We start from the raw sequence: 69,847 nt of genomic DNA on the forward strand, positions 1-69,847 counted from the left end.
TCCAATAAGGAGTGTTGTGATAAGAACGAAATGAATACCCATTTAGGAAATTGGGTGGCTAATCTTTCTTATACTGAAGGAATAACTTTTCAAGACAAATTTAATATTAATGAAGGTTGAAATCAAAAGCTTATCACCTGTATAAATAGTAGAAGCAACAATTGAAACAATATACAACAATAAAATATTTTCCTCTCTCTTTATATATTACTAATATTTTCTCTCTCTCTCTCTTTACTGTATATAAATATATGAATCATTCTTATTGAGTTAATTATATTAATATTAGAATTTTCTATTTATACATCTTTATTTTATATTTAGTACATCTTCCTTATTTATTTATAACAAATTGTAAATTAATTCTGTTATGTTGGATTCTCTAGGAAATTAGATTTGATTCACATATCCTGTGGGAAAAATCTATGCTAGTTTGATAGGTTATAGAAGCTTGTGCGTTTAAACAATTTCGGGAAAAATATCCCTTTAACACCTCTGTTAATTGGGTTGGATTGAGGCTTTAAGTTAAGATTAGGTTGCACTGATTTCTAAAACTATAAAATTACCAAAAAAATATATATATTCGATTAATCTATAAATTAAGTTCAGTTTGGATAAACAGTTTAATTAAGTTCTTTTTGAAAAAATAGTTTAAACAATAAATATTTATTTATAACTAAATTATTTTGTATTTGATTTTTTAGTTTTAAAAATGCTTATTTAAAAAATATTGTGATAAAAAACTTATTATGAAGAAATCATTTTTTAACTTCTCTATAAGCACTTAAATAACTTCTTAAAAAGTTACAATTTAATTTTAAAATCGAATCAGACATTAATAGTACTACTTTTTATAAGTCAAAAACTCAAAAAAATAACTTTTGAAACTTTTTAAACGGACCGTTTAGAAGCAAAAATTCATCCATTTAAATGGAGTGAACAGACTAATCCGACGAATTTGACCTGAAGTTATGAAACAGTGATGTTTTGTATCCAGGTCTCGTGGTATACACTAACTATTTCCTAAAGTCATAAAACGATTCTAGTGAACTAAGAATGCTAAAGAAGAAGATACCTATTCAGTTTCCAACATTAGCATACCTCAAAATAACTGATATGATAGAGCAAATTCAGCACAATATGTGGTTGGTCTATGATGTCTAGCATCTTGTACTCATAGTGCATGATTGAGTAATATGAAAAGCATTGGCTCCAATTCTGAACATAACATTCACATCTACACATTCATATAGTTTTCTACACCCCGGACATCGCCCATCAGCCTCAAGGATCCTTTTGTGACAGAAAAGACACGGTCGAAATGCGCATGAACAAGGAAGAAAGCTTGTGTCCGTAACATCTAAGTCCTCATAACAAATGGGGCATTGAGAAGGTTGTGAAATGATTGTTTGCCATCTCCAACTTGCCGGTTTCGGGTTACCACCATGCCTGTTTGAATTTAATGGTGAACTATGTTGCTTTGAGAGGTTCGGTAAACACATGGGACGAAAAGCATCATTAGGTTTCCATGCTTGACGTTTCTGATGTGATTTTTTAAACTCCGGTTTTGGGTTCTTAGTAGCCTCTAGAATTGTAGAAGCCAAATCTGAAGTTGTGGAACGTCGATTATCGTTGGCATTTAAAGCATCGGCAACGGCCTCCCAGTCATCAAGGCATCCGTCGTCGTCGGCTTCTTCCTCGCTGCCTGAGAAACATGTACTCATGCTACTAATGCTGGTGCTACTCCATGAAGAGAAACCATTCCTTGACTCGTGATCGAGAGGACTTCGAATGGATGTTGAATCGTTGAGTGGGATGCAAGAACTTTCTGTATTCTCTCCCCTTTTCTTGTTTTCCTTGTTTGATGATCTGTTCTCCTCAGTAGGAACATGCTTAGATGATGGACAATAATCAATGCTTCTATTTGAGTCGACATTAGATCCTTTCTTTACTGAAAGACAAGAATGTAAGAAACAATGAATAAAAAGAAAGAAAAAGCACAAGACACTTCAGCCTAGGGCTGGAAGTGAGCCGAGCTGAGGCGAACTGGGCCAAGCTCAAGCTCGGTTCGTGGCTCGACTCAAACAATCGAGCTTATTTGTAAAGATCAAACTCGACTTACCAAAATCTCACGAACTGGCTCAAATAACATGAACATAATCTATATATAAATAAAAAGTTATATCTCTATCAATTATTATTGATGTCCTCTGTCATAATTATATATAAAAATTTGTATTATGCCATATGTGTATAAAATACAATATATATATATATAATCAAGCCAGTCACGAACCAATGAGCAACTTATCCAAGATCAAGCTTGTCTAATTTAATATACGAGCTCAAATTCAAGCTCAAGATTGGCTTACAAGCTAACAAGTCGAGGTCGAACTGGCTCATGGACTGCCTTAACTCACTTCCAATCAAACTTTAGCCGGTTTGATAAAACTTTTTGGAAAGATGTAAATACCTCCCTTTCTGTTTGGTAAATCCAAAAGATTGTTGTTTGTGCTTTTAGCTTTGAAAAACTATGGGTGTTTTTCAAAGTATGAATATACTTTTCAAAGTAAAAAGTCTAATATAACCTTATATATTAATGAATATATACATTTACTCTTTATTATATTTATGTCAACTAAAATAATTTTAAAAAACAACCATTTGTATTCATGAATTATACGAATGTTGACAAAAGTACTCATAAAAAAAGAAAATTAACGTTATACCCATTTAAGATGTGTTATGTATGACAAAAGTACCAAATTCTAATTTTTTTGTTAACTTTTTAATAAAATTTTCAAATTACCCCACCCTTTAAATTACCTCTCCCTAAAATTCTTTTTAATATTTGGGATTAGGGTTTAGCTAACTTGACAAGTAGAAGTTTTTGAACCTTTTACTTGATAAACGCAAAATAAATACATTGAAAGTTTGAATTTGTATGTTGTCTATAAAAATTTCCTTTATTGGTAACCTTAAGGTCACATCACATGTTCCTTTTTGAAATTGTGTTGCATACTTTATTCCTCCTGGTTTTGTTTCTTTGTTTCTCTTCTTGTTTATATTATAACTAACTAATTGTCTGCAATGGTATGGTGGGATGTGGAAAGTTCAGGTTTCCTTTTCTTTTGGTAGATAGAGTGATGAGTACAACTCCGGAAATCCTGCAGTTGCCATAAAAAAATGTAACCATCAATGACATCTTTCCCGGCCACTTTCTCGAAAGGCCAATCATGCCTGGTGTACTAATGGTTGAGGTTGAAGATAAAGAGTGGGGGTAATTTGAAAATTTTATTAAAAAGTTAACAAAATTTAAAGTTTTGGTATAACGCTAGTTTCCTTTTTTAACGAGTAATTTTTGTCAGGTTTGTAAAGTTTATGGATACAAATGGTAGTTTTTTTCAATTATTTTTAAATATTTAAAATAATTTACCAAAGATAATTTTTATAGCTTGTACTTATTGAAACTCACTTATATTTTGATTTACCAAATAGAACTGTTACAAATTTTGGAAAGCTATCTTCCAATAGCTGGCTCTAATGAGCTACTTTTAAAAAGCCAACACTTCACCAAAATAGCCCAGGGAAACTTCAAAGTTCTTTATCAGAACACCATCATGTTTAAATTTCACAAACATATCAAATATGCAAGTCCTTTCCTATTTTAGATTTCTATTAACTATATAAATCTCGAAAATGTTTGGTAACAAAAAAAAATCAGCCAAAACCAGTCATAACTTATCTTATTTAGCATTCATTAATTGTTGCGACAGTTAATAAATGTTAAATAAGACAAATTTTGGCTGTTTTTTTTTTTTGTGTCTCCCTGGCATTACATAAATCCATAGAGAAACAGACAAAATTGGAAGCACTTATAAAACAACCAAGAAACTATTGCATGCAAAATTGTTTTCCCATTCATATGGTTGCTTTGGATATTCCACACGAGAAGCCCAATCGAAACTAATCATAACAAGCTTCAAAGATCAATGTTACGTGACTTGAAAGCTCAATCAGAGAAATGATATTCATACATGTTGATTTCCATTTCAGTCATAACAGTTATGCAGGTTGATGTTTAACAAAAATATAGGCCAAAACTTAATACCAAAAAACAGGGGTCATTTGCTCAGATTTAAAAAAAATGAAAACAAAACTTGTAAAAACGAAATCAATATCTAACACTAAAATAAAAATTCATGGTGGAATCAGAAAAAAAAGGGGGCAAAGAGAGTTACCTCGAGATAGCCATTGCTCTCGCCGAACATCAAGCTTGATTTGCTTCAATTTCGCTGACCCATTTCCCTAAACATCATTACCAATGCAATCAATTAATCAAATGAAAAGCTTCTTTTTTTTTTTGGCGGTTGGGGGAAGAAAGAAAGAAACCACAAAACAATGGGAGAAAAAAAAATTGAAACTTTACAAAATAGAAAAACAAAATTACTAAGTAATGATGAAAATTTAGCTACCCTTTGATACATCTAAAATCAATAGCAATGCAATGCCTCATGGGTTTAATAAAATTCCCAACTTTAAAAAAAATAGATAAATATAAAGATAAATTTTTTAGGGAAAATTATTTACCTTCTTCTTCTTGGTGGGGTCTTTGAAGAGAGAAGGATCAGAAGCAGAGATAGCAGAAGCCATTGGAATTAGAAGAAGGTTTAATCTCGAGAATGTAAAAAGACAAGGGGAGAGGAGAACAAGAAGAACAAGGATAGGGAGGGAGTGGATATTACAAATTCCTTGTTTGATTTCTCTTTTTCATTTGTTTTTGTGTGTTCTTACTTCTTAGTTTTTTTTTTTAAGAGATGTTCTAAGTTTTCTAAATTAAAAGTATGTGTTTTCTTTTATATATATAATTGAGTTTTTTTTTTTTGACAGATATATATAGTTGACTATTGATTTATAGTACAAACAATGAATCTTTGCCATCTTGGAAACTTATTTACACAACACATGGATTCCAAAATTAAGGAAGGAGAAAAATGGACAAAAGGAGAATTACAAGAAGAATTATTTTCTTTTTAAGATCGTTGTTACATAACTCACCCAAGTTGGGGGTGAGAAGATTTAATTTGTGAATTATCTCATACGATAATGTTATTAAGAATAAATTCAAATTAAATAAAATATACATCATATTAAAAATGTTTAGAAATTAACAATAAAAAATAACAGATTTTCAAACAAATAAATAATGAATAACACTATGATAAAATATGAATAAATTTCTTTATGTTTATAGTTGAGTACTTTAAATATTGTGTTTGTCTTGATTTGACTTTTTCTTAAATAATTTTATTATACTAACCGCTTGTATCATTCTAATTTCGTCAACTCACTTTTTTCATAATTTTATCACACTTTTATTGTCATGCACTTATATTTATGTGATCCTCTTTATCTAATAGTTATTGTTGATCACAACTACACTCTTCCATTCCTTTCTTACCTTAAAATTCTATACTTTATCCCAATATTTTGTACCAAATGCTTTATTCCATTAGTTTTATTTCTTAAGTTCTATTACTTTCAAAACTTATTTTTCTTTTCATTTAACCACTTTACTATATATTCTTGTTGTCTACAAGGATCACAATGTCTTTTGCTTTAACACGTAATTCCTCCTGTAAAAAATTGAAGCACTAATTTCATACTTTATCATTAAATTTTTTAATAACATTCTCTCTTATAAAACACTTTATTATACCATGAGAATTTTTAAGGTGACAACAACAAAATTATTATAGATAGAAATATATATTTTATATACCCATCAAAAACTACATCTCATGTATTAACTTTTTTGCTAATCTGAATCCATCGTATTTCTTCTCTTTTATTACACTCCATTAATTTTTTTACAAATACATTAACATGCTGCCAACTGTTATTAACATACATCAAACAGTTTATTTTCAAAAATTTTTATATTTCTACTATATCAGATAATTCTACCTAAAGGGCACAAGCGTGAGATCGATGGACCTAAAAAAACGAAACATAGGAGCTCAAGTATTGAATGACCACTGGGTATCTGTGACAAATTTGAGATGGACATGTTATTAGAGTTAGTGAGTTTTGCTGCTAAATTTGTAGAGGAGTTGTATAACAGCATTAATGAAAATAAGATTGAGAATTTGAACGTATTGAAGATCAATTTACTCGTTTGTATCTCAACAATGTTAATCTAAACAGTTATATTTTTATAATTGTGATCTGTTATTAAAGTATATCATGATCTGATTTTATCTTAGTCTACATACATATTGCAACTTTAAATTTAAGATGCATTGACCGTTTATACAGTGATTATGATTTTGATGTGATAAACATTTTGCGTAAAAATTCAACTCGTGCAAGAAGAATGATGTTAAGACTATAATAAAAAGAGACCTGTTCATACAAGTTTTTTTGACTTACAAGTTTTACAAATTGCTAACGGGCCTTTTAATGCGTTATCCGTTTCCTGTTTTCAAAGCGCTGCACTGTATTATGAACGGTTCCTCTTCCTCTTCCTCTTCGTTTTTTTTTCGATTTTCATGGTTTTTGAAATCGCTTTGAAATCGTTTTGAAGAAGAAGAAGCAGCAGAAGATGAGGAGGAGAAAGAGAAAGAGTTCTGAATTATGCAACGAATTTTGGGTGTATTTCTTAAATCCTTTGGGTGTATTTTCGTAATCCTTTGGGTGTATTTCTGTAATCCTTTTGAAGATAATGGAACTTCAGAAATACACCCAAACGATTACAGAAATACACCAAATGATTACAGAAATACACCTAAAGGATTACAGAAATACACCCAAACGGTTACAGGAATTCACCCAAACGATTATAGAAATACACCCAAAAAATTACAGAAATACACCCAAAAGATTACAAAACTACACCCAAAGGATTTAAGAAAATACACCCAAAATTCGTTGAAGTACATCTTATGCATAATTCAGAACTCTTTCTCTTTCTCCTCCTCATCTTCTGCTGCTTCTTCTTCTTCAAAAAAGATTTTACCATGAGAAATCGAAAAAAAAACGAGAAAACAGAGAGAAGAGCACGTAAATGAAGAAGAAGAAGAGGAAGACGAGGAAGAAGAACGTGCAGAAACGAAAGAAAAGGAGAAGAAGAAGAGTAAGAGGAAGAAGAATGTGCAGCAAAAAGAAAAAAGAGAAAGAGAAGGCAAGAAAAGAAGAAGGAGAAGACGAAGAGGAAGAAGAACGGTTCGAAGCGCGTTTTGAGCGTTAGTTTTAATTGGACTTGTAAGCTTACAAGTATTAATCGCTTGTATGCAAAGAATTTCTCTAATAGAAATTAATTAGTAATATAAAATATATATTAAAATATAAAATATAAATTTAAAATAAATTAAAAAGTATCATATATATTTATAAATTAATATATAATGACCGATTTAATAATTTATTTTGTATGGATATATAGTAATTCTTTTTATAAGACACATTTAGCTAATTCTATCTTAATAACACAGGTTACAAATATAATAATAAATGTCCTTAAAATTCTTAATATGGTCAAAATATTAAAAATATAAAAAAATTATAACGTTAGTTAAATATTTTTGTATAATACTCTTTAAATATATTTTTAAGACATGTGATCATAAAAATCTTTATTATGATCTAAATTACATGTTCACAAACATTAAAAAAAAAAGGGCTTGTTTTCATTCACATTTAAAAAGAACAAAGTAAATTGGTACATGACATTTTTATTTATCTTCATCTAACAATAGAAATGCAATGAGAAACCGAGATAGTATTTGTTGCGAGGAGGAAGAGATCTCCAAAATAGTGATAGAATGTCTACCTAAGAATCTTTCGAAAGATTACAGAAAAATAGGATTTGAAATTATTTAGAAATCAATCAAAGGTAGGTAATTAATGACTTTTTTCAAAAATATGAACAATTACTAATTAAATAAAGGAGAGTGTTAGGTAAATAATGATCATTTTGAATAATATGAACAATTACTAATTAAATAAAAATATATTATACCTCTAAATTATCCATCTAAATCTTAATATTAGAATAATTATTCGTACATGATACACCCAATAAAATAAATATCTGATATATCTATTTTTTACATTGTTTAGTATTTTTATTATCTATCTATACTTTTTTATCAATAAATTCTTATATATAAAATGCATTGAATTGTGTTTGAAATGAATACAAATAAAATTTTATTTGATTGGTATTTAGAAGCAAATCGCTCTTTGCCAAATTCATTAAACTTTGACTAGGTTTAAACTTTAAAATATAAAGGTCTCAAATCCGCGAGATTCATGAAATTACATTTAACATTTTTCAATTTTGAATACCTAAACACATGAGCTCGCTCTGTTATTTAAAGGCAGCATAAAATGTTCATTACTACATTCCAAATAAACAAGCATAAACTTTACGTTTTAGTGTTTGGATTGACCAAGTTTTGAAAACGATATTATATGACTGTATTAATTGTGAAAATAATAAATAAGTCCCTCCTTTTTTATTTCTAAGAAAAATAAATTTTTCGCCAAATTTAATTTCATGAAAGATTTATCTATTTTTATAATAAAAAAATTAAAGATTTATTTATCTTTTTCTTGTTTTGATTTATACGAGTTGAAATTTATGTTTATGATAATTATGAAAAAGAATATTTGAATTAATTGTATTCACCAAACATACCATATTAATCATTATCTTAAAATTTATCCATATGACCAAAAATATACTAGTAAAAATAACACAATATTATTGAAATATAGTGTGCCTATCTTTTAAGGGTGTGTTTAATTTAAGGTTTGAAATATAAAAAGCATATTTAAATCTCTTATACACTTCAATTTTTTATTTGAATATTTTTTTTCTTGTAAATAGATATAAAAAATTCCATACTCTAACCAATGTTCTCAAGAAGCAAAAAGTATTAGCTTTTGCGTTTACTTAGTGTTGAATCATTAACTAAAAATATTTATTTTTATCAAGTCTACCTTTTATATATATTATTTTTGTTTATATGAACTCTTTTTTTATTTATTATTTTTTTATTAATTTTTTTTGTTTAGCATTGTATAAATTTATAATTATAGTTCTTCTATATTATGTATATTATTGTTATCTTTCTATAATATAAATTATTAATTCCATTAAATAGAACAAATTAAATAAAAAATTAGCTATAAATAATAATAAAAAATTTATAACATACTCAAAAAGAATACAAAAATATTATAAAAAAATACTAGAAAAAAATATTAAAAAATTAAATATGCTTAAAAAATAACATTATAATTTATATCATATTTCTTTTAGTAATTATCTATTTAAAAAAATTTTTATCTAATATTATTCAAATAATATTCATTCTATCAAAATCAATTTTAATATAAAATTAATTAAAACGGTCAAAATCAATTCTATAAAACCAAATTCATTAAAACGGTCAAACTGAAATATTTGAATGTGGCCTATTGTTTTGACTACATACTAATACAACAAAACATGAAAGCTTATAACAAAAGGGTAAGCAAATGAGAAAAACCCGACATTACAAAGCTTTACAATTTAATCATTTATATAACCACTTCCAAGTATGAACCAACAGCAGCGGAACCAACAACCAGGGTAATACTAGGATAAATTCAAATTAAACAAAATATACATCACACTAAAAACATCTGAAAACTAACCACTAAAATATAATAGACCTTCAAATAAATAAATAGTGAGTTACATTATATAATAAAATATGAATAAATTTTTTTATTTCTGTTGTTGAATACTCTAAATATTATACTTGTTTTGTTTTAATTTTCTACGAAAAAATTTCACTATACTAATCATTCATATCACTCTAATTTCGCCGACTCACTTTTTTTTTTATTCTACCTTCATTACCATGCACTTATATTTATATAATCCACTTCACCCAATAATTATTGTTTGTCACAGTCATAGTCTTTCATTTCTTTCTTGCCTTAAAATTACTAGTGTTCCTATACTTTATTCATATTTTGTACCAAATGCTTTATTCTATTAGCTTTATTTCTTAAATTTCATTATTCCCAAGACGTACTTTCCTCCCTGTTTAACCACTTTACTATACTCTTGTTGTCAATAAAGATCACAGTGTCTTCTTCTTTGGCTTGTAATTCCTCCAATAAAAATTGAAGCACTAATTCCATACTTTATCATCAGATTTTTCAATAATATTCTCTCCCATAAAACACTTTATCATACCATGAAAATCTTCAAAGTAACCACCAACAACAAAATTATTATAGGTAGCAATATATATTTTACATACCCACCAAAACCACATCCTATTAACTTCCTTGATCCTTGCTAACCTGAATCCATCATATTTCTTCTCTTTTATTACACTCAATTAATTTACAAGTACATTAACGTGCTGCCAACTGCTATTAACCATGCTGCATGGATTCTGACCCGGACACGAAACACGACGAGACACACCGACACACAAATTTTAAAATCTTATAAGACACGGGAACACGCTTACATATATATAAAATATCGGAAAAGCTCTACATCTATATAAAAATTACATACATGGTATCTAAGTATCTTCCATTCCACACGTTTTCTTTAAGTACAGCCAGGAACTGAGTTATTCTGATGATTGTGTTTTCTGGATTACGGTAGGATAATTTAAAAATGTTAAAATTTACCGGTTTGATTTATTGAAAATAATTTGAAACGAGTGTGAAAAATAGTTTGGATGGGATTCGAAAATGGTGGCAGAGTCCGGAATTTAGGGGAGGTGTCGACAAAATTTTGTTATAAATCTTAAGAATTTATTTGAAATTTTATTTAGAAGAAAAATATTGGATTTGATAAATTGTATTATTTGATTTCGATTTATTCAGAAAATAGTTTTATGTCGGATTTAATTTATTTAAGAAAAGTATATATTCTGAGTTCGACTTATTTAGAAAAGAATTATTTTATGATTTTAAATTATTTAAGAAAAGTACTATGTTTAAGTTTGATTTGAAAATGAAAAAGGGTGATGTTTTGAATTTGACTCAAGGATTTTATTTGGAGGAGTTTTAGTGAACTTCAAAAGTAATTGAGTTTTTATTGAATGATTCCGTTTGGCGACATCTTAGAAAATGTTAAAGAATTTTTGTTAAAAATAATAGGGGGATTAGTTTTGGTTTTAAAAGAAAAAGAGAATACAAACGGCACGTGTGATTTTAAAATAATTAAAAGGCCACAAGAGGGTGATGGAGAGTAAATAGTTATAGTGTTGATGTGAAAATATTAAGCTGTGGGCTTTATGTTTGAGTAATTGTACGGAAATGTCCGTGTATATGGAATGGCTTCCAGGAGAAAGTGGCACATGCTTCAGCTGGAGAATCAGCGCCTGTAAGTACTTGCAGAGGTCATGTTTGGCATACTTCAGCTGGAGAATCAGCGCCTGCAAGAGGTTGAGACCTTACAGAGGTTATGCCGCTGGAATGCCTTATCTGACTTGTGAGTCAGATTGCGTCGGGTACGAGTCGAAACAGACAATTGAGCTCATTACCTGCAATAGGACTAGACATGCATCATCCTTGTTGTGCAGTTGCATTTTACTTGATACGATGAAATTATTTGTGATTGTCTTCCTGTGTTTATGCATTCCTTATTGTTACTCTAAATTATGGTAATTAGATACTTCTCTGTGATTCTTGTATATTTCATTGTGAATTACTTGAACTGTGGTAACCCTGACTAAACCAACTATCCCTAACCCTACTAAGAACCCCCAGTTCTTACCCCTTTTCTTCCTCCCCTTCAGATGGAGACTAGAGTTATATTTTACGAGATGGACCCTCCCTATATATATATGAGGATATTGTACAGCATAGGTTTTATGCAGTAGGTGCGGAGATTAGGACTCGTATGTACATTCTGCGTGATCATCCCTTCAGTCACCCGATTGACACTCCACAGTTTAACTCCGACATGCCCTATGAGTTCCCGTTGTAGTAGCTCCACCCGGATGCTCCATTTCACCTGTTTCATGACGAGTCGGTGCATCACCAGCATCCTGATTAGTCTGCGGATCAGGCGGACCCTGAGCCCATGGAGGAGCATATTCCAGAGCCTGTACCGGAGGAGGATATCCCAGTGGAGCAGATCTCAATATCTTCATCCGAGCCATCTTCTGAGGAGCCGCTCACCGACTCTATTAGTGGACCGGTGAGTGCTGGTCAGACCAGTAGTACGAGTGCCAGTGCCCCTCCTGAGATTATAGAAATTTCTGATGATGAGGACGAGGATCCTGAGGAGTGTTCTGATGTGGCTGTGATCTCCTCTGATGATGATAGCTGAGGCCTGGGAGCTGGAGTTGTGCCTTTTGATAGTTTTTTGTATTAGCGTAAGCTTTTGTGTTAATCTCTCAGTTTTGGTTAGCTTCACTAAGAGAGTAGAGTGTACATAGTTGACTAGGCTAGTTCGGGCGCCAGCTTAGGGGTTTTCAGTATGAACCAGGGGCCGGAGTGTTGATTTGTACATAGTAGTATTTCTGAAGTGTTGTGTATACACGATAGTACCTGTATGCATATGTATGGTCTATGCTATGTGTTATGGTTATATATAATGCTGGCTTGTGCATGATTTATTTAATTCCCTATCATGGCTTGTGTATGTTTAATTAGCTGTCCTCGCAAATCTTTTTATAAAGTGAAAGTCTTTCCAAAAAACTCGATAGTACGCTAACCCGATTACAGGCTTAATAATAAATAGTAAAAATTTCAAGTGAACAAGTTAGTGACACTTGATTTCTAGTATGATCATGACTTACTGGGAATTGGGTCGTTACAACTTGGTATCAGAGCAGTTCGTTCCTATTAAATCCTGGGAATATGGACTGAATCATGCTTCATTGAATTCTCTGAGTTGTGTCTCATGCATATAGGATATCGTTGTGATATGAATTGCATGACTGTCGCTGTGTTTCCATTTTAGAGACTATTGACACTTTGCCTGAAATGTTAAGACTGATCACTTTAATATTGCATGTTTGGTGTGAACAGGATCTTGATGGTTGCACAGGGACGAGGACGTGGTAGGCGTGATGCGAATCCTGTAGTGGAACCGACGAGGGGTGTGGATGCTTTTATAGCTGCGATGAACACCATGGCTGAGGTTGTGCGTGAAACGACAACTGCTACAACGCGAGCAATTGACTGTTTAGGAGAGAGGAATGGAGATCGTAATGGGGGACGCCATGGTGAGCGTGGTGGAGACGATAATAATAATGAAGGTGCTGAAAACCATGATAACCCTATAACACTGGCAACCTTTCTGAAGGTGAATCCGCCCAAGTTTAAAGGGACACTTGTTGCAACTGAAGCTGACAATTGGTTTCATGGTATTGAGAAGTCACTGCGAGCGCAAAATGTACCAGAAAGACAGCACGTGAAATTTGCGACTTATATACTGGAGGGAGAAGCTGAACACTGATGACATGGAGTGCAACGCTTGTTAAGACAGGTGGTGGAAGAGATTGACTGGGATACTTTTAAGGAGGAATTTTACAAAAAAGTATTTTTCTAAATCTGTTCGTGATGCTAAAGAAATGGAACTGATGCAGTTGACGCAGGGGAATATGTCAGTGGTAGAATATACTTGGAAATTTGAGGATTTGTGCCGATTCTCTAAGATCTGTCAGGGAAACCCAGATGATTTTGAAGAATGGAAGTGTTTAAAGTACGAAGGAAGACTTCGCGACGAGCTGATGCATTCATTAGTCCTGCTGGAGATACGGAATTTCGCAGAGCTTGTGAATAAGAGTCAGCTGGTGGAAGACTGTGAACATAAGATGGCAGCATCAAGGATGGGACATCCAAGCTTACCGCCAAGAAACTTAAATAATTTTCATAAGCATGCGGTACATCGAAAAGTTGATTTTAAGGTACCAGGAATACCTATGCGAGGGAACTAACAAGTTAGAAACTTCCCTACGCGTTGTACAACTGGGAATGGAAATAGGCCAAGACAGGACACCGGTAAGCAACCTCAGCAGCAAAGTCAGGAGGGCCCAATGTGTAGGAAATGTGGAAAGAATCACACTGGTAGGGCTTGTTATTTTGGAATGAGAATCTGCTACAACTGTAGTGAACCAGGGCATATAGCAAGCAATTGTCCAGAAAAGTTGGTATAAGGAATAGCTAAATCGCAACAGCCAGGGAGAGTATTTACAATGACTGCTGAAGATGCTCGTACTCAAACTCTCTGACTCAAGGTCAGTATTGTGTCAAAACTCGCTTCTTAACTGCACTTTATGATTTTGGTGCGTCGCATTCTTGTATTTCTTTAACTGCTATACGTAAGTTGAGACGAGATGAGAAAACACAATACACTTGAGGACTAAAAAATAAGATTAGAACCGTTTACTCACACCTATTTACAGGTAAAGGAAATTTTAAGGGCAAATTTGCTTTTAAGAGGGTAGGATGTAACAACTCTAATTTTTGCACTAATGCAAGTTTTTCTTAAAATAATGTTTTAAAGCGATTAATTTTATTTTGACGAGTCGACTTCGAACCCCGAAGTAAAATAAATGGTAATATAATTTTATTATTATGTTATTTATTTATTTTACTTGCTCTAATTATAATGAAGCCTAGATAATAATATTAATATTATTATTATCAAGTCCGATTTTTACCGATAAAAATTAATTATTGTTATTTCTTGATGAGTTTAGAGTTGGACATTGAGGGTCAGTACTTGAGGAAGAAGTGAGTGCACTTAATGCTCTTGGTTTATAAATCTAGACTTAGATCTAGTGACCATAGGGTGTTGATTATGAGTACTTTAGGTACGTATAGCAGAAGGTAACAAGATTTCTTTACCTGAAATAGGAATAGAGGGTTGAGGATTATTGGTATTAGAGGGTTGAACATCATGATTATTACCAGGTTGAGGGGTAGGATCAGTATTAGAATTTGAAAGTGAGGATTGTTTATTGGAATGTTGATCATCATTAGAGTTCAATGGATCTGCATCATGATTAGTGGCCATAGAAATTGAAGCAGGTACAGATAAAAGAGGGATACTTAAGAAAATTTGAGAGAATTTATTGTTAATGTAAGGAGCAGAGGTAGTAAGAAATAATTGAGGATAAGAAAAAGAAGTTTCATAAAAAACAACATATCGAGTGATAATTATTTTGCCAGTTTTCATTAAACATTTATACCCTTTGTGATTCGGTGCATACCCCAAAAAGACAGATAATTGTGATTTGTAAGAGAATTTTGTATTATTGTAGGGTCTTAAAAATGGATAACATACACAACCAAAAATTTTCAGAAAAGAGTAATCAGGGGCTTGATTATGTAGTAATTCAAAAGGTGAGACATTAGAAGTATTAGGTGACGGGAGTCTATTTATTAGATAAACAGATGACAAAAAATCATTATCCCAATGAAAAAGAGGGATAGAAGCTCTTGCTAACATAGCCATACCAATCTCTACAATGTGTCTACGTTTTCTCTCAACCCTCCCATTTTGTTGATGGGTGTGAGGGCATGAGAATTTATGAACAATACCATGCATAGTTAAAAAAGAAGAAAATGAATATGACAAATACTCCCTGCCATGATCAGATTGCATGGACTTAATATTGAGACCTATGTGGTTCTCCATTTGATTTTTAAATTGCATGAATGCCTGCAAAACTTGGGATTTTGTTTGAAGTAGAAAGATTGAATTAAATCTAGTAAATGAATCCACAAAAGAAACATAATATCAAAAACCATGATAAGATAACATAGGTGCTGAACCCCAAACATCAGTATAAATCATCTCTAAAGGTGCATGAAATTGAAAAGAATCAGATTGAAATGGAAGAGCATGCATCTTTACCATGTAACAGTATTCACAAACCTTATTGTTCGTTGTATTATTATTAGAAACAGGAAGATTACATTTAGAAATGACATTCTTGATTACATTAGATAAAGCATGACCTAATCTATCATGCTAAAGAGAAAATGAGGGACAATTAGCACTGAAACTTCTAGGAACAAATTGAGAACTACATTGATTATTTCTAGAAAAATAAACTTGCTGGTTTGAGATAAATTCATTAGAAGTAGATGAAGTAATAGCAATTCTTTGAAATTCATATATGCCATGCTTAGGTATGCTCCGGAGGAGTATTTCTTGAGTTTCCTGTGATTTAACACAACAAAAAGCGGGATAAAATTCAAAGAAACAGTGGTTATCTTTTGCAAATTTCTGAACACTAATTAAGTTCTGGGACATATCAAGAGCATGAATCATATTTCTTAGAAAAAATTGTCGATTTGTATCTAAAGAAATGAGATAAGTGTGGCCAGTGTGTGGAAACCAAGAATTTGAAAATTTTGTAGTAGTAAAAAGATAAGCTCTTGGATTGTGGTATGATGCAGGTGGAGGAATTGGTGAGCCTGAGGTTGAACTCAAAGAAAGTGAAAATGTTTGATCATTTTGATTGTAACAATGGAAACAGGTCAAGGCAGAATGTCCCATTCTGCCTTAGACTTGACATTGAACTCTGGAAGACTATGAAGATTGAAATCTGCCATCTCTACCAAATCCACATCCTTGCCCACAGCCTCTTCTGCCAAAAAATCCTCTACCATTGCCTCTAGAATAACCAAAACTTGTGAAATTAGATTGGATAAGAGTATTTTCGGTCTTTCTAAACCTCTCTATCATATCTTCATGTCCCAAAAGTAAAGATTCCACTTCTGGAAGAGTAATGGAATCAGTCTTAGTCATAAAAGATGATAAAAACAAGGCATAATCTTCATTTAGTCCTTGTGTAATTGCAGCAATGTGATCATCAGAAGAAACACTAAGGCTTAGTTTGGTAAAAGTTTTACTTTTTAAAAGTTATAGCATTTATGTTTGGTAAACCAAATTTAAAATAGTTTTCAATAAACACAAGCAACATCAATTGCGTTTGGTAAAATAACTTTTAAAATTTAAAAATATTATAATAGACATAAATATAAGTATTAAATTTGAAAATTAGTTAACGTATGAGGTTATATTAGAGTTTTAAATTTTGAAAAGCACAAGCCAACTTTGAAGAGCTCTATCTTAGATGTTTTCAAAAGTACCCCAATCTTTTAAGAGATGCAAGTACAAGCACATGGTCTTTTTTATTTACCAAATATAAAATGAGGAGCTTGAGCTTTTAAAAAGCACAAGCACCTCTTCGAAAAGCTTTACCAAACCAAGCCTAAATCCAAGAGAAACAAGAGAATCTACAGTTTGTTGAATTCTTGTTAGATATTCTGAAGTTGTCATTCCTCCTTTCTTGATTGATAGCAATTGTGCTCGAAGTTGAGTGAATTGAATCTTGGAAGTTTTTGCAAAATGATCTTGAATCTTTTCCTATACCTGATATGCACAGACACAATCTAGCATTTTATTTTTAAAAGAAAGATCCATAGACGTGAGAAGCCAAATCATGAGGTAATGGTCATGAGCCTTCCATTCTTTGTACTGTGAAGATTCTATTTCTGCTATTTTTTCTACATCAGTGGAGAATTTTGGAGAAATTTTCTCTGTGATTAGATTATGTTCGAGACTGTTAGAACCAATCGTGTGAAAAGCAAGTTGCTCCCATATTTTGAACGTAGATTTATCAAGTTTATCAAGGATTGGTTGAGAAAGAAAATTTTTTGCATTGGGTAAAGTGGTGGAAATTGGAACTATTTTTCCTATGGATCTTAATGAGCTCTGATACCATGAGAAAAAGTAAAGGAAGATCCGAAGTTCTATTCCCGATAAATCATAAATCTGTGTATGTGTTTGTATTGAATGAATGATCACGAAAAAAACTTCTTTACAAAACAAGCTCAATCAGTATTTATACAAGTGAAAAAAGTATACTACTAGGCTAACTTAGGTAATTGCCTATTGTTTTGTTAACTGATTCAGCAGCTAAATTAAAATCTTGGTCAATCTTAATTATTGACTTGGTTTTTTCTCTATCAACCAACCGAGTATCTATGACAAATTTTATATGGACATGTTATTAGAGTTAGTGAGTTCTGCTGCTAAACATGTCGAGGAGTTATATAATAGCATTAATGAAATTAAGATGTAGAACCTGGGCCGTATTGTATTGAAGATTAATTTACTGGTTTGTATCTCAACCATGTTAATCTAAACTGTTATGTTTCTACAATTGTAATCTGTTGTTAAAGTATATTCTAACTTTGTCTGAGTCTATATATTACAGCTTTAAATTTAAGGTGCATTGAATGCTTATACCGTGACCATGGTTTCGATGTAATAGACATTTTATGTAAAAATTCAACTCATGTACAAGAAGAATTATATTAAGACTATAATAAAAATTAATTATTAATATAAAAAATATATTAAAATATAAATTAAAAATATCATATATATTTATTATAAATATATAATGATTATTTTATAATTTATTTTTTATGTATATATAGTAATTTTTTTATAAGACACATTTAGCCAAATATATCTTAATAACACACGTTAAAAATATAATAATAAATGTCCTTAAAATTTTTAATATGGTCAAAGTATTAAAAATATAAAAAACAAATTATAACGTTAGTTAAACATTTTGTATAATACTCTTTAAATATATTTTAAGAAATGTGATCATGAAAACCCTTATCATAATCTAAATTACATGTTCACGACCCTTTAAAAAGAAATTTTCATACACATTTGAAAAGAACAAAGTAAATTGGTACATGACATTTTTGTTTATCTTCATCTAACAATAGAAATGCAATGAGAAATTGTGAGGAGGAGAGGATCTCTAACATAGTGATAAAATATCTACCTGAGAATCTTTTGAAAATTTACAGAAGAATAGGATTCGAAATTATTTAGAAATCAATAAATTCTTATATATAAAATGCATTGAATTGTGTTTGAAGTGAATACAAGTAAAATTTTATTTGATTTGTATTTAGAACCAAATCACTCTCTGCCAAATTCATAAAATTTTGACAAGATTTGTAATATAAAGGTCTCAAATCCGCAAGATTCGTGAAATTACATTTAACTTTTTTTAACTTTGAATACCCAAATACACGAGTTCTAATATTTGAAGGCAGCATAAAATGTCCATTACATTCCAAACAAGCATAAGCTTTACGTTTTAGTGTTTGTCAAATTCTAAAACCATATTATATGATTGTATTAATTGTGAAAATAATAAATAGGTTTTTCCCTTTTTATCTTTAAGATAAATAAGTTCTTCGCCAAATTTAATTACAAATAAATTTCTGATATTTCTAAACGAAAATATAAAAAAATTAATTTAGTGAAAGATTTATCTATTTTTATAATAAAAAAATCAAAGACTTTTTTATCTTTTTCTTGTTTTGATTTATACGAATTAAAATTTATGTTTGTGATAATTGTTACGATGGGTAACCGGAGATTAATAAGATGGATGGCTTTGGTTGGCCCAATCGTCCGCGGATGGTGGCTTCTGAGCTAGTTTGCACGTTGGAGCCTCCTTCCGACTTGTGCTCGTGAATGAATGGGGGGTGGTACCTGCAAAGACACTCCGATGCCTAAGTTAGCAAGGGTGTGAGCAGGTCTAGAGAGTATTGGGCTTAGAGATACCTGAGGGGTGTCAGTGTATTTATAGTGGTGAGCCAATAACCACCGTTGGAGTAGTGCCATATTTTTAGGGTGTTAACCGTCCCATTATCTTAGGGAGGTTAAGATATGGCTCGATAAAGTAGTTAGAGAGATTTTAGGGGCAGTTACTCATTTGAATGAGTACTTATCTGCCAACTATTCTCCGTCCCGACTTCTTGGGAGTAAGTCGGGTTTGACACCGACTTCTTAGTGTGAAGGTTGGTGCTTAGTAAGGCTCAATCCTCTGGACTAGGCCTTTTATTTGGACCTGGCCTTTATTATTGGGCCAGGGTAGGAACAGTGCCCCTACTTGAGCCCAAGATCTTTATGAGACTTGGGTTCGAGTATTTTACTCGGGGTCGTAGTCGACTTGTTGAAGGACCGACGTGATTTTCTGAAACCGACGTGACTTTCCGTGTCTCTTCGGTTCTGACGGTTACGTCTAATCAAGCGTCGTGTCCGTTAGGGATGTGCGTAGACTTTGGTAACGGTGCATTCTCATTAATGACTGCCCCGCTTTTACCATTATGCCCCTTAGTATATTTATAAATACTTTCCCTCTCTTTCATTTTTTCGTTTCTGCAATTTTTCAAATTTCTTCTTGCTTTGTTCGTGCTTCATTCTTGCATTCGGAGACCTCTGCTTCTTCCAACCTTTGCTTTCGGATAAAGGTTAGTGTTTTACTTTTATGACATGCTTTGTGATTGCATGCTTTTATTTTCTTTGGAGAGGGAGAAGTGACGTTGTAGGCTTTCGTATCCCCTTAGGGACTCTCGTTTTTTATTCTTTTTCCTTTTTTCTTTGTAGGTTTTCGTCGTATTTTTAGAAAAATGTCTTCTGTAGAAGCTCTTTCTCAATGGGTTGATGTCACAGTCCTAGGAGAGGAACCTTTGGTCGATGCGGAGTTTATTACTCATCTTCGTACTCACCACAGGATTTGTGTTTCTGAGGATGACGAGCCGAAGTATGAGTTGGTAGTCCCGGGTCCAGAAGACCGGGTTTGCTTTGGGAGGGCCAATGAGGCGTCTTCTCATTTCTTCTTTATGTATGAATGTATGATCACCCGTCTGGGTGTCTTTCTTCCTTTTTCGGATTTTGAGATGTCTGTTTTGCACCACTGTCGAGTTGCCCCTACCCAACTTCACCCCAACTCTTGGGGTTTTCTAAAAATTTATCAATTTATTAGTCAAGCTTTGGACTTCCCGATTTCTTTGAGGATTTTCTTTTTTCTTTTCCACATGACTAAGCCCTTTAGTGGGCTAAACAACAAACAGCAATGGGTGTCCTTCCGAGCCATACAAGGTCGGAGGATTTTCACCCTTTTTGACGAATCCTTCCATGACTTCAAAAATTATTTTTTCAAAGTGCAAGCTGTAGAGGGTCACCACCCTTTTTTTTTGGATGATAACTCTTCTCCTCGCTTTCCCTTATACTGGCTGGAGGCCTCCCCTTGTGAGAAATATGGTCTGGATGACCTGGATGAAGTAGAGGCTGCCATTGTGGGGTTCCTCCGAGAAGTGTGGGGGAGGGCCCCATATTTGGATACTAAGAAGTTTCTCCAAGGGTCTCCGACCTTTATCCAGGCGCAGCTAGGTAGCTTTTTCTTGTTTTAATTTTCCGACTTATCAACTGATCATTTCGACTTGTTTGATTCCTTAGCTATTGTTTTTCTTTTTCAGAAATGGCTAAGACAAATGCTCAAGAATCTTTCCAGAGAGTCCAGGAGGCCAAGGCTAAGTCTCGCGCTCGGGCCGGTGGTGCCAGGGTTGTCTCTCCTCCTCCTCCTCCTCGGAACGTTGGGACTCTTTCCAAGCCCATTGTAATTTCTTCTTCAGCTCCCCCTCAGCCGCTCCCCGTCGTCCGACCTTCCCCTGATCCAAAGAAGCGCAAGACTTTAGAGTCTGGTGCTTCTGGTGAGGTTAAGGCGGATGCTATTGAGTTTGTCCGAAAGAATATCTATCCCCATGTTTGTATAGGCATGGATGATATGTCTGTTCGGAACCACCTTACAACTATGGTCGAGGAGAGTCTCAAGGCGGCGGGGGTTTGTGGCAAGCTCTTGGATATCTTTGAGAAGGCTCCCCTCAGCTCTTTAGGGACGACCTCGAAGGTCGAGGAGCTGGAGGGAAGGCTTCGCTCATATCAGGAGCATGAGGGAGAGTTGAAGAAGGAGATCGCCAAGCTGAGGGAGGAGAGAGATACCTTCCGGGAGAAAGGAAAGGTTTTGCAGGCCCAGTGCAACATGGAGATGGAGTTGAGGAAAACGGCGCAGGCCAGCTATCAAAGTTTATTCAAAGATCTTGTGTCTGTGAAGAATGATCTGCTGAATTCTCGGAAGGCATATGATGAGTTGGAGGACTCAATTGCTGATGGCGCCGAGAAGTCTTGGAGGATTTTCTTGGAGCAAGTCAGGGTGATTGCTCCCGACTTGGATCTTTCTCCTTTACATCCTGACAAAGTTGTTATTGATGGTGCCATCGTGGATCCTCCTGCCCCCGTAATCGTTTTCGAGTCAGAACTGAAGACTCGGGGGCAGAGGATTATTGAGTCCCCTCCTCATTCTAAAGACGTTCCGAGTTCTTCAGTAGTTCCTCCTATCTCTTCATCTCCCATGGATACCTCTGGCGGCGCTCCTCCTAATTCTGGTGGTGGTGATCCTTCTAAAAAATGATTTGTGGCTATTTGGGATCCTGCCTGTGGGCCCCCGTTTTTAAACTCTTTATTTATTTCTGGTTGGTGGCGTTGAACAATTTTCTTTGGCCTTTTGAGGCCGTAAACAAAATATTTTATGCGTACCCTTTTTTAATAAGGGTTTTAACTTAACAAGATAAATATCCTTTTTTGGATAAGGGTTTAAGTTACCTTATGCGCGTATGCCTTTTTGATTTTCTGAATTCCCCTTGACCTTTTCTTGAAAACCTTTCTTTTTGGCTTTGTTTGTTTTTCTGAGGTTTTTGTTTAAGGACTTTTGGGACAGCCTTTAAACTTCTTCCTAGGTTTTCCTATCTCTTTTCGTTATCCCTCATACTCAACTTTGTTTTAGCGAGTTCTTATGACTTAGGTTATTTTTGCGATGCGTTTTTCTTCTACTCGGTTCTTCACTCCGATTTATGGATCGAAGTGTTACCGAGCTTTCCTACTCGGGATCTCGTTTCGACTTATGAGTCAGATTTGTTCCCAAGTTTTTACGATCGACTCATATAACCTCTTTACACCGACTTGTACCTCGTCGTTTTATCCTGACGACCATCTAGGTCGGTTCATGGGATTTTCACGTTTTGTCGAGCTTAAGTCGGCGCGTTTCGTAGAAAGACTTAGAAAATAAAAAATAAAAAGGATTTTATAAGAGATATCATAGATGAAAAAAGATCTTTATTAATTAGGGAGGTACCTTCTTGCTACTAAGGGTTTTAATAGTATATTTCCCTTAGCATCTACTATGATGCCTCGTTAAAAACCCTTCTCCAGAAAAAACCCTTTTGGGAAAAAATCATGAAGTTGGGAAAAGAGTACATCAGGGAGTAGAGTTCGCTTTTAGCTGTAGTACCTTTTCATGTTACAAGCATGCCACGACCTTGGGAGCTCAGTGCCGTTCAGGTCGGTTACTTTATAATAACCTTTTCCTAAAACTTTATTGACTTTGTATGGTCCCTTCCAATTTGCGGCGAGCTTTCCTTCTCCTGATTTGTTGACTCCAATGTCGTTTCTGATTAAGACCAAATCATCTGGAGCAAATGTTCTTCGAATGACTTTTTTGTTGTATCTTGTAGTCATCCTTTGCTTTAACGCTGCTTCTCTTATCTGGGCATCTTCTCGGACTTCGGGGAGCAAGTCGAGCTCCTCTTTGTGCCCTTGTATGTTTCCGATCTCGTCATAGAGAATTACCCTTGGGCTTCGCTCATTGATTTCTATTGGTATCATTGCCTCCACACCATAGACTAGTCGGAAGGGTGTTTCTCCAGTGGCGGATTGGGGTGTTGTCCTGTAAGCCCATAGCACTTGAGGGAGCTCTTCAGCCCAAGCTCCTTTTGCTTCTTGCAGTCTCTTCTTTAGCCCTGCCAGTATGACTTTGTTGGCTGCCTCGGCTTGCCCATTGGCTTGTGGGTGCTCCACCGAGGTGAACTGATGTTTGATTTTCATACTGGCTACTAAGCTTCTGAAGGTAGCATCGGTGAATTGGGTTTCATTATCCGTAGTGATGGAATAAGGTATCCCATATCTTGTGATGATATTTTTGTAGAGGAACCTCCGACTTCTTTGAGCGGTGATGGTAGCCAATGGTTCTGCTTCTATCCACTTTGTGAAATAATCTATTCCCACGATCAGGTATTTGACTTGTCCTGACGCTTGGGGAAAAGGACCTAACAAATCCATTCCCCATTTTGCAAAAGGCCATGGAGAAGTGATACTGATAAGCTCTTCTGGTGGAGCCACGTAGAAATTTGCATGCATCTGACATGGTTGACATTTTTTCACAAATTCTGTGGCATCTTTCTGCAAGGTCGGCCAATAGAATCCAGCTCGGATTACTTTCCTGGCTAGTGACCTTGCTCCGAGATGGTTTCCGCAGATTCCACTATGTACTTCCTCCAGTACCTCGGTGGTTCTTGAGGTCGGTACACACTTTAACAATGGTGTTGATACCCCCCTTCTGTAGAGGATATTTCTCACCAAGGTATAGTGTTGTGCTTCCCTTCGGATCTTTTTAGCTTCTTTCTCCTCTTTAGGGAGGATGTCGAATTTCATGTATTCAACTAAGGGGTTCATCCATCCGAGGTTTAAACCGACTAGCTCAAGTACTTCTTATTTATCTTTTATTACTGAGGGTTCCTGAAGGGTTTCTTGGATCAGGCTTCTGTTGTTCCCTCCTGGTTTGGTACTTGCTAACTTGGATAGGGCGTCTGCTCTGCTGTTTAGATCCCGAGTTATGTGTTTGACCTCGGTTTCTTCAAAACGCCTAAGGTACTCCAAAGTTTTTTCCAAGTACCTCTTCATATTTGGGTCCTTTGCCTGGTATTCTCCACTTATTTGGGAGGTCACCACTTGTGAGTCGCTGTATATCATCACCTTTGTAGCACCGACTTCTTCTGCTAGTTTTAGTCCAGCAATCAAGGCTTCATATTCTGCCTGATTATTTGAAGCCGGAAATTCAAATTTTAAGGAAACCTCTATCTGGGTTCCTCTTTCATCCGCCAATATTATGCCTGCGCCGCTTCCCGTTTTGTTGGAGGATCCATCTACATAGAGTTCCCATGTAGTTGGTTTTTCCTCCTGATCCCCTGCGTATTCTACAACGAAGTCGGCGAGGCATTGAGCTTTGATCGCTGTCCGAGTTTCATATCTTAAGTCGAACTCGGACAGCTCTATTGCCCATTGAACCATTCTCCCTGCAACATCCGTCTTTTGTAGGATTTGCTTCATGGGTTGGTTCGTACGGACTCTTATTGTGTGAGCTTGAAAGTAAGGCCGTAACCTTCGTGAGGCTACTACTAAGGAGTAAGCAAACTTTTCTAGTTTGTGGTACCTTAGTTCGGGGCCTTGTAGAACTTTACTGATGAAGTAGACTGGATGTTGTCCGACCTCGTCTTCTTTTATCAGGGCTGACGAGACAGCCTTGTTTGCTACGGATAAGTACAGGACGAGGTCTTTCCCAAGTACGGGTCGGGTTAGAATAGGAGGTTGGCTTAAAAACTTTTTGAACTCCTGGAATGCCTCCTCGCATTCAGGAGTCCATTCGAACTGGCATCCCTTTCTTAATAAGGAAAATAGTGGAAGGGATTTCAGTGCCGATCCTGCCAAAAATCTGGAGAGGGCTGCAAGTTGGCCATTTAGCTGCTGGACTTCTCTCAAACAAGTCGGACTTTTCATTTCTAGGATGGCTCTACACTTGTCGGGATTGGCTTCGATCCCTCTTTGTGTTAGCATAAACCCTAGAAATTTCCCTGCTTCCACTGCGAAGGCGCACTTTGCGGGATTTAGTCTCATCCCGTGTAGCCTTATGGTGTCGAAGACTTGAGAGAGGTCTGTCAAGAGGTCGTCTTCTTTCTTTGTTTTTACCAGCATGTCGTCGACGTATACTTCCATTAGGCTCCCCAGATGAGGGGAAAACACTTTATTCATCAACCTTTGATATGTGGCCCCCGCATTCTTTAATCCGAATGGCATGACCACGTAGCAGAAATTAGCTCTGGGTATGATGAATGATGTCTTCTCTTGGTCTGGCTCATACATTGGGATTTGATTATATCCCGAGTAGGCGTCCATAAATGATAAGTATTGGTACCCCGAGCTAGAGTCTACTAGGGTATCAATACTTGGCAGGGGATAAGGGTCCTTGGGACATGCCTTATTTAAGTCGGTGTAGTCGACACACATTCTCCATTTGCCATTCTGTTTTTTGACTAGCACTACATTGGCTAACCATGTTGGGTACTTGACTTCTCTGATGAAGCCAGCTTCCAGGAGTGCCTGTACTTGTTCTTCTACTATTAGGGCTCGTTCTGGGCCGAGCTTACGGCTTCTTTGTTGTACAGGTCGGGATCCTGGATAAACCGAGAGCTTGTGGGACATGAGCTCGGGGTCAATCCCAGGCATGTCAGAGGCCTTCCATGCGAAGAGGTCGGAATTATCTCTTAGGAGCCTAGTCAACCCTTGTTTTAGAGTTTCCCCTAGGTTGGCTCCTATATGAGTGTTTTTTCCTTCCTCTTTACCAACCTGTATCTCCTCGGTTTTTCCTCCCGGTTGTGGTCGCAGCTCTTCTCTGGCCCTTGCGCCACCGAGCTCTATTGTGTTAACTTCTCTGCCCTTTCCTCTTAGGTTTAGGCTTTCATTGTAGCACTTTCTTGCCAACTTTTGATCTCCCCTTATCGTTGCTATTCCCGCTGAGGTCGGGAATTTCATGCAGAGGTGAGGGGTAGATACCACTGCTCCGAGTCGATTGAGGGTAGCTCTGCCGATTAAAGCATTATATGCTGACCCCACATCAACGACTATGAAGTCTATACTCAGAGTCTTTGATTTTTCCCCTTTTCCAAAAGTAGTGTGAAGGGGCAAAAATCCTAGTGATTTTATTGGCGTGTCCCCTAATCCGTATAGGGTGTCGGGGTAGGCTCTTAATTCTTTCTCATCTAACCCTAGCTTGTCGAAAGCGGGCTTAAAAAGGAGGTCCGCCGAGCTTCCTTGGTCTACTAGAGTTCTGTGGAGATGGGCATTTGCTAGGATCATGGTTATCACTACTGGATCATCATGTCCAGGGATTATTCCTTGCCCATCTTCTTTTGTGAATGAAATGGTAGGGAGGTCGGATGACTCTTCCCCGACCTGATAGACTCTTTTGAGATGTCTTTTGCGAGAGGATTTCGTGAGTCCTCCTCCCACGAACCCTCCTGAGATCATGTGGATATGTCTCTCTAGTGTCTGCGGTGGTGGGTCTCTTCTATCCATGTCGTCTCGCTTTCTCTTTCCGTGACCGTCCGACCTTTCTATGAGATATCTATTAAGCCGACCTTCTCTAGCCAGCTTTTCTATCACATTTTTATGGTCGTAACAGTCGTTTGTGGAGTGACCATATATTTTATGGTACTCGCAGTAATCGTTACGGCTTCCCCCTTTTTTATTTTTAATGGGTCTAGGGGGTGGCAATCTCTCAGTGTTACAAATCTCTCTATATACGTCCACTATAGAACCTTTCAGAGGAGTATAAGAGTGATATTTTCTTGGCCTTTTGAGACCGAGTTCTTCCTTTTTCTTGGTTTCCCTTTCCCTCTCTTTTGTTGAGGGAGGGGGCCCAGGTCGCCAACTCAGGTCTCTTAGTTTGGCGTTTTCCTCCATATTGATATACTTTTCAGCTCTTTCTTGTACATCACTTAGAGAAACGGGATGTCTTTTAGATATAGACTGCGAGAAGGGACCTTCTCTGAGTCCATTGACTAATCCCATTATGACTGCCTCTGTGGGCAGGTCTTGAATCTCCAAACATGCTTTGTTGAATCTTTCCATATAGGCTCGCAAAGATTCTCCGATCTCCTGTTTTATTCCCAGGAGGCTCGGTGCATGTTTCACTTTGTCTTTCTGGATTGAGAACCTCATCAAAAACTTCCTTGAGAGGTCTTCAAAACTAGTAACCGACCTCGGGGGGAGGCTATTGGTGCGCGAAATTGTGAACAATACTTTTTCACAACTCTCATAATCCCTGGTCATGAACTCCAAGAACTTGGTAGTTCAATTCCATGGCATTACACAACTTCGCACAACTAACCAGCAAGTGCACTGGGTCGTCCAAGTAATACCTTACGTGAGTAAGGGTCGATCCCACGGAGATTGTTAGCATTGAAGCAAGCTATGGTCATCTTGTAAATCTTAGTCAGGCAAACTCAAATGTATATGATGATGAACGAAAATAACATAAAAGATAAAGATAGTGATACTTATGTATATCATTGGTGTAAGAGCTTCAGACAAGCGTATGAAGATGCCTTCCCTTCCGTCTCTCTGCTTTCCTACTGCCTTCATCCAATCCTTCTTACTCCTTTCCATGGCAAGCTCGTGTAGGGTTTCACCGTTGTCAATGGCTACCTCCCATCCTCTCAGTGAAAGCGATTGCATATGCTCTGTCACAGCATAGCGGAATTCAGCTGTCGGTTCTCGGTCAGGCCGGAATAATATCCATTGATACTTTTGCGTCCGTCACTAACGCCCCGCCTGCTAGGAGTTTGAAGCACGTCACAGTCATTCAGTCATTGAATCCTACTCAGAATACCACAGACAAGGTTTAGACCTTCCGGATTCTCTTGAATGCCGCCATCAGGTCCTGCCTATACCACGAAGACTCCGATTAAAGAATCCAAGAGATATTCACTAAGCCTCAGATGCGTGTAGAACAAGAGTGGTTGTCAGTCACTTTGTTCATGGGTGAGAATGGTGATGGGCGTCAATCATCACCTTCATCAAGTTGAAGAACAAGTGATATCTTGGACAAAGAACAAGCGGAATTGAATAGAAGAACAATAGTAATTGCATTAATACTCGAGGTACAGCAGAGCTCCACACCTTAATCTATGGTGTGTAGAAACTCCACCGTTGAAAATACATAAGAACAAGAGTGATCATTGGTTTCGGCCCCAGAGAGGGAACCAGAAGAACCAAGATGAAATTACAATAGTAAAAGGTCCTACTTATAGAAAACTAGTAGCCTAAGGTGTACAAAGATGAGTAAATGACATAAAAATCCACTTCCGGGCCCACTTGGTGTGTGCTTGGGCTGAGCAATGAAGCATTTTCGTGTAGAGACTCTCCTTGGAGTTAAACGCCAGCTTTAGTGCCAGTTTGGGCGTTTAACTCCCAATTAGGTGCCAGTTCCGGCGTTTAACGCTGGAATTTCTTGAGGTGACTTTGAACGCCGGTTTGGGCCATCAAATCTTCGGCAAAGTATGGACTATCATATATTGCTGGAAAGCCCAGGATGTCTACTTTCCAACGCCGTTGAGAGCGCGCCAATTGGGCTTCTGTAGCTCCAGAAAATCCACTTCGAGTGCAGGGAGGTCAGAATCCAACAGCATCTGCAGTCCTTTTGAGTCTCTGGATCAGATTTTTGCTCAGATCCCTCAATTTCAGCCAGAAAATACCTGAAATCACAGAAAAACACACAAACTCATAGTAAAGTCCAGAAAAGTGAATTTTAACTAAAAACTAATAAAAATATAATAAAAACTAACCAAAAGATATCAAAAACATACTAAAAACAATGCCAAAAAGCGTACAAATTATCCGCTCATCAGCTATCGAACCACTTCATCGCTGCTTTCGATAGAGTGGTCGGGAAGGCTTTGCATCGCGTAGCGTCGGAAGCATCAGCTAGGTACATCCGACTTTTGAAGTTGCTCAGGTGATGTTTTAGATCCGTGGTCCCGTCGTAGAGGTCCATATCAAGGCTTTTGAAGTTCCTCGGAACTTTAGCCCTCATTATGTCCTCGCTGAAGGGATCCTCCCCACCTATGGGTGGCTCTTCTTGTTCGTCACGGGAGTTGCGACTTTTGAGGGAGGATTCCAACTTTAAGAGTTTTCTTTCTAACTCTTTTCGTCGTTCCATCTCCTCTTTTAGGCTCTTTTCAGTTTCCTTTTGTCGCTCTCGCTCCTGCTCTAATTGCTCCAGGCGGCTGTGGACTAATCCCATGAGTTCAGTTACATGGGGTGGTCCTTCTTTTTCTGACTCGCGCCCTTCTGAGGAGTTTACCTTCGGGTTCTTTATTCCGGAAGTGCCTTCCCTGTGTTGATTATCGATTTCTTGGTGGAGGGTGAGGTCCATATCGTTGTTACCTGTGTCCAGATTCTCTTGTTCAGAATCTGTCTCCACATGGCCTTCTTCGTGGGATCTATCCGCCATCGATGGATGATCTCTCGGGTCCCCGGCAACGGCGCCAATGTTATGATGGGTAACCGGAGATTAATAAGATGGATGGCTTTGGTTGGCCCAATCGTCCGCGGATGGTGGCTTCTGAGCTAGTTTGCACGTTAGAGCCTCTTTCCGACTTGTGCTCGTGAATGAATGGGGGGTGGTACCTGCAAAGACACTCCGATGCCTAAGTTAGCAAGGGTGTGAGCAGGTCTAGAGAGTATTGGGCTTAGAGATACCTGAGGGGTGTCAGTGTATTTATAGTGGTGAGCCAATAACCACCGTTGGAGTAGTGCCATATTTTTAGGGTGTTAACCGTCCCATTATCTTAGGGAGGTTAAGATATGGCTCGATAAAGTAGTTAGAGAGATTTTAGGGACAGTTACTCATTTGAATGAGTACTTATCTGCCAACTATTCTCCGTCTCGACTTCTTGGGAGTAAGTCGGGTTTGACACCGACTTCTTAGTGTGAAGGTTGGTGCTTAGTAAGGCTCAATCCTCTGGACTAGGCCTTTTATTTGGACCTGGACCTTTATTATTGGGGCAGGGTAGGAACAATAATCATAAAAAAAAATATTTGAATTAATTGTGTTCACCAAACATATGATATTAATCATTATCTTAAAATTCATCCGTATGACAAAAAATATACTAATAAAAATAACACAATATTATTGAAATAGAGTGTGTCTATCTTTTAAAGAGGTGTTTAATTTGACATTTGAAACATAAGAAACAGATTTAAATCTCATAAACACTTCAATTTTATATTTGATTTTTTTTTTTCCTTGTAAACACAAATATAAAAAATTCTATACTCTAACCAACATTCTCATGGAGCAAAAGTAGTAGCTTTTACGTTCACTTATCAATATTGAATCATTAACTAAAAATTTTTTGTTTTTTTTGTACCAACCCTATGTTTTATACATATTATTTTTGTTTATATAAACTCTTTTTTTATTTATTATTTTTTATTAATTTTTTTTGTTTGACATGGTATAATTTTATAATTATGGTTTTCGTATATTATTGTTATCTTTTTATAATATAAATTATTAATCCTATTAAATAGAATAAATTAAACAAAAAATTAATCATAAATATAAAAAAATATATAGCACTCTTAAAAATAATAGAGTAAACTACCAATTCGACCCCTATTTATTTTTTAGAATGACATCACGATCTCTCACAATAAAAACGATCCACTTCGGTCCCTGTCCTCTACTTCCTTAACACAACGTGGTCTTTGTGGGTGTTTCTCCGTCAACTCTAAACGAAAAACATTGACGTGTCAGGTTCAGATATGGGTAGAGGCCTAATTGTCTCTAAATTTAAATTAGTTGAAGATTTATTTATCTTTATTTTTTAAATAATATCTTTTTCAAATTATTTTATATTTTTTAATATTTTATTGAATATATGATATAATAAGTACAAACTAATTAATAAATTATTCAAATTTAAAAATATCGTTTATTATAAAACTAAATAAATTATTCTCAAATATAATTTTTAAATATATAAATAATAAATATTAAAATACGATTAATACATTAATAATAATAACTCTATGATATAATATTAGTATTATGATCTAGATAATTTTCACAATAAAATAAAAAATAATAAACATAACTCTTTAAACTAAATTAATAATTCTATTTGATATCTTTGCACTAAAATACGCTATCTATAAATTGAAGTAGTTAACGGCGGGGTTACCCCTATTGTGGTGACGAATCTTGTGAGTAAGCTACTAATACTAAATAAAATAAAACATATATATATATATATATATATATATATATATATATATATATATTATGAAGACCATTTATAAACTCAACAAACTCAAAATATCAATAATATTATTAATCTATTAATAATACATATTCTCATAAGGCACAGATCGATAAAGATTTATCAATATAAGAATAATGTGGATTAACTAAAATTTTATGTATATTAAAATTCAATTAAATTTATATTTATTTTACTCAAAATATTATTAATAGATTAATAATATTATTGATATTTTGAGTTTGTTAGTTTATAAATCATTTTCATAATTAATATATATTATATTTTATTTTATTTAGTATTAATAATTTACTCATAGTGTATTTTATTGATTTGGAAAAAGCGTATGATAGGGTACCAAGGGAGGTCTTATGGAAGGTTTTAGAAAAGAGGAGAGTAAGGATCGCATATATTCGGGCAATCAAAGACATGTATGATGGGGCCACAACTAGTGTGAAGACTCAAGGTGGTGTGACAGAGGAATTTCCTATTGGTATAGGATTACACCAGGGATCATCCTTAAGTCCATACCTTTTCACATTAGTCTTGGAAGTACTCACAGAGCACATCCAAGAGCCGGTGCCATGGTGCATGCTTTTTGCCGATGATATCGTCCTTATGGGAGAGTCAAGGGAAGACCTAAATAAGAAGTTGGAGTTATGGAGAGAAGCTCTAGAAGTGTATGGTCTGCGCATAAGCCGTAACAAGACGGAATATATGGAATGTAAATTCAGTCTGAGAAGGGAAAACTCCAATATAGAGGTGAAGATTGGAGAAAACATCCTACGAAAAGTTAAAAGTTTTAAGTATCTTGGGTGCATCATACAGGATAATGGAGAGATTGAACAGGATGTAAATCATAGGATCCAAGCAGGTTGGTCAAAATGGCGGAGTGCATCTGGTTTTATATGCGACAAAAAAGTGCCTTTAAAACTTAAAGGTAAATTCTATCGCACTGCTATAAAACCGGCTATGCTGTATGGTACGGAGTGTTGGGCGGCTAAAGAGAAGCACGAACATAAGCTGAGTGTGGCAGAGATGAAGATGTTGAGATGGATGAGTGGTCATACGCGATTGGATAAAATAAGGAATGAAGATATAAGGGAGAGAGTTGGAGTAGCACCCATTGTGGAAAAGATGGTTGAATCGCGTCTCAGGTGGTTTGGACATGTGGGAAGAAGACCGATAGAACATCCAGTCAGGAGGGTGGATGAGATGGAAAGGCAGAGGAAGACCTAAGAAGACCATCCGTGAGGTGGTCAAACGAGATCTACATATAAACGGTCTCTCTGTAGACATGATACATGACAGAGCACAATGGCGTTGTTTGATTCATGTAGCCGACCCCACTTAGTGGGACAAGGCTTTGTTGTTGTTGTTGTTGTTGTTGTATTTTAGTGAAAAGATATCAAATAAAATTATTAATTTACTTTAAAGAGATAAAAAAATAAATTTTATTAGTCAAAAACTTTTTACTATATATTAAATAATGTGCTTATTAATTTTTATTTTATTAAAAAATTATCTTAATCATAATACTAATAGTATATCATAAAGTTATTATTATTAATGTATTAACCAAATTTTAATATTTATTGTTTATATATATTTAAAAAATATATTTCAGAATTATTCATAATATATTCACAATTTGAATTTTAAACAATTAAATCTCTGTCTTAAACTTGACACCTCAACATTTTTCACAAAAATTACGTTGTGTCACAAAAATAGAAGACAAAAACCAAAATGAATTGTTTTTATTGTGAAAAATCAAATTATCATCTTGAAAAAAGAGCAAGAATTGGATTGGTAGTTCACTTAAACGAATACTAAAAAAAAAAACTATAAAAAAAAATATTAGAAAAAAGTATTAAAAAATTAAACAAGCTTGAAAAAATAACAAAATTTATATGATGTTCCTTTTAGTAATTTATTTAAAAATAATTTTATCTAATATTATTGAAACAATATTCATTCTTTCAAAATTAATTTTAGTACAAAATTACTAAACATAAATCATATTAGTACAAACTTATTTCTATCCAAAGTCAATTCTATAAAATCAAATTCATTCAAACGGTCAAACAGAAGTATTTGGATGTGACTATTGTTTTGGCTACATGCTAATACAACAAAACATGAAAGCTTATCAAACAAAGCAAAATCGAATATATTAAACTTTATTACCAAAAAAAGGGTAAACAAATGATAAAAACCCTACATTACAAAGCTTTACAATTTAATCATTTATATAACCACTCCCAAGTATGAACCAACAGCAGCTGTTGTCAATAATGGCAACACTACTTAAAATTGATAAGCAAATATGAATATGAATGATATGGAAGAATCAACCAAAGGGTTTGGCAAATAAGAACAATATTCATTATGGTAAACAATAATCTACAAATATATTATGCAACAGAGACTATTTACAAAGGAGTGAAACCCATGCATGAGACCCTCATAAACATAATCAAGTAGCACACTTTACATGTACATTCCCCTCCCCTACATTCACATGAAAAATTCAAGTGCATTATGACAATAAAAAAAATAAAAATTAAAAATCAAGAACCTCAAGATTCCTACGTTTTTTTTTTTTTGTTTCTTTGTTGCTACACCAAGACTCATATAAACATTAAAGTATAATGTGAGCGAGTCTTCCATGTGTTCAATAGATTGTCAAGAGAACAATTCTGGAAGCTGCTTCTTGTTACCTAATGGGGTTCCAGTCAATGTTATTAAGATACAAGTCATTGAGACACGGTCGCCATCAACCTGCGGTATCTTTCCTCTCTGTCCCTCCGGTGCCGACAAGATCTGGTTTCCGGTGACGCTTGCCTTCTCCTTTTCGGCCGGAAAAAGAAATCTTGTGTGTCGAGAACATAGGAGATCTGCGGATGAAATTGGTTAATAAGAAAAACAGTGCTCAAATGGCCAAACATACCCTTGGCCGAAAAGAAACAAAAAGAAAGATATTCTATGGGCAAGCCGGCCGTTAAAGAAATGACCATCTTACCTACACACCAAAAATATTGGTGTCCATTTAGACACCAGCTCTACTATGATTAGATTGAATCACAGACCCTATTCATACTTCACTCGTTTCTCCACCCTACGATTTGAAAAGGGTAGGTGTCTAAATGGACACCAACTTTTGGTGTGCCAAAAAACATTTTTTTATAGAAATAAATACAAAACCAGAAGATTAAATTGCCTTATCAATGTTTGGTGTTTAAAGCGTAGGGAATCATAGTGGCAGATACTAAAAGAAACTAAAAGGCTTGTACCCATGGCATCATGAACATTCACCAATAAAGCTCCAAACACATCATGGTGTGTGGTACAAGTTTCAGAAAAGAGAACTAAAACTCTCATTGCATAGACTTGGAAAGGTGAAAAATAACAAATGTTCAGTGACCAACATTTTTCCCTTACATTTGCGTTACATTTAAACCAACACTAACTAACTCTTCTGATTTTTTTCCCCACTAAACAAGCTAACCCCCTAGCATTCTCCAACTAAAACATAAAAATAGGCACTTATCCAACTAATTAACTTAAAATTAAACCACCATAGATGATACCCTCTCCGTTTCAGAATATTTGTCAGCTAAATGTTTACAGGAAATTAAGTCAAGTCAATAAATTACCTTATAATAAATAAAAGGGTGAATTGCCAAACCTTGAAAAAAGGTTAAGGTTCAGTGTAAATCACCCCTCTATTTACATATATTACATTGACCACCTTTATATCTAACCGAACTTAACTCCATCTAAGATGTATTCAATTTGTCCAAATTATCCTCTTTGTTCTGCAAAATAAAAAAATAAATAAAAATGCCACTCTTGTGTACAGCTGGATATGCAAGTCATCCAACACAACAAAAACACAACAAAACAGTCCGCGAAAAACCACCTCCTCAAAACAACCAACGCCAGAAACAGTGCAAATACCAACAAGGCAATGCCACTTTGCCATTCAATAAGAACACACTCAAACCTTGCTAGAGAGTGTCTTCACCAGAAGCAGCAATAAACAACTGCTGAGTACCAATTGCTAGTTGGAGAAGAGAAGACAAAGGAGTAGGTTGAGCATAAAGGAAGTTTGCAAGTGAGGATGCAGGGGAGATGATGTCGGCAAAGTGGAACTACACACTTTTTGGAATGAATGAAGGCCGAGATGCCGTGTGACGTGAGAAGCAAAGGGAAGAAGGCACTGAGAGTGTGGATGTTAGTGAAGTGGGTGAACTTTTGTGAGATGTGTATGGTAATGGAGAGAGAGGAACCATTTGGATTCTGTCTTTATGATCAAGAAGGAGACAGAGTCAGGGCGGATATTTTCTGTTCCCTGGTTAAAGTAAGTGCAGAAAATAAAGAAAATGCATATTTGTCCGTGTCTCACCTTACCAAACGAATTTATATGTCCACTGTCTCAGTATCCAAAGGCAACCAGGGGTATGTAGTTTAGAAGGTGGAGTCTAGTGTCATGGTTATGGTGGCTATGGTGACTATATTAAGTTTAGCAATACTTTTTAAATATTGTTAAAATTAAAGTCTCACTTTTTTTACATTGTGGTAACTTTTTACTTTTAGGTTTCAAATTAAAAAGCATTGTTAAATAGTAAAAAAATATCACTTTAATTTTAGCAATACTTAAAAAGTGTTGCCAAAGTTGTATAGGCACCATAGCACGCACAGGTTTAGAATTTATACTACCAAGCACTCTCAAAACACAGTCATGATGCTTTTACTCCCCATCCCACCCAACCTTCACTCCTCTCCCTCCGGCTGCGGCATGATGGTGTGACAAAACCTGCCCAGCCTTGTACAATTCCTGATTCTCCCTGTTGCTGTCCAGCTCTAACTTGTGCCAACTGCCGATCAACCTGTCAGCCTAGGGTAATGTTTTTGCTGCAATGTGTAATTAACTGATTACTGTCGCTACCATCTGTTGAATTAAATGATTCAGCTGCTTTTGTGGTGCATTCAGTTCTTATACCATAAATACAATGTCAATTCGCTGCGCATCAATTGGTTTTTATGTTGCACTTGCTATAATTTTGAAAGAAATTGCTTTCTAAGATCCACCACCTCTTGCACTTGCTATAATTTTAAATGCAATATGTTTAAAAAAAGAAAACTATAGGCATCAATTATGTTACATATTAATTTATGTACTTTATAAATAAGAAGTGTTCAAGGACAATGATTGCTCTAAATGAATGCCCACTAATGAATGTCTGATAAAGATTAATGGTGTAGATAAGTTATTCTGTGTGCTGTGATGTATTTAAATTACCTTTAGTTTAAGTCTTCTGATGTTTTAGGGTTATTTTGATGTGTTGTAAGTCTATTTGAGTGCTGTGTTGTAGTAAACGATTTAGGATTATCTGTGCTTAATCATATTTCTAGAGAACTTAATCTTGTATGAAATTTTATTGATGAATTCTGTTCAAATTGTTTATTTTCATGTTATATATTTTTTTTTCAAAGAGGAAAACTATAAATCAGGGGTCTTATTCGGGGCGGGGCAGGGCAGGGCGGGGCGGGTATGGGGCATATTAGAAGGCAGAAATAAACGTTTTTGAATGCTACAAGCAAAGAAATCATTCATTAAATAAGCCAGCAAGAAGTAATTGCTCTCTCTTGGGCTGTCATGCGAGGAACTGTTAGGTAGCGTTTGTTTTGAGGTATTGGGACAGAGACTGAGACTGAGACACAGTATCATGTTTGTTGGTTTAGAGACTGGTACTAAAATTTCTGTCTCTGTCCCTAAAATTTCAGTATTTCAGTACCTCCAAAAAATAGGGACACAGGGGACTGAAATTTTTAGAGACGAAGACTGAAATTTTAATAACATTTTATACCTAAAATACCCTCATTTTAATTAATTAATTCTAATTTTATCCTTTATGCAAATTAAATTAGAGTTTTATTCTTATTTCAATTTCTGTCTCTCACTTTACACCAAACAGAATACTGAAATTTATTTCGATCTCTGTCTCTTAGTCTCTGTCTCTCAGTCTCAGTCTCAGTCTTTCCGTCTCTGTCTCTCTACCAAACGCTACCTTAATGGTCAGAGGGGTCAAGATTTTAGTACACAAGTTAATCTATAAATAAGGCCTTCACTTGGGACAGATTTTCAACATGCTCAGACTCGGATGCAAATTCGTAAACCCCAAAACACACTCCGCCACTCTAGCAATAAAATTAAACTATAAATTAGAGTAATTTCATGGAATTTAAAACACCAAGTCAAAACAACAAAACCTTATCCCACTAAGCGAGGTCGTATACATTGATCAAACAACACTGTTGCACCCTATCGTGAATCATATCTAGAATCAACCCATTTATGCTAAGATCTCTTCTGACACCTCATTCATGATCATATGGGTCTTCCTGTGACTGACCCTAACCACCGATTTATCCCTCGTCTAGTCTACCCTCCTGAGTAGATGCATTTTTTGGTCCTCCCAAAATGTCCAAACTATCAAAGGTGAAATTCCATCATTTTTTAACAATAGGTGTCAATTGATCTCTTTCATGCTTTCGCTCCTTATCTCATCTATTTGAGTATGGACACTCATCCACCTTGGCATCCTCATCACACGTCTCAGCCACATTATGCTTATCATCATCTTCACCCTTTGCTACCCGCCCAACACTCCCCATACAAAGCTATGGAGTCTTCTCCAATTTTCACTACTATGTTTGAGTTCACACATTGCAGCATTGCTTGCTGAACTTTCACTCCATATACTCACTCCCCTGAACTCAACACTTGGAATACATTTTTTCTAGTTTTAATTCAGTTTTTTCTCTTTGCCACAGGCACCTTGCCAATTTTCTCTTCTACATGAGTTTTCTCTCTGTTAGAAAACTTAAAAGAAAAAATAGAAGAAATATGTTAATAAGGGTTTGATTCTGATATAGTTTAAACGTGAAGTCCTTGTTACTTCTAGTAACTACCCCAAATCCAAAATATTTTCTAAATGTCAGAAGTAAGCTATCATACAAATTAATTTGTCAGAAAGTGTAAAAAAGAGAGACTCAAGATTCGTTTCACTCAGACATTGTCAGTCTATTTGTTGTTGACACTTGAGCCAAAAAAAAAAAAAACCAGAAAAACAATTGTTAACAAAATATCAGGATGCTTTATAATTTATTTCAAATAATTTGTGTATTGGGAATACCACTACGGAAAAAAATTATGCAATTAGATTAAATACAAAATAAATCTTTAAAAAGAAATTATATTAAATTCATATAAAAAATCATTTCCCATTACATAAAGGGAAAATAAAAGGGAACTTGTCAACAATCAAATGTTTAAGTGAGAGAGTCTAAGAAAATGTAAATTTTATTTCATCAATGAATAATGTGACTTACAAAGGAACCTATCCAAAATAATGTGACTTACAAAGGAACCTACCCAAAACAATGTTGCTTACAAAGGAACCTACCAAAAATAAGGTTGACTGTAGTTGCATTAAAAAATAAAAATAAAAATCTGCCAAAACATTAAAAAATGAGATATCCTAATAATGTGATTGCAACTGGATCCTGGTATGACATCAATGTTAGTTGTCTTTGTTTCTTCGATAGTTCTAACCATGATAGATCAGAGAGATTGAGGCAGAGAAGAAGAGAGTGGACTGAGGCAAGGAAAAAAGGAGGGGCATGATCAGATAAAGATAAAGTTAGGTGGCCAATGGATCGGGTATTTCCATCTCAAGCCAAAGATGGCCACTACATTGCAGTTGCAAAACTCCGCTACCAAAAAGAAAAAACTCCACTCAATAAGGTCATTCCAACCCTACCTCCACTACACTTTGCTCGGCTTCGATCGAACACGATAGCTCCATGACAGTAAGTATGGGTGAGGTCAATGTAATTCACCCTAAATAAAATGACAAAATTAATATCTTAATAATGATTCGAGAAGGAACTAGTGTATTAATTTTGCAACCATATAGATAATAGACAGTTCAATGTATATGCCTCCTTTCACTGTGTTCTATTACTAGAGCAATTCTGTCTAGACTCTAGATTTTTTTCAAAGGTGGAATTGGGTTCTAAATTGGGAGTAGTATTCAAGGTGGCGAACGAGGGACATAGTTGAGGAAGGAGAGGGCTAGGAAGTAACAGACTGAGTTTTTCGTCCTCGAGCCAGAATAGTGGCATTGGCTACTAACGCGGTTGCAAAATGCCACAGCAGTGGCAGCAAAACATGACGACAAAAACAATCTGCAACAAGAAGTATCTTGCTCTTAGCATTCTCTCCACTCCACTATGCCACGATTCCATGCATAGCACCACAGTTCATACGTAAATAAAATGATGCAATTAATAACTTAATGATTAGAAATAGAAGCATCTGTATTTTAATTAATTATTTTTGAAACGAAATAGATAATCAATTTGTTTGTGTCTACGTTCCTCTTCTTCATAATGGTTATTACTATAGACTTTCTTTTGGGATTTTTGTTAAGGTGGAATACGATTGTATGTTGCACGTAGTGTTGAAGATCCTTACAACTGCAACACAGCCACAAACGAGTAGCTATGTTTTTCATCAATTTTCACAATCCCAACCCTCAAATGAAGTTTAAACTCCAGACTAGAAACAAAAAAAATAACACAGGGCTAATCTACACATGCAATTAAATGCCTAAACAGATGAAATAGCAGCATACCTTGGACGAGCTGCAAGCTATCTTACATTCCAAGCCGTTAATTAGCTTGACACCTTCCATAGCAGAAGTTATTCCAGAAAGCTCATCAATATCTCCAAATTTGCGTTTGTTTCTGCATAGATCCAAAAAAAAAAAAAAACAGGAACTGATGCACCATTTGACATTGATTGGCAATATACTCATGTAGCTTAAGTATCAACACCCCACCCCCAAAAAAAAAAAAAAAAAAAAAAAACATACAAAAAAGAATACTCATCATCAACAGAAATGTAGCAAAACCATTTCAGGGTACCTTTGAAGTAAAATGCCATGGGGTTCCTTTTTAGAAGGAAGGATGGAGAGAAAATCATTGTGAAGGTAAAAAGAAAAATTTGGATCAATAGAAACAGCAAACATCTCAGGCTTTTCATTCATATTGTCCATGAGCTGGATGGATAGCCGAGAGGGTGGTGAGGACTGTAATAAGGTCAGGAAAATTGTTAGAAAGAGAGAACAATAAGTTATTAAGTCTGCTTCCTTCTGGAATTTTTAGTTTAAGGTGAAGGAAATGGTTCAATAAAACCTACACATTGCAATCGATATATATTGTCCTCATTAAGGATAACATGTGCATTTGCATGATATACTGAATCGTTTAGTTTCCCAGGTTTCCGAGACTTTTCGTACTCATACAATTGGAGCAGCTTATTGGCCATATCATCTGTTGCAACATTTTGAAGCTACAATAAAAAAAAATAGAACCTTTAAACCAACCCAAGAAGAAAAAAGGCGTCATAACTAGAAACTAATACAGATAACTAAACCAACTTACATGTCTAACTAGTTTATATATTAATTTGTCCAATGTGAATAACACATATGACTGGTTGCCAATAATTGCTCGGCATTCATCTTCAAACTTTGCATTCTCAAAAGATCCATCAAGAAGGTTGTACAATGCATCCATAAATCTGAAAGCATAGCAACAATGGGATCCAAAACATCACTCGGCACTCTCATGGGAGAACAGCAGAACAGAAGGAAAGGGAATGGGAAGAAGAGAGGAGAAAGAGAAAGGGAGGGGGTGTATATATCGCAAAAACATACTTCAAATAAGGATCTGGGGAGCTGGCATCCTTGGCTTTCCATTTCATTTCTGAATTCGTGGCATTGGTTTTTGCAGACAAGATCCTTTCATAAAGAAGCTGCAAGTTCAAAATGAGGTAATGAATTCAATACTAAGGGAACAAAGTTCAACATCAAACACCAATTATTAAGATCATCCTTACTTGATGAAGCCTAAAAAGTGCATAGAAATCATCATTTCCGTAAAACACCCTTGAATCCTTCATGTCTTCAACATATGACACTGCTGAAACATGCTTTGTCAGAGGTTTCACAGACGAAAGAAACCTTTCTGAATCTGGCTGAGATGAACCATCTCCTCCAGCAGATTGTGCATCACATGTACCCTCTGCTTCACCTTCACTCTCAGCCTTACCATCAACATCATCATGCTCTATATCTTCCTCATCCTCGTGGTCCTCTCGGAAGCATTCATCACCAGCAGATTCACTGCCCGAGACATCTTCACCAGCTTCAGACACATTTTCACTGTCCTCATCATCTGCATCTGCATCATTATCGCCTGCTGAGAATGTGGGATAACGAGAATAAGAGAAGAAAAAAAGATATAAGATAACATGACATAATACTATAATCATTATGTTGTACTTTACACGAGATAAGACACTAAACATTCATAATAATTGGAAACCCTAACCTTTATCAAATAAGGAAATACTCATAAAATAATAATCATTATTATTTGGGATAACGAGAATAAGAGAAGAAAAAAAGATATAAGATAACATGACATAATACTATAATCATTATGTTGTACTTTACACGAGATAAGACACTAAACATTCATAATAATTGGAAACCCTAACCTTTATCAAATAAGGAAATAATCATAAAATAATAATCATAATAGAAAATGTTGGAAACCACTCTTAAGGTTATGATTAGTAGGTGCCTTCGATCTTAAAATACACAGACAGGAAATGGAGATAAGACAAAAAGGAGGTCTGGCAAATCCGGAAATCATATTATAGGGGACCAAAAATTTCATACATACTACCCAAACTCCTTACAACTAGACTAGTTTTAATGGCCTATCAAATTACTTTTGTGATGTATGATAAAAATATTTTTTCTCAAATTTGTATGAAATCTACATAGCCTCATTCTTTTCATATATTATTATGATATTATAATAAAATACAATAGTAAACAACTATAGCAATTAATACAGAGCAATAATAGGTGAGCTTATAAAAATGGGTTAGTCTCTGAGAGAGAGAGAGAGAGAGAGAGAGAGAGAGAGAGAGAGAGAGAGAGAGAGAGAGAGACAGACAGACAGAGAGAGAGAGAGAGACAGACAGAGAGAGAGAGAGATGGGGATAAGATCCCCACACTATTATTATACGAATTTAAAATAAATCAACAAATTAAGCAAATAGAATACATTTAATTTAAAAATTTATAAAATGAAATATACTATTCTTTATAAACTTTTATTCTTAAAAATAAGTAACGTATAAAACAATACTAATATAGATAATAACAAGTAAACTAGTAAAGTTATATTAATGTTGTTATTGATAAAAATACAAATAATTATATTAGATGGCAAGCAACAAATATAAGAATAACATCTAAAATGAGAAACACAAAATGCTAGAACTGGGACTTGAACCCACATTACAACGGCAAAATGACAATGATAAAGATAGATACTTCTAACAATACCTCCAGCCTCTGGGCAGGACTCATCCTCTCCAATTCTGGACTGATATTTTCTTCTCTCAATAGTGTGCTTTGACTTAGACATTGACTGCACATTTGAATCTCCATAAGCAACAAAGTTATCCTCCTCTGAATCACCATTTGGTGATAACTCGCCCTCTTCCTTTTCAGTTTTACAAGGCCCAGCAGATTCTTCATGGCTTCTAACTTTACTGCTCTGAGTTGGTACCCCATCGGCCACTGTAACTGGAGCTGTAACATCAGACCCCTGAGACAATGACAGGAAGAGAAACATATCAGAGTCAATTGAAAACAGCACTTGATTAAGAAGAAAGCAGAAAGAAACTAGGTAAAACTTGAAATTTGCCACAAATTGCGAATAAGAGTATTCACACCTCTACCAAAGTAGCATTTACTTCCTGAGGTTTAGGTACGGATTCGTCAGCGTCAGTAGGTCGAGAAGGAGTAGTGACAGCGCCTTCTAATATAAACAAAACATTATTCTTTATAAGAACGGAATCCAGTTATCAAAGACAAATAAAAAAGAACTAAACATTGAAAACACATAAACTGGAAAAACCTAAAGCATGAGAAATTAATTTCACAGCTGTAAACAGACCTGGAGTCAATTCTTCGTTGTTCCTGCTAGGATTATCTTCTAATTTTTCTCCTCTAACTGAAATTAACGCATTGTTTTTGGCTCCTTGTTCATCAGCAGAAAATTGTTTATTAATCCCAGAGACTTTATCGTTGCACTCTATATTTGTCTGCCCTTTATCCAGTGGGGGTTCATCTCTACAGATATTTTCACGACCAACAGATCCATTTTCTTTGTCATTAGCTGCAGCACTAGTCCGGTGAACATTCTTTACATCAGGTACTCTACCATCCGCTTCATTCTTGTCAGATTTTGGTAACCTTGAATTAATTGAAATGGAGTCTCCATGAGGACTTCCATTGCCTGCATTGCCAACATTAGGCCCTGCTTTCCTCTCTTCCACCTTTTCTGTCCCATGTGATCGGGAAGGAACACCAAGCATCGGTTCCAAAAAGGTACACCAGAGCCTCATAGTTTTATTCATCAACTCCCTACTAGTGTAAATCTCCTCACATGAATACCGAATAAGTTTATACAAGTCTTCATGAATTGCAGCATCAGGATATTCAAACTCAAGATGTGGAGTTAGAGGCTGTTTACTTCCAGCAGCAATGGACTGAAGAATATCATCCTCTTTTTGCTGCTTCTCTTTAATTTCTTTAATCTCAGTCACCAAATCTGTATATTATTCAACATAAAAAATTAGAACACATTAAAAGGATCATACTACAAAAACTAGCAATGACATTCAATACTTATGATATAGCATGAGTTTTTGTATGGTTGTTACCAAACAAACTTAAGAACGGGATTTAAGCTCAGCTGGGGTCATATAATGTAACAATTCAACCATATGATTTAAGCTCAACTTACATTTCGTGTGCAAGTTCTTTGAATCTTGTTGCTTGAAATAGAAGCTACGGTGATCGAGTGACTTGTAGTGGTTCTTAGCATAAATTTCAGCCCAAACTTTATTGAAATCTGCACGACACTTAGTCCACTCCTCTTGTTTCTGCTTAAGTCGAGTCAATATTACAGGCAGAGCATGAGTTGGATTTTTACGCAAAATGTCTATCACATCGAGACCATGGTCACCGTACAAACGTTCAATACACCTTAAATTTAAAGCTGCAATACATAGACTCAGACAGTCAGGTCATGATATACTCTAACAACAAATCACAATTGTTGAAACATAACAATTTAGATTGACATCGTTGAGATACAAACCAGTGAATTGATCTTCAATCCGGCCCAAGTTCTCCATCTTATTCTCATTAATGCTATTAGACAACTCCTCTACACGTTTCGCAGCAGAACTCACTGACTCTAATAGCATGTCCATTTCAAATCTACATAAGAAATAACAATATCATTATCTATCATTATACCTTTGAGAAAACAGCAACTCCAAAATGAAAAATCATCCAGAAGCCAAATTATAATTATTAATGATAATAATCAGTGCAAAAAATGAAAAGAACAAACATAAAAAAAAAAAAAAAAAAAAAAAAAAACCAAAACAAAAAGAGAAGCTAAAAATACCTGTCATCTTCGCATCTGAATAAGCTTTCTTCATACTGATTCCTGCGCATATGTTTGAAAGAGTAATCCTCGCTTCCTGAAGTCACAGATACCCAATGGTCATTCAATACTTGAGCTCCAAGTTCAGATCTCTGACTAGCCACGGGAATTGGATACTGCAAAATTAGACAGCACAACGGAGTTCACAAGGACATCATATGTTAGCAAACCCAGCATGTGAAAAAACAAAAATAAGTTACATACATCTGCAGGCAGCAGCCTGTAGCTTGGAGTACAACGTTTGCAATCACTAAGATCGAGTTCTTGAATGGATTTTCCCGAGTATTTACTGTATCTTTCTTTCTCTTTAGTTCCATCCATCTCACGCTTGTGCTCTTTATCTTTGTCCTCCAACTTTGATGATCTTGATATATGACCATCGGTAGACAGAGACTCTGTCAACATGTTTGCAGCATTAAAATTGATCAATATATGGACAGAATTAATATCATTTAAATCACCAGCGTTAGATTATTTCATTGAAGAAAAGCAGCATAAGTTTGAATCCCTCGTCCCCAAGTAAGAAAAGGAGAAACAAAAAAAAGTCAAACGAGAGGTGTTATGTGTTGCCGTACTTTTACTCATGACACCAGCAAGGAATCCATCTGCAAAAAAAAATAAGCATGACACACACTTAAGGTATGACTAAATGAATGATAACATTATCAACAAGATAAAGAAGATAGTTGGAAGAATAATTACCAATATTTTCACAACGCTCCAGGAAATCATTGAATTCATGCAATAGATCAGAGTGTTTTCCAAGTAAATCAGTTACCTGAAATAAGAATTTTGAAATGGCATAAATTAATGCAGGAACCAAAAAAGGTCCAACTAATTTGTGTCAAAAGCAGCATATACCATCTGTGAAAGCTTTTGGTAGTCAATAATCTGAAGCATTGATTCGTAGATTGTTTATGGGATCTTTAGACACAAATACTACCAGGTACCCTCAATCAATGAATATTTAGAAAACTCCTAAAGAACTAAAAGGTGTTCATACTTTATTTATGCATATCATCAAACATACTAACATTACCAAAACAGTCAAATGTCGGCATAGATACCAAAAACTGAATTACAGGATAGGAGATTAGGAGCAAAGGCAAAAAGAGAAGAAAGAAAGCACATACCAAATTTTGCAAATCGTTCCTTTTTATTATCCCATTGCTGAAAATGTGAAGGCACTTCAAGAATGCTTGGTAGTCATCAGAACTGCTCAACTTCTCCTTAACTTTCTCGCAGAAGCTGAATGCTTGACCATACATGGCTGGTAGGAAGCAAACAATTCCAATAAAAAAAAGGTTAGAGAAAATATATAGGTCGTCAATACTATTTGTCCACTTTCAGTCTGCCTACATTACACCTTTTGGCAAACTTCTCGACTATATAAATCTAAAAGTCAGAAGAAAGTAAGAAACACAAATCATGTTTAGAAGAATGCAATCTGTCCAAAGCTTAGCATGATGGCTTACTCTTTAACGCATCTTTGTCATCATATGAAGGAAAGTCAGAAGCCATGGCAAACCCTTCCGCCTTCTTGACAGATTTCTTTTTGTCTTGAAAGCGTTGCAAGTTCAAATCCCTGCCATTATCAAGATCTTGTTCTCTCTCATCATGATCACGGACTCTTCTATCCCTATTCTCACGTTTCCTCTGCTCCTTGTGCATGTTTATTTTGTCATCATCCAGATCAGCTCGATCAACGCTCTGATCACGATCATGAGAGCCAAGAATCCTGTCTCGTCGATAACGTTGCTGTAGAATGAAATTTGTAACCCAACAATTAATAAGCAGATTACAAATTCAGAGGGGGGAAAGATTAACACTTCCTACCTTGTCTACATGCACTTGTCGCATCATGGGTGCTGTAGAACTCCGCTCATTGAATCGTTGCAATGAACTTCGACCATATGGAGCATGCTGTGCAGAAGGTGCCTGAGAAGTATCTGGTAAGAATCTAGTGAACTCATCAAGCAAATCTCTATGGTCCTTGAAAAGGGTAGCAACCTAGAGAACAAAAAAAATAGAGTATACATTTCAACAGAGAGTCCTTGCCTTATGTAGAGAGAGAGTGAGAGAAAGAGAGAACAAGAGTCAATAAAATGTGTTATGTAGAGAGAGAGAGTGAGAGAAAGAGAGAACAAGAGAGAGAGAGAGAGAGAGAGAGAACAAGAGTCAATAAAATGTGTTAAGAAAAAGTACCTCGCTATAAACCTCACCAATGTCCTTGTGCTCTTTGCGGTACATGTTCAAAATGTCCAAGAATGATTTGTAAACATGCTCATCATTTTGGAATCGTTTCTGTGGAAAAGCTCATCAATTAGACGTAAGAGCCAACAAAAAAAAAAAAACCAAAATAACTCACAAACTGAAAACCACATTCACCTTTATCTTGTTCACAAAACTAATCGCTTCTTCAAATTCAACTGTTTTCTTCGGAGGAGCCTCTTCCTCATCAAGTGTTATCTCATATCCCTTAGGCAAGAAAGTGTTAAATCCAAATATCAAATTGTTGTGCCCTTTGAATAGCTCCTTCACCCTTGCTATGACACCAGCAGTGTCAGTCCTGAAAAGGAAAAAAAAAATCAGGCCAATGAACCTTTAAGCATAAAACTCCAATTTCCAGAAATACCGTACAAAGCATAAAAAGGGGTTAAGAGTCTACCTCTGAGCCTTGAAATCTTTCATGACCTCAAGGAACAAGTCATATTTTTCTCTCTGATCCTGAAACATGTCTTTCACTTCCTTCAAATAAGTTAAGGCATCATTGGTTGTCAATTTCTGAGACGGGGTTGCTCCTCCACCACCACCACCTCCACTTCCTCCTCCAGCACCTTGGGTTTGGCCATAGCTACATACACAGAACGCAACCATGATTTTAGATACCCGCAACATTAAGTGTATGTTTGGATTAAAGTACTCTAATAGAATTAATAGAATTATAATACAAAGCAAAAAAAAATATTCCATACAAAATAGAAATAACAATAGCGGTAAAAAAAAAACTCATATAAACAAAAGTTAATAAAAACTCTATAAAAAAAATAATAATGTTTCATGAAAGCACATTAGAAGAAAACAATTATTAAGAAAAGCAACAAAATTCGTCATATAAACAATGAAGGACAAAATTGGTAGATAAGAAATAAATTTCAATCTAACGGGAAAAAATGGACGCAAAAGTAGAATTTCAATCTAACTCATATAAACGTAGGTTAGAGGGTAGAATCACATTTGCGTTTAGAGGAAGAAAAAAGATAGCCAAACGAACAAGTGAAGCTTTTAAGAAAGTAAATGTGTGTCAGATGCTCCAAAGCGAAGCCAAACACACCCTAAATATTATACAAAGCTAATCTCTACATGATAACAAATGTTTCACTGATTTCGTACTACCCGAACTTTAGAACATCATCAGTCCAAAAGATTAATGTCTACACATATACAAGCAAACAGCGCCTCTATTCTATCGTTCTTCTAAGGTAATCATTAGGTGAATTAGACATATACTCATGTTACTTGCTTGCTAAGATTCATAGTTTCATATAAAAAAACGTTAAAAAACCACAACCTCTTGGTCCTATCTACACACACCCCTTCCTTTTAACCATTGATCCCACCATAAAACCCATTCAACGGTCAATTTAATTTAAATTAAAGCAAACCCTAAAAAAATCCAACGCGAAAGGGGAAAAGCACACACATGCACAACTGAATTATTCATAATGGAAGCAAGAGACACACACAGGCTCAATTCTTTAAGCAATGAAGCAAGAAAAATTAAAATAAAAAAATAAAGAAAAATAAAGAGTTAACAAGAAGTTATTCATGACACAGTAAAACAAAAAAATATTGCCAGATAGAGAATAAAAAATAATATCAACTAGAAAAATAGGGTTAAGAACTTACGAATCACCACGTGACGAAGCAAAGGGCCGTTTGAATTGAGAGCCAGAGAAAGCATCATCCCTTGTCCTCTTCATCTCTGCAACAACTTAAAAAAAAATTCAAACCATTAAAACGCAATCCGATCATAAATAACAAGATGAACATAGACATTCATTGAAAGCATGAGAAGAAGAAGAGAAAAGAAAGTGAAAAGGAAAAGGGAATGTTACTTTGTCGATTTTCACGGGAAAATTGAAGTTTTGCTGGAAAAACACAAGTCGAGCAGAAGAGATCTCTGAAGCGAAAAACAACTGTGACCGGTTTGATCCGAGGCAGCAACAGCAAGAACAAGAAGAACAATAAGTGAAAAAAAAAAAGAGAGCAGAAAAAAGGGGTAAGAAAAAAAAGGAAAATAGGTTAATTTTATGTGTGCCTCTCTCTCCCGCGCTTCTACGTTAGAGGAACAATTAACAAAAAGGAACAGTGAAAAGAAGAGAAAGAATGAATTTGGGGGTGAATGAGGGAAGAGAAGAAGAAGAAGCCGTGGAGCGTTCAATAGAAGAAGGGAAGAGAGAGTTTGGAACTCGAATTTTCGAGTTTTTGAGAGAGAGAGAGATGGGATCCTATTCAATGCTCCTCGAAACTTTAGAATATTAAAACTCCTTTTAAAGAGTTAGAAAATAGTTAACATTTACATTTTTTTTTTTTTGGACAGGGTTAACATTTACATTTATTTTATGGTTTTCTTATTTAAAATTTGCTTGGGCTAAATTATTATTTTAATTTGGGCCATTTTAAGCCCATTGTATTTTTGGAATAATATTATTCATATTAAACTATTATAACATTTTGTGATAAGATGTGTGAGGAGTGTGCGGGTGTGTTGTGTACTTAAGATTGGAAGTTGTCCAATCCATTAGGGTATTTAGAATTGGGGGTTGTTCAATTCACCGACCCAAAAAAAACTATTATAATATTTTTGAATAAAAAAAAATTATTATAACATTATCATAAAAGGTTTAAAAAACTGAAAAGTCAAACATAATTTTTGGGATTAATTTTAAAAGACTAAAATATTTTTAAGATTAAAGTTATTTAATTTAAATTAGAAATTTAATTTATTTTAAAAAAGAGTAAAACTCATTTCAGTTTAATTATAAAAAGACAAAAATATACCATTTAGGATTAGAGTTGTTTAATTATTTTAAAAACTAAAAAATTATATTTCAATTTTAAAAGATAAAATTATCTCTTTTAAAGATTAATTTAAAAATTCTAAAATATTTATTTAAATATTAATAAAAAGACAAAAATATATTTTTGGTGTTGATTTTGTTTAAATGCATAAAAAAACTAGAAATTTAAATAATAAAAATTATTTTAGAATTAAATTTGTTTAAATGAATCAAAAAACATAATTTTAAATTTTAATTTATCAAATACTCTTAAAGAAACAATAAGAGAATGTGAATTTGAATTTAATTAATAGAATCAAATATATTATTTAGTATTAACTTTAAATATTAAGATGTTCTTTTAGGATTAGAATACTTAAATGAGTTAAGAAAGTAAAATTTTGAATTTTAATTTAAAACACTAAAATAGGGACAAAAATAAAAAAACAAAACAATTAAAATAGAAACAAAAATTAAAGAACAGCTTAGAAATATACCCAGAATAGAAGAACAGAACAATCAAAATAGGGAATAAAAATTCCAAAACATCCTAAAAACATTCTATTTGAAATAAAAATTTAAAGAACAGGAACAAGAACATATCCAAAATAAAAGAACAGATTAAAATAGACTAAACAGAACAACCAAAAGAGAAATACATGGCTCAGGAAAGTAGAAGCAGAACGCCAGTAGAGAAGCACAATAACATTTATGCAACAGTATCACCAATGATACAGCTAGAAAACTAGAAAAGAAAATAAATGCTACAAGAAGCATGAACAGCACAAACTTAACCATCTAAGGTTTTGTCAGAGAACGTGTATGATATTACCCAGCATAAAGTAGTGATTTGGAAACCGAAATTTTTCAATATCGTGCTTTTTTTTTTTTTGGTGACTGAATTTCAATATCGTGCTTTGAAAGACATACATCACAGTTGCGCAATTAAAAATAATTAAATATCAATGATACCGGGGATATAGTTAATCCGTCTTCCTCTACATATTTTCTGGGTTCATTTGAATAACATAAACCAAGCTCATAGATCACACACTTGCTAGACACAATAAATTTGAAATTTAGGGGAAGCAATCACCTGGGGGGCAAAGATATAAACTGCAGTCCCAAGAATTGCAACTCCCTCTGTAACAAATGAAAAGAACAATGACTCTTTACACATTCTTCAAAGGCAAGAAATAATTAAAACACAAGTGCCAGGAATGAATTTCAACACTAATTAGCCTCCTAGGCCCTAGCATTCACCACTCACACCACATCGAAGAAATAGGCGGCGAGTAACCACGGTGAAGAGAAGATAGCGACGACGCGGCTACGGTTGCGGCCTGCGGGACACTAAGCCAGCGAGACGAAGTGGCTCCGACACGGCGACGTGACTATGGAAACGATGAAGGAGACTTGGTCTGACGGAGATGATGAAGGAGATGCAACGTAGAAGGACTGAAGGAGACGCCGGTGACGGTGATGGATGTGGTTAGAAGTCAGATTTAAGAAAGAGGGCTATGACTCTTATGAGGTAAAATATATATATATAAAGGGTTTTTAAATTTAAAGCTAAAGAGGTAAAATAAGGAAAAAAAATTTTAAATAATATTTTTTTAAAAAAATTTTATAAAAATAAAAATAATTTTATATTTAAATATTTTAAGTAAAAATTTTTTTATTTATTAATTATATTTCAATAAAATAAAATAAAAATTTTTTATTTATTTATTATGTAAAACTTAAAAAAATATTTTTTAATATTTTTATTTTTATTTTTTAAAATTTGTCAAATGCATTAAAAAATAAAAAAAAAATTATTTATTTAATAACATATAAATAAATACTAAATATATAGAATATAAATATATAATAAAAATTTTAATTTCAAAAAATTAATTTAAAAATATTTAAAAATAAAAATATAAAAATATTGATTCATTAAATAATTAAAGAAATTTAATGGACTATCTATTCAACAAATTATTAGGAAGTATTGTAACATTTACCGAGAGATAGAGAGGGAAGGAGAAGGGGGCAAAGCAACAAAAAAGAAGGAAAGAGGTTCCAAAAAGTGGTTTTTGAGGAAGCTAGGTACGAAACGAGAACAGAGCATAGGTTTATGGTTGTTTTGGATTAGTTCGGTTTCGTTTATTACCTTTTTTTTTGTTCAATATTCTGCATATGTATTCTCTTTTGTCTATGGATCTGTGGATTATGTAAGCCCATGGTTTTTTTTTTAATCTAAAATAAAAAGGAGAAGATTTCTCAACATCTTCTTAGATTTTCCTTCTTTTTACTATTATAATTTTTTTAATCTTTTTTTTAGTTAGACGGACAAAAAGATTTTTTACATTTATTTAATAACTAGTAAGATCTATTTTCTTTATAAAAAATGTTAAATATACCCTTATATATGATTTCTTTTATTTTATTATATATGTAATACAATTGAATTTAGATAGTAACTAGTGTATGTTTCTGTACCTTGTACGGGATAATACATAAAATTATATTAAAAATTTTATTAAAAAATTAAATAATATATATAATAATTATTATTATAAATATTTTATAAAGTTATAATTAAAATTAAACTCTTAAAATTTTTAATATTAAAATATTAAAAATAATTAATATTTATCTTAATCAATTTGAGTTTGTTAAGTGATCATCTCACTTGTCTGCTTAAACAACTATTAGGAGTTAGAATCTCGTCTTGTGTATATAGTAATTCATTGGCTAGCGATAAACCCTTAATAAAAGGAGTATCAATACGTGGTTAGACTTGGCAGGAGTTTTCGAATACGCAGGTACCTGACCCGTCTATACCCGGATGAAAAGGGTAATAACTTGACTCGAGTCGGGACAGATTTTGCTTAAGACAGGTATCGTCGGGTTTAGGGTGTACCCGCCCCGAATATATACATATAAACATTTTTTAGTAATTAGGATTTGCCTCATATCACACATGATTCATAGCTTCAGTCTATATTCTATAGCCATGCAAGATAAACTCAATCATCCTCACCTAAAATCTTCTTCTTCTCGACTTCTTCACAAAAAAACCGCATAGCTCCTGTCATGTTGTTGCTTGAGTCCATCGCCGCTTACCTATTTACAACTCCCATCTTCCCTCAAAGCTAGAGACAAACCCACGTTTAATATAGAGGGGGCATTTGCCCCCACAAATTTATTTGAAAAAAATTAATACTTATATACATATATACCACTTATTATATTATATTTGTCTCAAAATAAAATATAAATAGTTCTTTTGTATTTTATGTTAAAAAATATTCTGTTAAACTTAACACATAATAATAATTATATTGCTAAATTTGATTTAGTATGAAAAATAAATAAATACACTCAAAAATTAGTGATAATTAATTATATTATATTAGTTAATTAATTAATAATTAAGTTAAAACTTAGTTTTCTAATTAAATACAATTTAAATTATTAGTAATTTTTTAAAAATTGTTTAAGATAAAAAAATATATTATCTATGTATTAATATACTGTAATTATTTTGGTTAAAAAATTTATTTATACTATAAAAATTATAATAAGTAGATTTGACAATTAAATAAAATAATTGTTTAAAAATATATATAAAAAATAATATTTAATCATGTTAAAAATAAAAAAATCCTTATAAATATTTTTTATTTTGTTATTTTAAATATTATACTATGTGTATGAAATTATATTTTTATTATTTTAAATATTATAATAATGATTGTGTGTATCTTTCTAGTTCTTATCAATATGTATTAGATAGTTCTAATTTTAAATTTTGAATATATCTAAACCAATTTAGATTGATCAAGTGATCAACTTAGTCCTCCACTTAAATAAGTATTGAGGGTTCGAATTCTGTCTCGTATGTATAGCAACTCGTTGCCGGCCAATTGTAGATTCTTAAATGGAATTAAAATTCATGACGGATTAGTCCTTAACTTGTTGAATATCGTGGGAAGCAAAAAAATATCTATACCTAAATTTTATTATATTTTTGTCCCCATTACTAAATTTTTCTGGGTCCGTCACTGTTCAGTGTTCACAGCTTATGTCATCATCGCTGCTCATCCCGTTACCGTCGTTGTTGAGCCCGTCGCCACCGTTCTCATGCCGTGTTTCTTTTCTCTAGGTAAATTTTCCTCTCTCTCTTTCTCATTGTGAGTTTGTTAAGTTCTTCTATTCAAACATTGATATTTAAATTATAAAAAAAATTGATTTTCATATTTTATAAAATATCATACTGGCGGTAATTGTAAATATGACACTACTTAAAATTAAATAAAGTAACATAGATAAAACAAATAAAAAAAATAAAAAATTACTTAATCTTGTATAAAATTTACCTATAAAATTCTGTACCAAAAAATGAATTTAATTTTAGTATATTAAGAATATAAAATATTTGATATAATCATTCAATTCAATTAGATTTATCTATTTAGGTCATTATTGAAAATAAATTTAAGATACTAACATACAATTACTTTAAATTAAGCAACAATTATCAATACTATATAAAGGACACACTATTTTACTAAGAATGATTGCCATAAGGAATAATTTTCTAATTTTCTATACTAATATTAGAAAATTTATATAATACTATATAATAATATTATCATCATTAATACTATATGATATCAAAACAAAAAAAATTACCGTGCTAATATAATATTATTAATATTATATAAATCATCTTTATATTTATTTTTCTGTGCGTATACAATATTTAATTAACACATTAAGACATATATAATATTTTGTTAATACATATATAATATAAAGTGATTTACAAATCATTATTAATTCGTATATAATGTATAATTAAATTTAATGAATTCAATTAGAATAAACAATAAATTATTTATTTTATTTCAGACTTTATAAATGAATAAATTAATTAACTAATATAACAAATTATAATTAATGTAGTAAAATTAATTAATTAATATATATTATAATAAATTATATTAATATTTAAATATTTAATCAAATCAATTAACTGATATAATTAAGTCATAGTAATAAATTGTATTGAATGAGTTAAAATAATTAAATCGGAAACACTCTACAGCGCATGCCACGTCAGCTCCATCATTAAGTGCATACATATGATTTTTATATAATAGAATAGATAGATAGATTTGTCTCAAAATAAAATATAAATAGTTCTTTTGTATTTTATGTTAAAAAAATATTTTGTTAAACTTAACACATAATAATAATTATATTGCTAAATTTGATTTAGTATGAAAAATAAATAAATACACTCAAAAAATAGTGATAATTAATTATATTATATTAGTTAATTAATTAATAATTAAATTAAAACTTAGTTTTCTAATTAAATACAACTTAAATTATTAGTGCTTTTTTAAAATTGTTTAAGATAAAAAAATATATTATCTATGTATTAATATACTATAATTATTTTGGTTAAAAAATTTATTTATACTATAAAAATTATAATAAGTAGATTTGACAATTAAGTAAAATAATTGTTTAAAAATATATAAAAATAATATTTAATCATGTTAAAATAAAAAAAAGTCCTTATAAATATTTTTTGTTATTTTAAATTATACTATGTGTATGAAATTATTTTTATTATTTAAATATTATAATAATATATTTCTAGTTCTTATCAATATGTATTAAATAGTTCTAATTTTAAATTTTGAATATATCTAAACCAATTTAGACTGATCAAGTGATCAACTTAGTCGTCCGCTTAAATAAATATTGAGGGTCCGAATTCTGTCTCGTATGTATAGCAACTCGTTGCCGGACAATTATAGATTCTTAAATAGAATTCAAATTTATGACGGATTAGTCCTTAAACTTGTTGAACATCGTGGGAAGCAAAAAAAAATATCTATACCTAAATTTTATTATATTTTTGTCCCCATTACTAAATTTTTTTGGGTCCGTCACTGTTCACAGCTTATGTCATCATCGCTGCTCATCCCGTTACTGTCGTTGTTGAGCCCATCGCCACCATTCTCATGCCGTGTTTCTTTTCTCTAGGTAAATTTTCCTCTCTCTCTTTCTCATTGTGAGTCTGTTAAGTTCTTCTTTTCAAACATTGATATTTAAATTATAAAAAAAAATTGATTTTCATATTTTATAAAATATCATACTGGCAGTAATTGTAAATATGACGCTACTTAAAATTAAATAAAGTAACATAGATAAAATAAATAAAAAATTACTTAATCTTGTATAAAATTTACCTATAAAATTCTATACCAAAAAATGAATTTAATTTTAGTATATTAATAATATAAAATATTTTATATAATCATTCAATTCAATTAGATTTATCTATTTAGGTCATTATTGAAAATAAATTTAAGATACTAACATACAATTACTTTAAATTAAGCAACAATTATCAATACTATATAAAGGACACACTATTCTACTAAGAATGATTGCCATAAAGAATAATTTTCTAATTTTCTATACTAATATTAGAAAATTTATATAATACTATATAATAATATTATCATTATTAATACTATATGATATCAAAACAAAAAAAAATTACCGTGCTAATATAATATTATTAATATTATATAAATCATCTTTGTATTTATTTTTCTGTGCGTATATAATATTTAATTAACACATTAAGACATATATAATATTTTGTTAATACATATATAATATAAAGTGATTTACAAATTATTATTAATTCATATATAATGTATAATTAAATTTAATGAATTCAATTAGAATAAACAGTAAATTAGACTTTATAAATGAATAAATTAATTAACTAATATAACAAATTATAATTAATGTAGTAAAATTAATTAAGTAATATATATTATAATAAATTATATTAATATTTAAATATCTAATCAAATCAATTAGCAGATATAATTAAGTTATGATAATAAATTGTATTGAATGAGTTAAAATAATTAAATCGGGAAACACTCTCCAGAGCATGCCACGTCAGCTCCATCATTAAGTGCAGACATCTGATTTTTATATAATAGAATAGATCAGTGGCTAAGAGAGGGGAGTTGAATCTTAGTCCCTTTTTACTTGATAACGCTTTCTACCTTTAATAAATGTTTCAAGAGATTTTTCTTCTTTTTGTCTCGTAACTAGTTAGGAGACATTTTCTTTTTGTCTCGTAACCAATCAGGAGATATTTTGCAATTTTGTCTCCTAGGCAACAGAATCAGAAATGAAGTGAAAGAGAGAGAGAATCACACCAACAAGTATTCTAGTTCAGCTGCTAAGTGCAATGCAGCCTACATCCAGTTTTCATCACAACAATGATGGAATTTCACTATAATCATACAGATTACAAACACCAATTCTCCCTAGGAACTACCCTTCCTATCCGAGACAAGTCCAGAATCTATTTCCAATCCTGAACTTGACTTGGTCACGTACCAAGCTTTCAACTGCTAAGTGCTAACCCAACTTGAAAGGGAATTCCCACAGAATCATGATACACAACACAGATGTACCAAAGACCTCTAAGACACCTATAGCTTTTTCTTTAATTTTGTACACTCTGCCTTTTTTCACTCACTGCCTTTTTCTTACAAACCTCACTATTTGCCTTTTTCACCATGAGACTCAAACAAAAAAAACTAAAGAAAATAAAAAATGAAACACATTAAAGGAGAAGAACTTCTGTTAGCTTAGGTAGCTATGAGAACTCTATGTTGTCTCTCCTTATCTCAAGCCTTGGTCGTTCACTCTTATTATAGAAGGGGAAGCTTCCAAGGTTGAAACGGTTCAACCAAGCCAACTTCTTCTTGTTCAACACCAATACTGGTTCGGACTCGAAAGCAAAAACCAACATGCAATTACCTCTCTCTCATCCCTTCTCATCAAGTTTCATCAATCTAAGCCTTCCATCTTGACTTGGTCCCTAAGAAGGATTTCTGACCCTTGATGAACACTTGATCCTTGACAGCTCCATCTGCTCCACTTCTGCTTCCTCCTCCACGTAGCTATAGTAGCTATCTTATGTAATGAATGAACAAAAAGTAGAAACGAGTCATACCACAGAGATCTTCTTTTCTGACCGAATTGGATTGCTACCATTTTTAGGTATGGAGATCTCGAGGCTTCTTCACCACATCTTGCCATTAGTGGTAAAGATCTCAGCCACGCCATACCTTGGATATTCTTTTTACTAAGGCCATCATCACCTTAGCCTCTTATTTGTCCATAGCTTTTCTGTGATTTTTCTGATAGCTTGCTTCAATCCTCTTTTCCTGCTAGACATGACCGAAAGAGAGAGGAGAGAGAAGAGAGAAAAGCTTTCAATGTAATTGATGAATGAAATTAAAATGAGTTAATTTTCCACTCCCTATGCATAGTAACATGTAACTCATTAAAAACAATCAAATCAATTTCAACTTTCTCTTTTCTGTTACCAATGCAATTAAATCTATTTAATTAGACTTGAATTCCATTCAAAGAGGGGAGTGGGTAACCGAGGAAAGCATGCATCAATGCTTTCTTTCTTCTTCCAATTTTCGGACCAAGCCTTTGTTGGTCTTGTAACAAGGATTAATTGGGCTTGCTCAATAAATTCTGGCCCAACTAACATAATAATTCAGCCACACATTATCTAGCATTTTTGCACAAAGCTGAATATTATCATCACATTGGGCTTTGTTTAATTTTCGGCCCAGTCACACAATCTGCACACAACAAAATTGTTAATCAACCAAATTATCATTACAGTACAATTAAGTTAATAATTTTGTATTTTAATCCCTTTTTAATTAATGTTTGATCATCATAATAATTTAGAGTTTTCCAAACTCAACAATCTCCCCCTTGATGACAAACATTATTAAAAATTGAATTGAAAAAGGGTAAGGATTAAGAGTACTCCCTTAATGATTTTGGATCCTCCCATTTTTCATTTGTCATATAGCTCCCCCTTAATATGTGCCATTTTATTAGAGGAAGCATTATCTATAACATTCTTAAAACCAAGCTTAAAGCCGCAATGTATTCAACATATGGAATATTAACAAATGTTGAACAGCTTGATTTTTGAGCAGATATATAATGATAATCAAAACTTAACTTGTTATCATCTAAATAATTTTCTACTCACAATAAATAGACATAAACATAAAGTATGCCTGAGTACAGAGTACATTGCAACCAAGACTCAGCATGTTCAAAACAAATAATTCCTATTAAAATATTTGGTGTCAAAACATTTAATCAAACAAAATTATTCAGCAACATAAAGTTCATTCATCATATCAGATTAGAAATTTGCAAAAAAAATAATATCAGAGCATAAACCATAAAAATCAGAAAAGATTATAGCACAAGTGTGATCATTCATATTTCAGCCCTGTTTCTTTTTTCTTTATCTTTTTAATTCCTCCCTCTTTTGTCATCAATGGGGGTCCTACAAAACAAATAAAAATAATATGCCAAAGTGCAAAATATTTGTTTAACCAAAATAAAAGGATCCAGAGTATCCAAGTACAGGCAATCAACAACAAAAAAAAAAGTACTCAAAAGAGCAGTAAACTGGAAATTGTTTAAACATGAATGGGTAGCAGTGAGCCTAACAATTAGGCATCAGACAGATTCACATCAGAGTCGGAAAATTCATTGTCTTTGTTGGAGGGAGCCAGATCCTTTTCAAAGCTTTGGAGAAGCAGATTGATCCTTTCATTATATTTGTTCCAAACTTTTTCATTTTGGTAAGCCTGCTTACGAGCTTCTTTGTAGGAATGTGCCATCAGTTTGGACATATGTGAAAGCTCATTTAATACGTCATTGAGTGACTCGGCAAGCTTAGATGGCTCAGACGGACCACTTTCAAGATCACTGTCAACTGACATGGCTGGTATTGAGCTTTTTCCTTTGTTTTCTTTCCCGGTTCCAGAAACTCTGCCTCCTTTGATGGTAGATACCCTATTTTCCACAGGCTCATTCATTAAATCAACATGAAAATGTTCAAAGATACATGTGAGAAAAATGCCATAAGGCAGATTTGCCTTTTTATCACTACGTACGTAGTCCCACATGTGACGAACCATTAAATATACAACTGAAATAGATGAAGAGATGAGAATAGCAAATAGAACTAGGGTATCACAAATTATTACTCTCTGAAAGGAACCGCTTTGTGGCATAAGAATATGGTTGATAATGCGGTGAAGCAGAGCTCTTACTGGACCAAGAGTTTTGTGTGTCAAAACAGTCCCATCTAGTGTAGAAAAATTCTCACAGACTTGAGTTAGAGCAATCTGATAAGAGATCCCAACTTGAGAGTCCCACTTTCCTGACATATATGCTATGGCTCCTTCATTAGTATATCCTAAGGCAGCGCTGATGGTCTCTCTGTTCAGAGTTAAATGAACCTTCTTGACACAAGAATGAATCGCTCCGTCATGGTACATCATGTTTGCGTAGAATTCGCAAACAAGATTTGGATAAACCGGATTTTGAATCTTGAACAAAGGAGTCCACTTGAGATTATCAAACAAAACAATGAAGTCAATTCCTTTTGCACTCAGGGTTTTTAGATTTACTATGTGAGAAGCACACAGATGACGGTTAATCAGAACTTGACCATGGAACTCATAGGCAGCGCAAGAGTTGAATCACGCTGGATCAAAGTGAGAGTGATTCTCATTGAACTTATTTTTGAAGTCTAGAGAATCCAGGTTTGATGGTTCTCTAGTATTGTGCAGAACATAGCCTTTGGAACGCTGAGAGCTTCGGCCAGATGGATGAGGAGTTGATCACCTTGGGGGTGACGGAGGTGGAGATGATTGTGACTCTTCTTCTTCTTCGACCACGGGCTCTTTCTCTTTTCCAATCTTTTTGCGAGAAGAGGTTCTCTGAGCAATTACTTTCCTTCTCATGGCTTCGATTGATTGAGAAGAAGGGGAAGAAAATGAAGTAGAATGTACATGAATGTGGGTGTGGGTTTGAGGATATAAGAGGATAGAGGAATTTTGGAGGCAGGGGTTCGGTTACTTCTTCTAGGTGCCAACTTCTTTTTCATGATAGAAAACTGAGGAAGAGAGTGAGAAGATGAAGGGATGGCCGAATGGATTGGAGAGTGGAGAGAGGTTACAGCTGTATTTAATGCTGAATGGAGAGAGGATTAAAAGAATAATGGGCATTTAATGGAGCGGTCATCATCAAGGAAATCTTTTAAAAAATCAAAAGTAACTAAAAGATCTTTTCCTTGAATCAAGGGATAGAGTGAGGAAAAAGATTTGATTTGACATGAACTCCCCTATCAAGATATGATGTGATAACCTCCCAAACAAGAATTATTTAAACTGAAATGTGATGAAAATTGAAAATCGGGCCAGAGTCATGGAGTGTGTCCAAGAGAGTTTGCCAGGCCTTATGTTCAGAGACCCTAGTGTTCAGTCTCCCACTGCTTCATGGCCTGTTCATCACGTACCCAGATTTGTCTCCTCCCTTCCAACGAGACAAAACCAACAAAATTAGTAAAAATCACAATTTCTCAATAGAACTCAATTATAACATTCCCAAAATGTTCCTTAATGAACAGAACCTATCTTCACATAAAGGTTTAGTGAATATATCAGCAATTTGTTCTTCGGATTTCATAAATTGAATATCAATAGTACCCTTTTGCACATGTTCTCTAATAAAATGATATCTAACTTCGATGTACTTAGTTCTAGAGTGCAGAACAGGATTTTTACAGATGTTTATTGCACTCATATTATCACAAAATAAAAGTATGCTATTGATTTTCAATTTATAATCCTCTAACTGAGTTTTTAACCAAATTAATTGAGAACAACAAGCAGAGGTAGATATATTCAGCTTCAGCTGTGGATAGAGCAACTGTGGCTTACTTCTTGCTTGACCACATATTTAGTGAGCTTCCAAGGAAGCAACACATTCTGGATGTGCTCCTTCAATCCACCCGATCTCCCGCATAATCTGCATCACAAAACCTACTGCACAGAAATCATTAGATCTAGGATACCATAAGCCAAAATCACAAGTTCCCTTAATGTATCTAATGATTCTTTTGACAGCCGAAAGATGGGATTCTTTTGGGTGAGATTGAAACCTAGAACATACACCCACACTTTGAACAATATCTGGCCTAGAGGAAGTAAGATACATAAGTGAGCCTATCATTCCTCTATACCGTGTTTCATCCATATCTTTGCCATTATCATTTTTTCAAGTTTAGTATGTGGATGCATAGGTGTTCCCATTGGTTTAGAATTTTCAAGGCCAAATTTTCTGATTAATTCTTTTGCATATTTTTCTTGGTGAATAAAAATGCCACTAGGAGTTTGTTTAATTTGGAGACCAAGAAAGAATGTTAATTTTCCCATTAAACTAATTTCAAACTCACTAGTCATAAGTTTTCCAAACTCTTCACACAAGGTTTCATTGGCCGATCCAAACACCATATCATCCACATAAACTTGAAGAAGCAAAATGTCATTATTAGATTCTTTTTATAAACAAAGTAGTATTGGTGGTATCCCTTTGAAATTTATTTTCCAACAAGAAGGTACTAAGTCTTTCATACCAAGCTCTTAGAGCTTGCCTAAGGCCATAAAGAGCCTTTGAAAGTTTATAAACACGATTTAGAAAATCTTTATTTTCAAAATCGGGGGTTGTGCCACAAATAATTCTCTATCTATAAAGTCATTAAGAAAATCATATTTGACATTCATTTGGAACATTTTGAACCCCTTGTGGGCAGCATAGGTAAGAAGCAACCTAATTGCTTCCATTCTTGCTACCGGGGTAAAAGACTCATCAAAATCAATACCATCCTCTTAATCGTAACCTTGGGCCACTAATCTAGCCTTGTTACGAACAACACTATCATCCTCACCCAATTTATTTTTAAAGATCCACTTACTACCGGTTACCTTCTTACCATTAGGATTAGGTACAAGTGTCCAAACCTCATTATTTTCATATTGAGCTAGCTCTTCTTCCATAGCTTTGACCCACGAGGGATCACCAAGAGCTTGCTTGACGTTGAGAGGCTCTAATTGGGAGAAGAGAGCAACATTGCTTTGATCAACTTGCTTCTTGATTGAGGATCTATTAGTTACGCCTTGGGAAGGATCACCAATGATAAAATCATGGGGGTAACCCTTCAAAAACTTCCATTCTCTTGGCCTTTGAGGTAAGGTTCTGCCTTGATGAGTTTTAATAGTCTGTTCTAGGGATGGCAACGGGTCCCCATGGGGGCGGGGACATGCCCCCCGCCCCCCGTCCCCGCCACCCATAATCTGTCCCCGTCCCCGCCCCATCCCCGCGACGGGTAACGGGGACATCGTATCCGCCGAGGATCGGAGTCTCCGCGGATATCCGCGGATTCTTTAAAAAGTAAAAAATTCAGAGATATAAACAAAAATCTTCAATTATTATTACAATCATAATCTTCATCACCAATAATATTTAGTCATAACTCATAAGTTTATAATCTATACCCAAACCAAATCAATCAAACACCAAAAATTACCCAAACCATAAAAACATTCATATTCATGCTTCCCATTTGAACACAACCATATACCAAATTAATCAACCAGCCACATCAAACAGCAATTTACATTCGGCCATCACTAATCCAAAAACAAAATTTACACAAAATTCACAAACCAGCCATCAACCATCAAAGATCTTCTGCAAACCCACCTCAACCTTCATAAAACACATAACTAAATCCTTCAAATATTCAACTATCCATAACCATATATCCTCACAACATAACAATTAACTTCAAATATTCAATTTCAATTTTTTTAGTCACTGCATTACCAAAAAAATAGAAGGACATATATATATGGAGTAAAATCACAAGATAATTTATTGAAATTCAAATAAAATCAAAGAAAATCACAGAAACCACAAGATAATAATGAAAGAAACAAAAAATGCTTCAAGTAGATGAAAATTACAGAATCACTGAAAAAAATAGCTTTTGTCTCTGGGAAGAAAATGAAGACGGCGACGGTGAAGAACGCTTCTGTCACTGCCTAGGGCTGGATGTCAGGCGAAGAACGCTTCTCCTAGTGCTGGGTGTCAGGCGCGTGAGTGAGTGCAGACGAAGGTGCTGGACGGCGGAGAGTGTGTCTGAGTGGAGGAGGGTGGCAGAGAGAGTGTCTGAGTGGAAGAGGGTGACGGAGCGAATCTAAGAAAAAGAAAGGGACCAGAGCAAGGGTGGTGAGCAGCAGTGAGCGTGAAGGCAGTGAGAGTGGATAAGGGCGGTGAACGGCGGTGAGTAGCAGTGAGCATGGAGGAGGGACAGAGAGGAAGAAGGAGAATGAGTTTTGAGAGGAGAGTGACTAAGTGACGGCCGGTAGAGAGGAGAGGGTTAAGAGTTAGGGTTTCAGAAATCATAACTAATATATATATATATATATATATATATATATATATATATAGGGATATTTTAGTAATTTTGTATATGCGGGTATTATACGGGTCTCCACGGGGCGGGGACCTTGCTCCCCGCCCCCGCCCCGTTTATTTCGCGGATCCCCGTCCCCGCCCCCCACGGGTGAAAAAATGTCCCCATCCCCGTCCCCCGGCGGGTAAATCCTCGCGGATACCCGCCTCGCCGGGGAAAATTGCCATCCCTAGTCTGTTCTGTTCTAGTTTCTCTAGTTTGTTCAGGAGACAAAACTGAAATATCTCCTCCATCCTGATGAGACATTTCTAGACGGATAGGTTCTTCACTTGGGACAGTTTTGGGATTTTCTTGACTTGATTGATGGTTTATATCAGCTTCACTTCCTGCATCATCATCTAAAAGGGCACTGGAAATTGAATTAATATCACAAAAAGACACATGTATGGGTTCCTCAATTGTTCTATGTTCCTTGAGATAAATTCTAAATGCTTTGCTAGTAGTGGAGTATCCAACAAACATTTCTTCATAGGATTTTAGATCAAATTTTTCAAGATTTTCTTTATTGTTAAGTACAAAGCATTTGCATCCAAAAATGTAGAAATACTTAAGATTAGGTGGGGTGCTGTTCAGTAAGTCGGGTACCAGACGGTTCGGAGTGGTCCTCGTGTGGATAGTTAGGGCGTGATCTGGAATGGGTCATGAGAGCGAGACGGGGAACCGACGTTTCGAGCTCTCGACGAAGAGGGGGGTGTCACCTGCAATGACTCTCCGACGCTCAAGTCAGTCGAATGTGCAAGCGAAAAAGAGGGTAAGGCAGTGTGTGACGTACATTGGGGGAGGGATAGGTCCCTCTCCATTTATACCATGTCAGAGGTGGGCCCCGCAAAGACAAGCCTACTTTCCTCGAAGCTTCTTCGCACAGCTGTAGCAGAGAGCTGTCAAGGACGCGTGTCCGGGTCGCAAAGTGAGCCGAATGTGCCCGACCGTTCAGGTCGGGTCATCTGTGGGTCGGGTTGACCCGCGAGTGGTTTGGGCCAGGCCGTAACAGTGCCCCCAAAGCGCCGGCGATAGCCGCACGGGCTGTTGGTGGCGTGTTATCTCTTCTCGTTCGTTGTCACCAGGTCGGTCGTCCGTGGAGGGAACGCGCCTCTTGTGTGCGTGCCCGTTCGTTGTTGGGACGATCATCCGTTGCCTCGTTCCTCGCGCAGAACATTAAATGTTCATAATGGGTTGAGAAACCCTGCGTGCAAAGACCGATTTACCCTTGGCTTTTTCGCGCTCCTTTGAGGAGCAGTTTTAAAACCATTTTGCATTCGCTTCTATTTCTAACGTTTGATTATCTCCATCCCCCTCATTCGATCATCTCCCTCTTCTTGATTCCCAGATTTCCCAGAGGGCTGTTCTTGCTTCCTTGTGCATCTGCTTCTCTTCTTCCTTCCTTGATATTTTAAAACTAATCTAGGTAAACATTTGGTTTTCTGTTTTTGCCTCGCTTTTGTTTTAGCTCCTGCTACTGCCTCTTATCGCATGCATGTTGTTTGCTTGATCTTCTTTAGTGTCGATTAGGTGTATTATTAGGGGGGTTGCCATTCCAGGGTAGGTTTTCATCGGGGTTTGTCTTTAGGCATACTTAGTTTGAGTTGTAGAATAGGTTAAGTGTAGTTTCTGGGTTTTTTCGAGCTCCCAACCTCATAGACTAATCGAGTGGTGCCCCCACTGTAGGTATGCCTCGTGTTGTCGCCCAGGCTTCTACCTCAGACGCGGGTTATGACCCGTATGCTTGGGTGGTTTCCGACCTCAGGGACTCCCCAAACCAGATGGGTGAGGAGGAGCTCACTGAGTTCCGTCAGGCTGAGTACCTATGTGGGGGTACTGACGATGAGGCCAATTATGACGTCTACGTTCCTGCTCTTCATGAGCGGTTATACGAGCTCAACTTCCATGCCTCCCGGGTTGCCGATTGGATTTGGTTCTACAAAGCCATGTTCACCCAAGTGGGGGTTCGCATCCCCTTTTCTGCCTTTCAAATGGGGCTTCTTAGTCGGATCTCCGTGGCGCCGTCGCAGCTGCATCCGAACAGTTGGGCTTCAATCCGCTGTTTCGAGATGGTATGCAAGTATTTGGAGCTGTCGGTGTCTGTCGACGTCATCCTTTTCTTCTTTAACCTTACGAACCCTTCCAAGGAAGGGAAGGCGAGGAAGGGGTTTATGTCGTTCTGATCTGCCCAGGGGCGGAGGATATTCGGCTTGTTCGAGGACTCTTACCATGGGCTCATGGACAAGAATTTTAATGTTCGACCGGTTAAGGGTCATCACCCTTTTTGGTTATCGTTGGAGGGAGAACGCCTCATCCTGACGTATTGGAGTTTCGGGGCGGGATCCAATACTTTTATCAAGGTTACTTACAAGGGGATGTCGGCTGTGGACCGAAAAATAGCCGACGTATTATGGGTTATTTTTGGGAGAAACCATGTGAATCCCCACCTTCTCATGGGTAGCCGGGAGGTCGCCCGGGATTATATTTGTGAGTCGTCTATGTCGTGTTATTTTTTGCATGCTTGCTTGTTTTGCCTTAGTATGCTGGTTACTAATTTGTTCATTTCTTGTTTGCAGTGAGTATGTCTGCCGAAGTGACCGGCCTTAAGAACTTGTACAAGACTTTTCTGGAGGAAGATGATGGGGAGAAGGCCGGGGAGCAATCGGTGGCGCCTCCCGAGAACGAGGGGGGACAAACGGCGCCCACACCTCCCGACGTCATCATGTCGGACAAACTTGTCAATGCGATGCGTGATTCCCCCATTCTCGAGGAAGTGGGGGTACCGGGCACTCGTCTTCCGCTCGTCAGGCTAAGGATGAGGAGTTGAGGGTCATTCCAACTCCTAAAAGGCAAAGGTCGCAATCTATCCCCGAAGGGGTCCTTACCGTGATGGAGAGGAACTTCGATGTCGGGTCGTTTATAGATACCCAACTGCTTCCTGGCACGGAGGAACATTTCCATGGTAACGACCTTTCGGGGCAAGCACGATGGATGTACCGCACTCTCCTTCGCGGCGCGGCCATAGCCCGAAAGGCTGAGTTCCTGTTCTAGTATGGCGTCGCTGCACCAGAAGCTCGAGTCTGCCGTCACTGCCAATAATAAATTCAAGGTTCAAGTTGAAACACTCCAAGGGCAGTTGGTTGAGACAAAGGAGAAACTTAAGACTGCCGAGGAGAAGGCCACGTCTGCTGGGGAAAAGTTGAAGACTGTCGATGCCTCTGTGTCACGTTTGACTGAGCAGGAGATGACTCTGAAGAGCCAGCTGAGTGCCGCGCAAGGTCGAGTGGTCGTTTTGGAGAAGGAACGGGATACAGCCGTTGTGGCCGCTAAGACTGCTCGGGACGAGGCTGAGGAATTCAAGAAAAAGCATAAAGAGGCTAGAGAGCAAGGAAAGAATGCGATCTTCATGACCGAAGAGGCTCTCAAGGCTTAGGTGAAGGTCATTGCTTCGGATTTTGACACATCAACAATTGGCGTTTTCAAGACAATCAAGGACGGCAAGATCGTCGATATACCTAGGAAGTGATCTCTTGTGTCTTGTATTTTTTGTGTATTTGTTATATAACTTTTGAAACTTTTGTTATACTTTATTAGCCGTTTGATCGGATTGTGGATATATTTTTCCGTTTATCTAGCGTGCTGTTTCTGTCTGCCCATTGCTCGTTTATTCATTTTACCGTTATGTTGGTATCTTTGGCGAGGCTGTGTTGTGCCTTTATTATTATTGTCGCCGTTAATTATGGCTTTCTAACTTGGTTGGCTTCCGGGGTGATCAGTCCCGGGGTGCCGTGTTGTCGTCCTGTTTATCATTCGTTATGAGGGACGTATTGTGGTAGGGTGCGTAACAAAGATGGAAAAGCAAATTTGATAAGTGAACATTAATCGGCAGCTAAACAAAGGTATATTCATAGTAAGTGTTTAAGCCATAGTGAATCACTAAAACCGTCGAACCGCCTAGTCGGCGTGTTCGAGCTTGGAATAAAATCTTCTCAGGTTACCTGCGTTCCAAGTTCTCGGTATCTCCCTGCCATCAAGCTTCTCCAGTTTGTATGCTCCTTTGCCGAGCACCTCTCTGACCCTGTAGGGTCCTTCCCAGTTTGTCGCGAGCTTTCCTTCCCCTTGGGTCGCGAGTCCTATGTCGTTGCGTCGCAAGACTAGGTCATCTTTTTCAAACTCCCTCCTGAGCACTTTGGCGTTATAACGCAGGGCTATTTTTTGCTTTAGCGCTACTTCTGTCAGATGGGCCATCTCCTTTGCCTCCTTTATCAGGTCTTTCTCCACCGCTTCTTCTACTCACTTCAGAAGTAGTCGCTAGGGGTGCACATGGGCCGGGTGAAGCCGGGTTTGACGGGACCCAGACCCGACCCGAAATATACACCGGGTCTATTTATTAGACCCGAACCCGACCCTAGACCCGATGAAACCAATACACTTTCGGGCCACAATTATACCGGGTGAAAACCGGGTGAAAACCGGGCCGTTAACATTACATTACGTTGATACCTTCTTGTAAGCTAGCATGTAAAAATATCCAAATTTCCAAGACTCCAACCATTATTTAACATGGTAAAATTCACTTAAAAAAATATAACAAGAATCAACCCTTCTTTAAAATTAAAGCATAACCACAATCAATACTAAAGCAAAACCACAATCAATACTAATATTGTCTAATAATATCAAATATTTAAATCAATACAAATAACACAATATTATGCATTAGTCTAAAGTCTTATTCATTCTAAACATAAAACATTAACTTATAGTC

At 35.0% G+C, this 69,847-nt stretch overlaps 2 protein-coding genes across 12 annotated transcripts; both read right to left on the reverse strand.

The window, feature by feature from the left end:
- Positions 1-903: 903 nt before the first annotated feature.
- On the reverse strand, positions 904-4,834 carry LOC130954350 (uncharacterized). Of its 2 annotated transcripts, none has more exons than XM_057881091.1 (3): positions 4,591-4,834; positions 4,242-4,308; positions 904-1,951 (listed from the first exon to the last, which is right to left on the reverse strand). In XM_057881091.1, the coding sequence occupies exons 1-3, from the start codon at positions 4,651-4,653 to the stop codon at positions 1,161-1,163; spliced, it is 921 nt and encodes a 306-aa protein (XP_057737074.1). In that variant the 5' UTR covers positions 4,654-4,834; the 3' UTR covers positions 904-1,160. The 2 variants fall into 2 exon arrangements, 1 of the variants encoding a protein (XP_057737074.1); XR_009076285.1 differs by having other exon boundaries at positions 1,725-3,167.
- A 29,403-nt stretch (positions 4,835-34,237) lies between these two features.
- On the reverse strand, positions 34,238-52,125 carry LOC130955737 (paired amphipathic helix protein Sin3-like 2). Of its 10 annotated transcripts, XM_057882679.1 has the most exons (26): positions 51,886-52,125; positions 51,712-51,758; positions 49,671-49,751; positions 49,462-49,537; positions 48,221-48,406; positions 47,941-48,121; positions 47,758-47,856; positions 47,389-47,562; positions 47,028-47,310; positions 46,686-46,822; positions 46,255-46,330; positions 46,128-46,157; positions 45,757-45,947; positions 45,514-45,668; positions 45,199-45,320; positions 44,842-45,096; positions 43,990-44,646; positions 43,766-43,851; positions 43,374-43,638; positions 41,849-42,210; positions 41,667-41,764; positions 41,392-41,530; positions 41,147-41,299; positions 40,873-41,036; positions 40,581-40,692; positions 34,238-34,772 (listed from the first exon to the last, which is right to left on the reverse strand). In XM_057882679.1, exons 4-26 carry the CDS (start codon positions 49,533-49,535, stop codon positions 34,632-34,634), a joined length of 4,140 nt encoding a protein of 1,379 aa, XP_057738662.1. In that variant the 5' UTR covers positions 49,536-49,537; positions 49,671-49,751; positions 51,712-51,758; positions 51,886-52,125; the 3' UTR covers positions 34,238-34,631. The 10 variants fall into 10 exon arrangements, 9 of the variants coding, with proteins under 9 accessions (XP_057738662.1, XP_057738663.1, XP_057738669.1 ...); XR_009076866.1 differs by lacking the exons at positions 51,712-51,758; positions 51,886-52,125 and adding an exon at positions 35,532-35,693 and having other exon boundaries at positions 49,671-50,066; XM_057882680.1 differs by lacking the exon at positions 49,671-49,751.
- Positions 52,126-69,847: the final 17,722 nt, after the last annotated feature.

The sequence above is a fragment of the Arachis stenosperma genome, chromosome 10 (assembly GCF_014773155.1).
Source record: "Arachis stenosperma cultivar V10309 chromosome 10, arast.V10309.gnm1.PFL2, whole genome shotgun sequence".
NCBI classification, from domain to species: Eukaryota; Viridiplantae; Streptophyta; class Magnoliopsida; order Fabales; family Fabaceae; genus Arachis; species Arachis stenosperma.

Bases quoted from the DNA above. Each gene is read 5' to 3' on its own strand.
- LOC130954350 (XM_057881091.1), bottom strand. From the start codon at position 4,653: ATGGCTTCTGCTATCTCTGCTTCTGATCCTTCTCTCTTCAAAGACCCC. The intron at 4,309-4,590 runs GTAAATAATTTT...AATGATGTTTAG, and splicing joins ACCCCACCAAGAAGAAGAAG to GGAAATGGGTCAGCGAAATT. The intron at 1,952-4,241 runs GTAACTCTCTTT...CTTGTCTTTCAG, and splicing joins AGAGCAATGGCTATCTCGAG to TAAAGAAAGGATCTAATGTC.
- LOC130955737 (XM_057882680.1), bottom strand. From the start codon at position 49,535: ATGAAGAGGACAAGGGATGATGCTTTCTCTGGCTCTCAATTCAAACGG. The intron at 47,857-47,940 runs GTGAATGTGGTT...GCTTTTCCACAG, and splicing joins GTTTTGTGAACAAGATAAAG to AAACGATTCCAAAATGATGA. The intron at 47,311-47,388 runs GTAGGAAGTGTT...TTCATTCTACAG, and splicing joins GACAAGTGCATGTAGACAAG to CAACGTTATCGACGAGACAG.